The following is a 72089-nucleotide window of genomic DNA, read 5'->3' on the forward strand; positions in this document are numbered from 1 at the left end:
TAATGTTTTACTGTATGACTGTTTAAAATGCTGAAAGACTTTATATATATATATACATATGTAGATATAGTACATTAGTTATCGATTTAACTAGATTAGTTTGAAAAAGTACTGTTTCAAAAAGTAGTGAAAGAGATCCAGCAGAACTAATACTGAGTAATAGTTGAATATATTTAATTGATATCCCAGGTTGAGATATTACTGCACACCAAGCTTGAAGAAACAAACATGGAATAGACATAGTCGTTTTGTGGAATATGTCATTTTTTAACAGATGACTGTAGAGGAGTGTAATTTATAGGTTTAAAGTGTGGACATTTTAACTCTCTCACATCTGTTGAATGTCAAAACACCACCTGCTGTGTGGTGCATGTGTCCGTGCATTTTTCTACTTTCAGGACTTTTCACCTTAAGTATTTGGTTAAAAAAGAACTTTTGGGATTTGCTGCTATTCCAGTCTTCTTACATGATAATTGTAAACAGATACAGACTGTATTTTATCAATTGTGGCCATTTGCAACCTTTTTGCTAATGATACAAATATAGAGCAATGTTGAATGAGATGTACTGCCCATATACATAATCCTGGCCTTAAGGGAAGTATAACTTTACAAACATATTATATCAGATTATATCATCTCTTCTTTACCAAACATTTTCATTTTTTATGTTATACATGGGTATGTTGCCAACTGTAACATATTATGTACAACATAACATTTGATCTAAATATAACCATTCACAAACTTATCTAACTAAACATTTCTAAAACAAATTCTACAAAAGTGAAATAATAAATATAAACTGTCCACTTCACATTAGGCTTATTATGTTCATGTTACTTTCATTTTCTGAGGCCTAAAGTATATTAATTTATGTTTGGGTCTTGTTTTAGATCAAGTGATGCATGTTTTAATAATTAGATGAAGGAAAAACAGGCAGCATATGAGAGAACTATAAATAAATTGTAAATCATAATTGAAGCTGCAGCAGACAGTCCCACACTTAGAGCCATGCCATGTGTAAGTGTACCAATGCTTATAAGCTAATAGAATAAGATGGTCATTATGAATCCAGGGGTGTTTTCTTCCTCCCATTTTGTCATGTAGGTAGGTGTCCATGGCAGCATGATTAGACACAAATATGCAATTCACACACAGAACCACACCATATATTCAACAGTGGCAGTTACTGTCCAACATTAAATATTTTTTGTATTTTACATTGTATTGCTGTATTAAACAATATCGAGTCCATAAACACTATGGGGTGTGGAAAATGTACATACTTTGTCGTACGTTAGCTGTCCAACAGAAATCCCTCCGAAATCGACTATTTTATCTTCACTCTCTTTCGGATTTCTTACCACAGAGCACCAATCTAATTCCAAGCAGCGATGCCAACTCATACTCCCACGTCTAAACGAGCAGGTTACCGCCCAGCGCAGAGACAAAGGCTGCTCGCATCGATGCATTAACATCACATGAATGGACCGCTTGGATGACAAATGCTTGCATTGCAAAGTAAAATATCCATCTCAGAATTGTGCAGTTGCTAAATGCGATGCCACAAACATGTGCACTTTCTAGAAAAAGGGTTTCCTCAGGAATAAGTAAGTAGCACTGAGATGCCAGATATGTTCAGTGCTCATTTGATGATATGCTTCACAGGACTTTGTACACACAAAAGTATATAGTGACTTTGAAAGGTGATTGTGGATTTGTATACTCCTAGACATCTTGATTAACATTGACCTTAACTGCAGATGTGGTGCATGGTGGCATTTTACATTGTGAGGAACTTTTTTGGGCCATTTGAATAAATTTAACAAGTGAACAGGAATATTTTATTTTGTGCTATTTTTAAAAAGATTTAAATTCTGTATTTTGTGGATTGTAAAGTTCTGGAGGCTGATGACAGCAATGTGCCAAAAAAGGGAAATCTTGCTGAATCAAGCTGGAGTAATTTGAGATCATGTTCAACTATTCCTTTATATCCATTAAACCATTTTGACCGCCATTATTTTTCTATAAGGTACGCCAACCTTGTTATGCATGTGCAAAGAAGCTGCAGATTGGTTATTTTTGGAATACTACAGAATAACTGATATTTGTTATTTGTTATTTTGATGACCACAGTTACAATATTCTTTAAAATGAAAATGATTATTGATTCTTGATGCTGATATGCATTTCAAATGTTAATAATAAATAATGCGAATGAAGGTCACTAATTGAAACCAATTTTATAACTGTTGGGGCAATGGACAACAGTTTCTTGAGTTATATTGTGTTTTTATTTTAATCTAAAGCATGAGTTGTATAGTTACACACATGCACACAAAGACTGAAATTATCTAAGAAGCAATATGTATTTTTTTTCTTTCTTGTCACGTGGGAAAACTGTTCCATAGTATGTCTCTGACATATTTCTATGAGCAGCTGTGAAATGTTTCAATGGGTATTATGTGGAGTTTTCAGTTCAGCCAACTGTACTACAGCTGCCCACAGGTTGGGACGCTCATTCATAGCTGTGCATCAGTTAGCCTGAGTTTAGTCTCTGGACTAAACTTGACACATCATCGCAGTGGTATGGTCAGGTGGGGACTCAAAGACCACCTTCTTCTACACATTGTCTCAAAATAATAAGATGTTTACAAAGTTATTTACACATATTTATTATTTAAAAAGATAGCTAAATGTAATCGTTTTATCCAATATTTTTAGATATTAGTAAATTGTCTTTGAATCCAGACCTGCCTCACCACTGCATTGAATATAGGATTTTTTTTTTACTTTGTCGTAGAACAAAACAAAAAACATTGTTGGAAAGGTCTCTGCTTGTAGGGTAACATATGTACGTTTGAGAGATGAACCCTGACCCCCAGGGGTCATGTCTGTATCTCAATAAAAGGTTAACAGTCAACTGTTTTGGGCAGCTCTGGACATCTACTATTAAAGGGGAACTACCATCAATTGGGGCCACAGCGCATAATGCCCTAACATGTCAGCACTTTGTCTTGTACATATATAAAGCTATTCCCAGACTAAATTAACCCGGAGTAAGACAATCATTTAATTTTTCACTCATTCCTTCGATATGAAATGGCTGGGAGTGTATCGTGCAACTGTCATGGTAGTTCTCTTTTGAATTTGACTTGATATTTAGTTCAACATCGATTGAAGTAAGGTATAATTGAGCAAAATAAGCACAACATTATGTGGATTCATTCGGCTACCTAAAGGCATAGAACATAATTGTCTTCAACTGGCCGAAGGACCATTTTGCAATCCGGATATGTTTTTGGGTGGATTTTATGTTTTCTTAATTATTCAGGGCAGTCAACATTTCCCTTTGGCAGTCCACGATATCAGCCAGCTTTGGAGCCACTCAATTATTTATATGTAGAACTTTTTTTAATGAAGGGAATCCTTTTTTCAAGATGCGGGAGTGAGCATTCTGTTCCAACATATATCTTCTCAAATGTTCACTCAAACAAATGGATGACACTTTAATATGGTAAGGATCTAGCAAAATTCCGAAATGCTTACAATTCCTTTGAGCACATGGTAATCTAGTTTTTATATCTTTATGACAAAATGTGCAATTTATCACATGATTTTGGACTTTATCATAAATAGTATGATCTTGTCATATGCATTGTGCTTTCATGAATGAATGAATATGACATGAATGCATGCATCTTGTCATATCTATATGCATTCATGCAATGTTATTACATTAAGTTTGCAATCCCACTGAAAATATGTCTGATTAACAGAAGATTTTTGTCTTCCACGTTCCCTTCACTTGTCTGTAAAGGTTTCAAATCAACAATGTGTAGATTGGCCATTGCAAAATACACTTATTGCAAGCTTCTTTCACTCATGCAAATCATTTTCTTTTCATTAGATAATATCTGTAACATACAAGGTGTTACTCCGCCCCTTCCAGTTTGTGGTTTCCGGCCCAGGCTCTGTGTCGTCTCCATCCAGAAGTTCTGCTATAACATAGTAAGACCACTGGATCTGAGAGTACCAGACAATGTATAATATGATACAATGTGTAGTGGTTATATGAATGTACCATTCAATTGTATTGAATGAATTGATTCAATTAAAGAACTGTATACTGTGATTCTTCATCACGGTATACATATATTCTACACTTAAGACAAATTATAGAACAATAACTTATTTTGTGTAAATTATAAGAAAGACTTTTGCTACGTTTTATATAAAGTTGCATCCTCACTCTTTTTCCTTTTTCAGAGTCTTTGTGGTACTTGTGATTATACTTTCAAAATAACCACAATTGCATAAGTCCATTTATCAGAGAATAATATAGTAGATCAACTTGAAATACATATATTGTCTCTTTAATGTTACATATATATACTGTAGATACTGTATGTATTTATTTATCTGTGTGGTATCTGTGATTGATTTTTTTCATCTATTTACCACTCCTCAACATGTCGGAACACAATTCACACCACAACCACTATATTGTGGAGCTCTGCTAGCTATCCATCATTTATCCAACTGTCCAAACATGGCACAGGTTTTACAACTGACATGGGGCTGAGTAATGAGTATATGTCTTCATTTTTTAAATGCTTTGATGTGCTTCATAGGACCAGCCAGGCAGAAAGTAACGCCGTGAGCACCAGTGAACAGCTAGAGGCACACTTTGCTGCAGGACCAGCATTAGCTATAGCATGGGAGATGGGCAGAACGTTAAGGCTGTTGCAGCAGAGATGATACATTACAATTTTTATATTATGATATATTGTTATATTTATACATTATTATAATCATATGAATGGATGCAGTTTAATATTCAAACGTAAAGGATCACCATGCTTGGTTTTGTTAACATAGAATTACAAACATCAAATGGTATGTAATTTGAGCCAAACAATGATTTTTTTTGTCTGCTCTATCTCAGTGTCAGGGTTTCTCAATAACACAGACGTTCTCACCTCTCCATTGGAAGTAAAAGCAATAAACAAACATGACAGTTGTTAGTAAGTGTAAAGTAAAGGTCCATACCTCCTAGGTGGTGCACTGACCTTGTTCCCCTAGTGATAAGGGAGATAGTGTTTTTATTGGAGCTTGGCAGACTTTTAGTTTAACCTTCCTTCATGGTCTCACAGAGGGCTTTAATTCAAGCCAGAAACGTAGGTTATTCTGATGGGCTGGCCATTAGCTCACAAGTTAAAGCGACAATCAAAGTCAAAAACACAAGGAAGATATACTATATCACCAAAATGCAATACAGACAAAAACAAAAATAAGAACATGGGACACATTTGAACATAATCGGTAATTGAAAGAGCTCTGGGTTGGCGTTAGGAATGGGGTTGTCGCTTGGGCTGGGGTAATCAATTGTCAGGATGACAATTTAAGGGATAACCTTCCCAACCATCCCTTGAATGCTACATGGTTTTGAGTGGTATATTACTCCCTCTCTAGGTTAATACGTGCTATTGCATGTTGACCTCTTATCGGCTGATGAGGTTCCCGGTACCTGGTGTTGATGAAGCGTTGATGCGACACACCTAAATATTTTATATAGGATGAATATAGGCCCCACTTAGGACATAATAACATCATAGTTGAACATACACATGTTAAGTGTTTTTGATAGCAATTAAAGTTAATTATGTTTCTCTTTGCTTTCATGTCAAACAATGACACATGTGTAATCGTGTGTAGGGTTGAGCAGAATGTAGGTCTGTCAAATATCCTGAAACATTGACAGAGCTGGTATAGTCCTTCTGGCATGTCCACCATAGGAAGGCGAACGTGTATTCACCACATTCTATGAATTCAATTGTCTCCCATTTTTCTACAACATTTAGTGTTAACTCGTACTTTTTGGCTATTTTGAAGTGATATCCTTATGGAAAAGTGTGCATTCCTCTCGCTGATTTCATCATCTTTCTTTTATTTTTTATCTTTATAATGCATCCTTTTGTTTAACATTTCGACCCACTTTAAAAGCAGCAACGATGCGTCTGCTCAATCGAATGCGTTTTACCAGTCTCCCAGCACAGTACTGTAACTGGGAGGAGAGAGATAACTCCATGAGAAATTACCCCCACCCCCCAACTCAAATGAAAGCCCTATGGAAAACGGCTGAACTTTCCAAGCAGAACATCTCGGAGTCCCTCACAGTCCAGTGTTCCTCTCCTAACTACCAAGGATACTTTTATTTTGTATCCTCCGCTGCGCCGGTCTGGAGAAGGAACCAAAAGGAGGCTGAGGTAACGCAACTGCATCCCTGTTCATCTGCCACTTGTTAATGTTGCACTAGGTTCCGTTCAATATAGATGGAGGGGATTGGTTTAAATGTAGTCAGTAAGTGATTTATTGAGGCATAGCAAATGAAAACAAAACTTTATTTTTATATTTCAGTTCGAGCGTGTTTTTCAAATGGCGCCATTCCTCCTTGAATGAATCACGTGTTATTCTTACAGTCATGTAATTATATCTTCCTGAATGAATAACTCGTTATTATAACGATAATATTATTATATCCTCAGTGAAATGCAAATTGCAATGTTTAGAGGGGTTTTCTTTTGCACGAACACATCATAGATTTAGCCAACATATTTCACATGTCATTAAAACAAAACAGTTTTAAACTGAGCTCCTGAAAGTGGGCTACCGTATGCCTTAGCATGCCTTAAGTTATCTTGGTATGAAATTATTTACATTCGTAATGTAGATACCAGTTCCACTCCTGATTATGTGAATGAGAATTAAAGGGACATTCCTTTAACACTAAAGTAATCCCATCTCACCACAATACAACCTGTCCAACAACAATGTAACCTGCGTGTCTCCAGTGAATTGTTTGAATTCTCAAATTTCCAACTTAAGTTGCAGTTTTGGATTAAATGTGATTAGAAACATATCGATACTGAGTGAATATAACTTATGTTTTGATAGTGAGCAGCTAGCTATAGTATTGCCCTCTTATCTATCCAGAGATGTCTCTTAGACGGTGGCCATTGTTGTTTACATCACTCTGACAGTTAATGGGATGCCTTGTGACATTTGACACTGAACAGCCCACACATAGCACATTGAATGATGGTTATTTCTACCGAATGTGGGGTAACAAGTTGCAATCCCACACTGAAAAGAGTATTTTGGAACCAATGTACTAAAGGTGAACCATGTAACCATGCGCCTGCATCAGTAATAAGCCAAGGCTGGAGACAATGCAGAGATTCCACTTTCATAATGAATATCAGTCTGGCCTTTTTTTTTTACCAGAAATTGATTTCCCCATATCTCTTCTCCCTCCTCTCTGTTTTCTGTTCGTCTTTTCAAATTGTTACTCATTATTCTTCGAAATTTGGCGCTCCGAGTTCGTCATGAACTAAAACTGCCTTCCCTTTTGCTAATTACAATGAGGTCAAGGCAGACTGGTGAACCTGCGTGTTCAGAGTGGTCTCGTGAGGCTAACGATACAATATTGGATTGAAAAATGTTTATCTCAAGAGCAAACAGCAAACCTCCCACCACCAGGTCCTCCTCGAAGAGATGAACCTTGTTCCCAGTCGTTCCCATCTCACGATGGACAGTACCTGGAAGATGCTTCCAATATGCGGATAGTGGCGAGTGAGAGGGAGGGAAATGCGTTCCCTATTTTACCAAAAAAGTCAAAATGTCTTCTCCTTATCAATGTTGTTGTTACGTCTCCTTATCTTCTTCTTCCTCTGGAGACATCAGTGGTATAAGGGATCAGAGCTGACCGGATAATATCCCATAATACTCAGCATCTGCTCCTGGTCTAGGTAGATATCAAACCATCCCATGTGATGAGCAGTTAGTAGGAATAGCAAATCCACCCCATGCTCTGAATGCAAACTCTGTCCAGAGTCACTGAGGACTTAGTGGTAAAGTGCTGTGTTTTCACATTGCAATGTGTCATATAAGGTGCCCTGGAGGTTTAAGTAATGCAAAGTATTGGGGAAAATACTAGATTGAGGGGTGTAAAATCTGGTACAGTTCAGTTAAAAACCTTAATGGTGCAGTGTCAATGTTTGATACACAATCCCAGCTAATTATACTTGGAGAAAGGATTGAAATACAAACGATACCAGACAATGCAATAACAAGCAATTCAAAAGAACAACTACACTTCGGAAAGCAACCGGAATTAGCAGTTAGACTCAGTAAACAATATATGATAAAATCTTTGACCACTAATAACACCAACCTTAAAGTACTAGTAATAATAGGAAGGTAACACAGAGACACATCACATGGGAATGCCTGGTTATCAAAACATTACTCATGCAGATAATTGAAAGGTCAAATATTGTTAAAAAATGTAGTCCTTATGTAACAATAATATTAATTACCGAGATAATTGCTTTAGTGATAAGGTGATTGAGACTACATTCAATACATATCTTTTGTCTTTATAAAGTGGTCATCAACAATCATCAGTACCCTAATTTCCAGAAAGATTGTGTTATCAATAGCAGAGGGGAGGGTCTCAGGGTGCTCTGTATTCAGTACATAACCTTTAAAGTTTGGTACTTATGAAAACAGTAGGCTCTGGAAAATGTAACATCTCATTCAGCTTCTGTAATGAACTTGAGGGGTAAACCAGTAATACGGTGACAGGGATCATACAAAGGGTACTAAATCAACTTTGTAAATAAGTGGGTAAAGAAAATAAACCAAATCAAGGCTATACAATATGTATTCACGCGGAAGGGTAGGCTAGCCACAGATAGCACCACAACAGTCGAATCTTGTTCTGGAGTCAACCGAAAGAAAGTCCATGTGGTCCAGGGCAGACAGAGAGAGATTCAATGAGATGACCGGAGATTCTGACAGCAAGAGGAAATGGAAGCATAATGCAGGACCCAAGCGAACAAGGCTGCAAAGTAAACAAGGGTTCAGAAGAGTGGCTTAGAGGAAGTTATATTTGGGTTGTTTCACAGATCTTGACACAGGCCAGCTGCTCATGTGCGTGACAAGTATTTTTCTGAGGAATGGGCCATTGTGGTCGAGAGAGGAAAGGGCAGTGAGGAGAGAGAGAGAGAGAAAGAGACAGATAAGCATTAGCCAGCTAGATCTTTAAGTGACTCGTAGCAGAGAGAGGGGTATATCCTACCTGGAGTTGCTCAACAATTATAATCTATGAATAATAATAATGTTACCAATATGCTATTAATGAAGAAAAATATGTAATGGCTCAATATATGATGCACAATGTTTCTTTATGACATAGCTCATGTGATAAAAATAGTGAGATATTTGTTAATGTAGATCAAAGTTTCAACCCCTTCCATTGACCTTTCCATAAAAATGTTTGTCTTGCATGTATTCTTAGAATTTCTAAATAAGTTTCATCCACAAGGAAGTTGCTGTAATATATATTGTATAAATAAAGTAATCATAATATTATATATTAAAGTCTGGTTCTCCCTTCTGGAGTCATTACCATATCATTATAATTACATCCATCCAGCTTCCATCCAAAAGTACATGCAACATTTACTTTTCAATATTTTTGGGATAAAGGACTCACTTGTAAAAACGGAGGAAAACCCTTTAGTTCATGTTTCCCTCTGTGACTCAAACCAACGATACTTGGCTGACTCAAAGTCTAACGGTCTTCTGGGTCCTCAACAAGATTCTCAAGATCCTCTTAGCTTACAGCAATTTGTTATATTTGAGTATATATGATTGGATATAGAATCCCTCTGTCTATCAGTATAAAATCGAGATAATTAATCACCCAACTGAGTGAAAGAGCTTGGCAAAGGCCATTCAAAAATGTTAGAAGAGACCGAACACAAGCAGAAGCCGCAATCCTACGCCTTAATAAACTATTTCGATAAGAAATAACATTCAATGCACCTCTGGCCTTTTATCCTTGTGAATCATATATATCTTACATTCATCCTGTATACCAGAGAGTCTCTGCTTCAGAGCAACCCTGTTGAGCCATCCCAGCAAGAGAATACCCAGAGACGGGAGGAACAAGAGCACAGGTTTACGACGGAAGGGGAAAGGACCAAGGAGAGGAGGTGTGAGGGACAAGAGGAAGGTAAGACACAGGTTGAGAGAAATGTATCTGAACGAGCCGAATCGACTCAAATGTGAAATAAATGTGTAAAATGTTGTTTTGTTCAGGTGTGCCGAACAAAAAAGTTGAGGTTTCGACCACAAATCTGATTGCGAAGAAAGAGATTATAAAGTGATGTGAATCACAAAATCAAAAGGGGGGATTCTAATAAAGAACGTACCACTCCATCCCATCTATGTTTTCATATGAGGCACCTTGTTACCAGTTAGCGCGTTGGGATGTGTAGAAAGGCTGGTAAAAAACACTTATTTTGACCACTTGGTATTCTTTGCATCTTTATTTGCTTCTGTGCATTGACCTATATTTATAAGTTTCTAAGTTATTCTGGAACAATAATCAGATTTTAAAATACCATATTATATGCCACGGAATGATTTATACACAATCGAAACCAATGCAACAGAACCTAATAATAACCTACATTCTTCTTTATAACTTTGTATGCAAAAGCAACACACACACACTGTGATCACAGCATAACTACGACACATAGCCCAGAGGGGCCCCAAGGCCCCCGAGCAGTAGGGGCCCCTCACGACTTCAACCCTTTGTCTCTTTCCCATGGACAGATCCTATAACAATGTCAACATTATCATCCTGTGACCTCCCTGGTTGTCTTGTGTGCCTGTACATCTATAGATATAGATATCTATAACCCTAACCCTAGATATAGATTATCCATATCTATAGATATGTACAAGTGTGTAACATGTCCACACCTTCGTTGCAAAGCTCCAGATACCCAGCTTTGATTGACAGCTGTCCCTCATTAAGAATCATTAACCACAAATTGCTGCCCTCAAATACCCTTCTGTTTTAATTCCCCCCTCCTCCCAGCAGTGTTGCGGTCACCGCGGTCAGGGAGACACCTCGCGTGTCTAAAGGTTTCATGTTGCTCCCTGTGTTTGTAGTTCTGCCAAGTGGTGATTGAAACACTATCGTCTGCACTGTACCGTGCCTACGCAGTACGGAGTTAGAATACACTTCTCCGCCTCCTCTCTGATGTCCTCAAAGAAAGATGCTTAGCATGTCATTGCTTAATTTTTATATAAGAATAATTCACTTATTCTGAAATCCTTATTTGTCCGTAGGACAGTGATGATATTACTTATGTGTACCCATAACAAAAACATTAAATGGAAAACGTTTTCTTGTGTTTTTGGTTTCTTTGGAAGAGTAAATAATGTAGCATTTAAACTACTTTGTTGATTGTAATTCCCAGGTGGCTTCTGTTGAGCTCTGTCCTCTATCGGAGCCCCCTGCTCCGCACTAGCAGAGGGCCATGGACTGGACTGAGAGGCCCTCAGAGCTGCTGGATAATGTGTTTGATGACCAGGGCTACCAGCATGAGAGTATTGTGAGTCAAATCTAAACCTAACACTAATTATATCCATGTTAAATGGACCCCACTGATATGAACTGCTGTTCAGACCTTCTTTAGTTTTGCAGTATGTGTTGTTGATGTGCTTTTGAGACAAATTTCTTGAAACTTCCAAACCTATAAATGATGTTCCTGGGTTTCACAAATAGTTCATAACATGAAGTCGTGCAACTCCTGTTATGCAAAATAAGTATTAAATGAGGCAAAATTCTACAAAGAAGTATAGAAGAAAAGCAAAATGCCAATTTATTGGGGTAAACCAATCATAGCACACGATGCAAGCCCCCCACACATGTAGAAGCACCATTGTTTAGAGCAGGCCACATCCTGATATCCTGTGAGAAGTGACCTTCCCTCCCTGCACTCTGCTCCCAGCATTTACTGAAACACATGTGGGGTTTTTCTTGGGAGTATTGTGAGCCCGTGCACTAACGTCCCCCTTTTTTTCCCCTTTATTTTTGCTTTTTTTAACTCTTAGTCTAAAAATACCACTCCATCCCGGATGTAAGAGATGTGTGTTATGCAAGACTCTGGCAATTCAAGTGTCAAGATGGAATGAGAGACTGCGTAGACAGTTTCTGGGTCTCCAGGCCCACAAAGTAAACAATTATCTGAGGCATTTTCCTGGAAAGACATGAAAGAGGACAGATAGTGGCCAAAATTAACTTCAAAATTAAAGTCTTACATTGGTTGATTAAAAAACAACAAATATCTCAGAGCCTTTTCTTGCCTCCTCTCAGTTGGATCTATGTATTTGTCTATCTTTTACGTAATAAGATAAAAGAAGTAGGACTGTTATTGTATATATTGTATGTATATATGTATATATATATATACTATATTTATATAGACTATATTTATATCTATTTTTTTTATATTTTCAGAACAGATTATTGAAACAACATTGCCCACATCTCACAAACACAGTAGATGAATTATAGCAATGCAATTCATACTGTCATCATTGTTGTCCTATTGTGAGAATACCGACAACAACCGGGCAACACAAAGCCGCCCAGCGACCAGTGTTAAATCATCCTGGTCTGTGTGAGAGGGCTCTTGGCAAATGTTTGTGTTCCCTGAGCCATGTTTACTTTTTCAGACATGTAATGAATCTTAACTTTGACCTTGCAGTGATTAGCTGTCTCTGGCACAGACAGAGGCAGCGAGAAGAATGAAAAAAGGAAGTGGAGATAGTAATGAGGAGACGGAAAGACAAGGAAATCCAGACATTTGTATCCAGTTGGTTTTTGCAGTTAGCGAGAGAGCAAGAAGGAGAGAGTGAGAGAGGGAGAGAGGGAGAGAAAGAGAGAGAGAGAGAGAGAGAGAGAGAGAGAGAGAGAGAGAGAGAGAGAGAGAGAGAGAGAGAGAGAGAGAGAGAGAGAGAGAGAGAGAGATGGGGGTGAGTGCACCTCATGTATATCGTGGCTTTATCGTTGTCTAAGTTTAGATTCTGGCTCCAAAGACCGCTTCTCAAGTAACGAGTCCAGGCTCTCCAGCACACCCACTTCTAGAGCACAGACGGAACCATAAGACTGGGTAAAGCCCAAACGGATGTAGGAGCCACCAAGGCAAGAAGGCACAGGAGACAGCTAATTCTTCTGCCATTGGCATACCATGTGAAGGAGATCCAGGGTGATAAAGAAAGAACTACAACCCCCCACCCCCCCACCCCGGAAAAGAAGTGAAGCATTCAGTGTGACAGCAGCTCCCGTTGCCCCCTGCGTGCGTGCTTATTCCTCTATTACTCTGTTAGCTGTAATGGGAACATGGCAGAGGAGGGAGAAGAGTCTTCTGGCTGTCCCACAGCCCCCCAACCACAGTCTCCACATTTTCTTCAAGACGTCATATTCCACGGCAAGTTTAAAGTGAGTGTCAAAACAGGTTCACTTAAAAGAACCCGTGGGAGAGATTGAGAATGAGATATTGGCTTTGAGCTGGCAAATGATGCTCCATTAAAAGACAGCAGTCTAAGGAGTGATTGGGAAAAATACAAAGCAGAAGACTTTAGGAGCAGGATGAGCAGTGAGCTTGCATGTTTACATTCACTCAATTACACTTGGCTTTAGGAGGAGTGATGCCCCATCGCCCTTCCCTCTTCAAAAAACAATACCCGACCAATAATGTTGTGTTTAACTAATAGAATGACATAGCCTTTAACGCTTTAACACATAGAACGTCTGTGGTGGTGTCTAAACTCGATGTCTGTAGACGTCACATGGAGAAACCGCTGCAGTAGTTACATCAGCAGAGTTTAACAGGAGAGGATGCCTTCAAATCGGCTGCGAGGTGTGCCGAATACTTCAGGTGCATGCTACAGTGATTTGAGGTATGCTTAATGGGACTCTGAGCGGGGCATTAGATCAGTTAAATCAGGGTTTGTTGTGACTCAGAACCACTGTGTAGAACATGGCGTGAAATTGCACCGTAAGTGGAAAGAAAGGGAACACACACACGGGCGTTTTGGCCAGGCCGGCAGCCTCGTAAATCCAGAATGAACTTCGGCTCTGCACGCTTGGGACGTGGCCATGATCTCCGTAGAGCCGCTGAGGCGTGGCCTGGTAGGAGAGGGGAACGGCCTGCTAGGCACTGTTCACCCGGCCGCTGGACTCTGCTCTGCTCCTTTACAGTTCATAATAAAGCCTGTTGTACACATCGCATAATACATTTGATTCATGTATCACATTTATAAATGTAATCTATGCAAAGTGTTGCCTCCTGATGTTGAGAGGGGGAGGTGAAGGATATTCTGGGTAATGTAGGAAAGTTACACAATGGAGCAGCCAGAGAGTGACAAATTGCATATAACGATAAAGCACAATATTCAACATATCGAAAAAATAGGTCCTAGGCTGCGTTGTACTTCACCAATAGACCATTTCTAACTATATACACTTATATAACAATTTATATAAGTGTTTAAGGGTGTATTATTACTTTAATGGTATGTTGAGGCGTATGTGATTATTAACCACAAACTAATTTATCATGATTACTCTTTGAATACAAGAATTTGCTCAATGGCGATTCAAATTGAAATCCTTTAAAATACAAGTAAAAATAAAGTTTTACTTGTATTTTTTAACTCCAATATATTAGGACGCTTTCGTTTATTTGCCGACTATTGGTGAAAACCATTTTGACTCATGGTCGCCCCATACAACACAGTAAGAGAGATATGTAGCGGGACACAGTGTTCAATAGGAAACGATAGGCATGGGTTTTATCAGAAAATAGTGTTTTTAAGAGATTCTTTGGCAAAACCTCCAACTGTGGGAATGTGGGCTCCATTTGGCTTTACCATATAAATAGACTAGTCAAAAGGGTGGCCTGGTTATCTCCAGTATAAACATTCTGTAGAGCAATGAAACATGACCCCTAGTCATAGCACAGGACTACATCTTAGTCATTAAAATTACGACTTTACTACCACTGCTAAATAAGATGAATGTGTTTTTATTGACTGCCCCAAAAAACAATTTTCTCACTAATGGCGTCTTCAAATCCAAGGGGGCATCCGCTGGTGTCAGAGCTCTGGGTGAAATGTCAAACTGCAGACCAGGAATCTTGTCCTACATGAGTTATGGCGTTTGAATAAACAACTGAAAGAAAAGAAAAGGCGGGTGAAATGTGGTTTGCTGATTCAGCTCCTAGTGATCTACTGGTTAGTACAGACATCTCTGCAGCACAGCTGTTCATTAGCGTTCTAGTTTTGAGTGAGATCGAGTTTGAGTCCTATTGCCGGGACAATTGATGCTCTATCCAGTGATATGTAAACTTTTCATCGTTATAATTATCCTTGCTTCTTATCCCTCACAGAATTGTAGAATTTCACCTACATTGTTACAAATATACACAGATTATCCATTTGTATGTCATCATAATCACATTTTTCGGGCTTTGAAAATGCCTGTGTTATGGCTTTGTCTTTATGGACATTCATTAGGCAGCATTAAAACCTGTAAGGCATTTTCAGTACTAGCCAGACTTGGTCCTGTCGTTGTACCACTGGTGTGTTTACTGACCAACTGCTTGTACTTGAGGGTATAGTGCATTAGCTATAAGTAAGAGGATGTGGTGAAAAGTGTTGGAAAGCAGCCAGTTTTCCTTTTTGGTGTATTTTCTGCTTCAATCATGAGCATACTCACATCTTTAACGTTGCCAAGATGTGAATTGGTATTGCAATAAGACTTGCATATTATGTGAATCCCATAATATTCCATTGCTGAAGTTTAAGTTAAACAGGCCGTGGATTATTTTTTGTTTGACTTTAAATAGGTGGATTGCATACACACCCTGCCATCGCACATGCATGTATACATGTGACTGACGTACCGCGTGTCCTAAATCCTGCGCACTTAAAAACAAAGAGAAGCACAGAAACAAAAACCCCCATGCTCACATACACACAGGCACACACACACACACTTACACACACACACACACACAAACACACACACACACACACACACACACACACACACACACACACACACACACACTCACACACACACTCACAAAGGCACACACAAAGGAACACATACACACACAAAGGCACACACACACACAGGCAAACACACGACAACCACCTACTCACAGAAACAAAGGCACACCCACACACACACACAACACACACACAGGCAATCACAAACACAAAGGCATACACACACACTCACACACAAAAACACATAGGGGCACACACACCCCCAGATACAAACACATACACACACACAAACACAAAGGCACACACACACACACACACAAACACACACATAGGGGCACACACAGCCCCACATACAAACACACACACACAAACACATGTGGTGTCCACGTGGCTGCCCCTGCTGCTGTTCCCCGTCCTAAATGTCTGTGGTTGGCCCGTGTCTCTGCCAGCTACTGAAGACCCTGACCCCGGAGGAGAACACGCAGTGTCACTACGGCCTCTACTTCCAGGACGGCCAGCGGCGCGTGGACTACGTCCTCACCTACCACGTGAAGCGGCCCGGCGCCGCCCGCCACGCCCGCACCACCTCGCGCCTCCTCACCGACAACCCCCTGGCCCGCAGCCTGCGGCGAGGGACCCTGATCGGGGGCCGCCCCGGGGGGCAGGACAAGAGGCCCAGGGCCAGCCGCCAGGCAGAGAGGGCCGGGTTCCCCTCTCCTCCTCCCCCTCCTCCTCCTCCTCCTCCTCCTCCTCCTCCTCCTCCTCCCCCCGCTCCTTGCCCCGACGCCACGGATGCGGAGAAGGGCCTCGCCGGGACGCCGAGCTGGGACGAGCAGGAGGACGATAAGCGACGACGGCGGGAGGAGTTTGAGAAGAACCTTCTAGACATGGGCCTGGAGCTGGAGAGGGACGAGGATGTGAGTGAATGGCTCTGTGCACGTAACGCTTCATGATTGGGGTTGAGTTCTGGGTCTCCTCATGAGTCCCTTGGGTTGTAGACGGTTGAAGAAGAGGACAGTTGAAGAGGTATAGTGATTCAGAGTAAATAAATGACGATGCTCCCCTTGAGGTTAGTCTCAAGGAGCTTTTGGAGAGGATGTGGTAAAAAAAATTGTGAAGGAGGATGTGTCTGCTATTGCTTTTTGATACCATGACTATTTAAAGTTGCGTTTGCTTAGTTGGTTCATTGCTAAACTCATTGGCATGCTCGTCACTGTAGGAGGTACAAATCAGTTTGATGTCTAATATTGGAGCAGATTTTATTTTGCATCCATATGTTATATGTTATTATATCATCAAAGCGCAGTTAATACAATTTTGAGATTCACGCTAGTTATTAAGACAGAAGTTGCAGATGATCCACTCTGAACAAAGTCCAATTGAGTTTCAAAATGTAATAGCTGCGCACATCTAACTTATGAGTAGCTTGCCTTAGTGCTCGCTTTTGGTTGAAGTCCAGTAACGATAGGATACCACATGCTGCTCTATCCAGCCGGGAGGCCTACCCAGTCTGCAGCAGGGAGGGACCGGCCGGCTGGGCCGCTGATATCAGCTGTTTCAGCCGGTGGAGATGTAGCTGCAACAATGGATGGATGCATTGTGTTGGGCCTATAGGAGGGAAAGGGGTGTGTGTGTGTGTGCGTGCGTGCGTGCGCGTGTGTGTGTGTGTGTGTGTGCGTGTGCGTGTGCGTGTGCGTGTGTGTGTGTTATTATTTTTTTATACCAAGTATTTGACTACATGTTGCACCTGCAAGTCTAATTAACTTCTTAAAAACAATATTTTTAAATTGGGAGGAGAGAAAACACCAAGAAATCATAAAAATATGAATATTCAACTATATTCTTATACTCCTCAGCAATCTGCATAAAATAATTGGTCAGATATTTTTGTCCCAATTACTTTGATATGTCCTTTCAACGCATTGTCATCACAGCTAGCATTCCCGCTTTAATTTAGACTTAAAACTCAGATTTCTGTTAAACAACAGGATACAATCTGCGTAGTTGATATTGTAGGAATGAACCATTGCATAATAAACATTCTACTTATGTTAAAAATATAGATATCAGTCTATTGGACTGATATCTGATGGGAAAGAGTCCTTGCGAGGGGAATTTGACTTGGTGCAGCCAGAATCACTATGTTCCTGTCCATATACACTCTCTGTGTGTCCTACACCACTCCATGGATTTTACTTTTATGTTCTGGCTGCACCAGGTCAACTGCCCCTAGCGTCGACTCATTCCGATCAGAGATCAGTCCAGTAGACCTCTTCACAGAGGCGTCATCGTAGTACAAACACATGTTTGCTCACTTCCTGTTCCAGGGTAGTAGACTAAACTAGTAAAGATAAGTCTAGTGCAATGGTACATACAACTAGCCTACCCAGTGTTCATCCTAAGACGGTACCTCTGTGTAGAAAGTGTGAGGGTAAATGTATCTGTACTGCTATTGGTGAATATGCCTTCATCCTCCTGATAACGAGTGTGTCCCAGGGTAAGACTCCGGGGGTGGGCTTTCTAAAGATCCACGCTCCCTGGAACGTTCTCTGTCGGGAGGCGGAGTTCATGAAGCTAAAGATGCCGACCAAGAAAGTAAGGTTCTACTTTCTTGGTGATCTACATAACCTATGTTGTTGTTGCCCTATCAGCCCCTTTCTAACATGTGTTTTAACCTCTCTGTTGTCGCTCTATAACATGTGTTTTAACCGCTCTGTTGTTACTCTAGCATGTGTTTTGACCTCTCTGTTTTTGTTGTCGCTCTATAACATGTGTTTTAACCACTCTGTTGTCGCTCCATCTTAACCGCTCTGTTGTTGTTCCTCTACATGTGTTTTGTCCCCTCCGTTGTCATGAACACGGTTCTCTTGCTAACCCTTTCAAGTTCCATGATTTACCCTCTGTATGGGTGTACTCTAAAGCACACTTGGTGTCAGTCTTTAATCACAATACAAAGCAGACCAGTCCTCCAACCCATCATTGATTGAACTGACATGTGTGAATTTGTCTTCTGTGTTTGGAACCTTGTAGATGTACGCTATGAAGCAGTCCAGTAGTGTGGTGGAGAAGATCAACTCTCTGATCAGTAAGGTGTTAGAGCCACTCCGTCCAAGTGTGGAGGAACACAAAACCAAGAACATCAAGCACCTTTCCTACACATTCTCCCGAGAGAAACAGCATCTGTAAGTGCTAATGTTTACTATACTAGGGCAGTTATTGGTGTCAGTAGAACTATCGTTTGATGAAAATGTGAATTAATTCTCAATCTGATGGATTTCCCATATCATACCCCACAATTGGTGTATGTAGAGAGATGTATATACTATAATATACATCGGTAATAGATGTACAATGAACTACTATTCCCTAGATCAGATATATAGCATACAACTTTGTATATCGCCCCTGTCTAAGCGTCTTAGAGTACCATATTAAGCGCTATATAAATTGTATTTATTATTATTATTTATTATTATCTGACTGCTTGTGGGGATTGTAGTCCGTGTTTGGGGACCATCTTGTTCTGTAATCCTGAAGCCAAAAATAGGGAAAGTAATACTCCATTAACACCTCCTATATCTGTCCATCGACACACATAGTAGGCTGTGATGCCTGTTCCTCTTTTGCTAGTTAGATTATGTTCTCGGATGTGTTTTATGTAATAATTTTGACAAAGACACGCTATGCTCTCTACTAGAAGGATTAAGCCTTTATCATAGAGGTGGGATAGTCGGGGCAACCACAGGTATATCTTATTACCTTAATTATGTGCACTGGGATGCACCTACTATAACATCTCTGTAATAAAGGCCTATAGTAGAATATTAGAATAATAGCTTTTTATTTAAACTTTGTCAGCCCTGTGTGTTTATGTTTGTGTGTGTGTGTGTGTGTGTGTGTGTGTGTGTGTGTGTGTGTGTGTGTGTGTGTGTGTGTGTGTGTGTGTGTGTGTGTGTGTGTGTGTGTGTGTGTGTGTGTGTGTGTGTGTCTACATGTGTGTGTGTCTGTGTGTGTGTCCGTGTGTGTGTGTGTGTGTGTGTGTGTGTGTGTGTGTGTGTGTGTGTGTGTGTGTGTGTGTGTGTGTGTGTGTGTGTGTGTGTGTGTGTGTGTGTGTGTACGTTTGTGTATGGGTGTGCGTGTGTATTTTATTTACAGTTTCAACCTGTCAGACAAAGACTCATTCTTTGACAGTAGAACGAGAAGTTCAATAGTAAGTACAGTATTATGCCACATGAAATGCTTCTTATTCTCAATTCTGGGTTGAATTATATCTATTATCTATTATCCATCTATTAGATCAAGTTTATTCCATTATTGAAAACTGTAGTGTAATTGGTGAAAGTTAACTAGTTTAAAATCACCCACGCTGGCCTCTATGGACAGCAGCTTGCCATTAAATACAATCAGATAAGACTTGTTCATGAATAGCGCGACTCAGAGGTCACAACATGTGAACGTCCTCTTATTCGCTTGCAGCTAGTAATAGTTATAACACAGCAATTGTGGTCTGATTGAATTAAGTTAACACATTGAAGTGACTTGGATTTATGAAAGAGAAATAAAGTCAAGGGAAACTTTTGTCTCGGTAAATCTTAAAAATACCTGAAACCTATAAACCTATAACACACGTATTCTGCTCATGAATTAAACACTGAAGGTAATATTTATTTACAATGACAGGTCTTCGAGGTGTTGAAACGAACCAGATGCACAAAGGCCAAGTACAGCATGGGTCAGTCTTCTTTCAACCTTTTACATGTTTTGAGGGGCGTTTGTGAGACAGGGTGGGTTGAAGAAGAGAATGAACAGGGACAGTAGCATAGGACAGTAGACTGGAATTGAACCTGCGTATGCTACAAGGTGTATTGCACTAGCAGGTGGCGAAAAATCCTAATGGTTGTGTTGGGCATCCTGTGCGTTGTCTGTTCTATTTAATTGCAGTAACACAATGTGAAAGGTGCAGAAATCGACCTTAAAAATGTGTTATTTCACGTCAGACATTATACACTGTTTTACACGGCTTAACCTTTGTGTTGTTGTATTGTCCTTAAGGACTAACCAGTCTGCTCTGCAGTGGGGTCTACACGGCCGCATTCCCCCTCCACGATGTAAGTAGCTTCCAGAGATATAGCTGCACTGTATTCATTTCCATTTAACAAAACAAAGGGATAAGTCTGACAGCAGCAACTCATGGTCGATTATGTGCATTCATGCATTGATTTGAATGCACGAGAATCGTTAGTCTCAATCGATACAGTGGAATTATAACAAAGTGTACTGAGCAGCTTCAACAAAGCTCAGCCAATAGAATTACCTTATTTCCTGTTTCCAGGGAGATGTCAGTGGAGAACATGCAGAGCCCAACGATAGGAAGGTAAGATTGCTGTTCTAAGTTTCAATTCCGCATTGGGCAAGTGATAAGAAAACATTACACTTTGTCTAGGGAATGCCAACATTTGAACAATTATGAATTGTGTCAGTAAAAAACCTTTCTAGGTTAAAGAAAAGATGAAAAGGGAGTGATCCTAGAAAAGGGAATGTATTGTTTTATTATTGTCGTATTGTGAATGTACATTACATTAGTGGTTAATTTAAAGTTTACTTATTTTGTATGGATGACAGTTAAGGACAGGGAGAGATGTGCAAAATAACACAAATTAACCTGATTTCAATCCCTTCAGCTCTTGTATGAGGAGTGGGCAAGCTACAGTGTCTTCTACAAATACCAACCCATTGGTCTCGTACGGTGAGAACCTGAATCAAAGGACAGCGATGTTGCGATAAAGCCTATTGTTTGTCCAACTGCATTTCTGGATGTATGTCACTAATGTTGTAATAAACTACATTGGGTCAACGCTTTTTCTCTTTTATAGAAAATACTTTGGTGAGAAGATCGGTCTGTATTTTGCGTGGCTAGGTCTTTACACGCAGATGCTTATCCCGGCTTCCGTGGTGGGAGTCATTGTCTTCCTGTACGGATGTGCTACCGTGGACGACAATATACCAAGGTCAGAAGAACATCCTCTGTTACTTTGTTCTCTGGATCACGCTTATTTCTTCTGAATTCATAAATCATTGTTTGCCCATCATAATGAAAGTGTACATTTCTTCCGTCATCTATCCACTTTGTCTCTCTGCTATTACCAGCAGGGACCTTTATCAGCTTGGTAGTTCTACAGATGTAATAATATCATATACATTGTGCATATGATTGAACATTTTATGTGTCTCAGTTTGCGTATCATTTTCAAAATGTAATAGAATTTGTTATCTTTATAATGTTATGATATGTATACCTAACTCTATTACTAACTTCCCATCTTTCAAAAGGATCCAGGAACATAGATAACACACAATAATGTGTATATTGTACATACATGTTCATTTGGCTACATCTAGACGGCCAGTCGAAAAGATATCAGGTAATAGAGAGGCTCAGGAGGGGTTGGTAAAAGAAATGGTGCAATGAGACTGCATGACAAAAAAGGTAAGAGAGGAAGCAGACGAAATCTAGAAGGAAAGGGACAGAGAAACAAACATTTGAGGAATAAGCTGTCATCGCTCAGGGCCTGTGCTCCATCCGCTCTGCTTTCCATCAACCTGCAGGATACTCCCCCGCATGCACACATGCACCCGCACACACAGACACACACACTAACACTTGCGTTTAATTGCACGCACGCACGCACACATTCACACACATGCAATGACGCACAAACTCAAGGTTTGGTGTTTATATCCCAGTTCAAGCACTTTATTCCTTCTCTGAATAAAATAGTAGAATTTATATGTACTTTTCCCCATAAAATAAAAACTAAAATGATACAATGTTAATGTTATTGATCATCACATAACTTTATATAATTGTATAATTACATAATAATATAACACCACTCTATTGTTGCTGTCTTTTCTTGTGCTTTCAGCATGGAGATCTGCAACCCCGAGAACAACATCACCATGTGTCCTTTATGTGACAAAGCCTGCAGCTACTGGAAGCTGAGCACAGCTTGTGGGACGGCCAGAGCAAGCTATCTGTTCGACAACCCGGCCACGGTCTTCTTCTCCATCTTCATGGCCCTTTGGGGTGAGAGCGCTGTTTCCTCTTCTTCTTCATCTTCATGGCCCTTTGGGGTGAGAACACTGCTGTTTATATGTTTGAGAAAATGTGCGCAGGATGAGCCACGGTTCAGTTTCTCGCTGAAGATCAGTCTGGCCTCGCGCCCGTTTGAAACCCACTTTAAAACCCAAATAGTGGACTGACCAATCAGCGCTAAGTTGCAGGTTGGGCGATATTCCAAGGAACGAAGTTATAAACGTTACTCCGATTCTGTTAATATTAATGCCAGACGGATGTCGGAAGTTCGGATCCGTCCCTCGCGTTTTATTTATTCATTTCTGGATATTTAAGTTTTTGTTTATCATAGAGACATGTGTTCAAACTCAAAGTGAGGCACTGAAAAAAGTCTTGAATTGCTATTTGAGCCATTTCAATATTTTCCCAATGGACAAGAACAGGTGTCACTCATAAGACTTTGTGTCTGCTCTTGTAATGTACCAGGGGGACAGCACGGGTAGTAGATTCAACTAGTTAAGATGAGACTAACCATGACCCGGTACGTAAAAGCAGCAGACCCATACCTAGTCTGGCAACATCTGTGTTAGTTCTCCGATGACGCCTCTGTAAAGGGTCTACAGCCAGGTGTTCGTATTGATAAAGGTGGAGTCATTTCACCCTACTGATTCAGTAAAGCCAATGAATGAATAGGAAGATCCATTACAAGTGTTGCCACGGTGGTTTATGCCTCAATTACAGGTGTTGTGGTCAGATATATGCAGTGAATTTTGTGCCCACCGTTGTTTTCTAAGGTTCACAAGCCTTACTAGTTCATGAACACGATCAAAACAAAGCCCATTGCGCTATAACTGCCGGAACCATCCTAGATAGCTTAGCTTACCTCTGTCCTGCCAGTCTTCTGGGGGTTGGCTGGTAGAGACGGAGGGCAGGGTGAGAGGCAGGCTGGCATTACAAACTGTTTTCTTAAGCATTGAAAATAGCCACAAGCCCTCCCTAAGAACTCACTGCTCGCAACTCTACCTATAGCAGCTAGTCAGAACAGGGATAATGAAGCAGCAATGAGCCGTGTGAAATATTAAGAACCATAATAGAGATAGGACATTCCATTTAATTAAAAGGTGCTTAATATAGCAACCTATGGTTGTTTCTTTGGAGATGTCCATTGGTGGGCTGTATCATCATGCCAAATTAACTAAAAACATGACAATATATGTGTAGCTTAGCAAGTAATTAACTTTTAGACTATTATGTAACCAACTTTGTTTTTTTTCACATGCTTAAAACAATCAAACGTCTTGCACTAGCCAGAAGGTAGAAATCAGCAAGAAAGAAAAACACATTTTTTTGAGGAGTCTGTGACAGAGATGTTAGACCGAAGATAACGGCAGGCGATAAACTTTAGTGGCAGAGTGCTTGGGACTGCTCAACATTATTGTTGGGAAGAAAACTGATTGGAAGGTTTTTGCTAAACTCAAAAAACCTTTTTAAGCGTCTTGGAATTACAACCCAAAAGCCGGCTGCAATACAGCATAGAGACGTGGCTACTTGTGAGTGTAGTAAAACACTGTGGTTGTAAGACTGCAGAAGTACATCTTCGACCTTCTGCTAACGTCCCACTAACTATGTGCTGCAACCAGGAAAGCATGGCAGGCCAACACCAAAGTGTGAAATAAATGAGCAAAGAGAAGGTGCTAAGAGCACCCAGGAATAGTCCAGAAATCCTTCATGTTCCAAAAAAGAAATATATTCACCCATAATTCACCCATTTTTCATATTTGGCTTAATATCCACGACTAACACCTTACTTTGCCGCTGAACATTTGGACTACTTTACTTTGCGGAAGCATACATCAGCGTTAAGTATTAGGCTATCATGGGAAGGTGTTGTGTATGCTAAGCCCATAAGCCTGAAACAGGATATTGTAGACCCTCGTCCAGGAACTGGAGCATGCTCAGTCTCGGCATGCCTTTGGAGGGGCCGACACACGGCACCCTTCACCCCCTGCGGTCTCTCCAAGGGACCATCTCAACAAAGGAGCAATTCAATTCATACATGTTCAATGAGCCATGTGACTCATATTTTACAATATCATATTTTATTACCGCTCTTGAATAATCTTTGAAATAGTAAGTTGTTCAGTTTCAGGCACCGTAGAACTCATTTGTTGCAAGGTCTAGTTTCTGTTGTGTTCGTTTTTTCGATTATAACTCCTAAACTGCCTTCTGTTTCTGCAATTTGATCTCTACTGAACAGACCCTATGTTCAGGTGAACTCTTACACGACCGTCAACTTTATGTAAGCAACATTTTTTTAAAACTGTTTCATTAAGGCTTTGTAAGTGACTAGTCTTATTGTATTATGTGTTGTCTAGCTGCCATGTTTATGGAGCACTGGAAGAGGAGACAGATGAGGTTGAATTACGAGTGGGACCTGACTGGCTTTGAGGAGGAAGAGGTGAGTCACAGATCCGACTGGGATTCCCCTTACTTAGCTTACCCCCCATGCATGTGATCATTATCTACAAAGTAAGAATGAGAAAGTCAGCAAATAGAAGATACAGGAAATAAGTGTCATTAATTTCCAACGCTTGTTAATTGTGGATTTGAATTGAATGCATGATTTAAAGTTTATTTAAGGTGTGCTTAACCATGCAGACTTGCCATTTGTTTTACAAAACGCAGTATTGGGTTGTACCACACAGCTCCACAGAGGTTTCTGCCTGGGTAGAGTTTACTGCATGCATTTCAGATGTTTTTGGTGCACGGTTATGTTTCTTTCAATCTGTCGACGGGAACCTTCTGCAACCCAAGAAGAGTTCAAGCCAAACGTGAACTGCTGCACAAATATGCAATGCATGAGGCAAGAGGGGACTGACCAGCATCACTATTTCTGGACCAAGAGCACCTCGGGCATCTCTTCTACATGCGTACACACATGTCCACCAGCCAGATACCCAACAGCCCTCCATCCCACTTCACCCATAGCTCCACCTGCTTCAGGGAGTGGGCAGCACAAGTTCCTCCCAGCTGCCCCTGTGGATGGGGATGTCATCACAAGCAGCTTCAGGAAGAGGCTGTGGATGGTGATGTCACCACAAGCAGCTTCAGGAAGAGGCTGTGGATGGTGATGTCATCACAAGCAGCTTTGGGAAGAAGATAAGGATACTGACTATATCCAAAGCAGCTTCAGGGAAAATGTGTGGATGGTTACTAATTTCGTTGGAAATAATTGCAACTTTAAAGTTCAAACAAATTAAGATTCACCTGAGAGGTAATGAAACTTAATACAAAAAACAATGGCCAACAGGTTCTCCCCATCTCCTAGTGGTTTCTCTCCCCTTCTGTCTCTTTCCCCATCCCTCTTGCAGTACTGGCTCACATTGATTTGTTTTGTATGTTAATTTTGGTGTGTTTGTTTCTTTCCAGGAAGACCTTAAGGTTTGTAACATTCCATTATATTCACTAAAGAGATTCTTCACCCGTCTTTATTTTCCAGTAATCTCCTCGTTGGCTCAAGCTTATCTCTATCTGCATTCTATACTCACAAGGAGCAGTTCCGAAGTCGGATTCTGAAGCTAATAGTCTAATGCAATCATTCTTATGTTTATTATACTTACTAATAATTGTATTATTATTATTATGATAAAACATAGTCTAAGATAACATTGATTTAAGATAGGTCAAACTGTGTGTGTGTGGAGCATTGATTTAAGCTGGGTCTAGCTAAATCTAGAAGATAGGTCTAGCTGGGTCTGGAACATTGATTTAAGATTGGTCTAGCGGGTGTGGAGCATTGATTTAAGAGGGCTCTGCGTTAGACCATGATTAACAATGGCTTTTAGCAGTATAATTAGAAAGAAAATAACCATAACAATCCATAATTGAACATTCATCAAGACTACAGTGGTCCTTGTCGTTTGTATAATTACCATCAACCAGCCCTTTAACTTCACAAAGTTGTGATGATTGTGTTGATATGGTCTATCCATCAAACCAAATGACAAACTTAAAAAGCTTGGACTTGAGACTGGGGTACTGGCTTTGTTCTATCTGAAACCATTGAGTCTCAGGGTTGTAGTTGTAATTTCATTGTGTTGCATCATTAAGATGTGCACCCAAAATGGGCTCACAAAAGGAACATAACTGCATGGCTCAACTACAAGTTTGTGGGCAATATGCTCAAAGGAAACAGTGGTCTCTTATCAGCGTGTTGAAAGGGAAATGCCTATGCTTGCATCATTTTAGGGTTACCAAATCAACGAAGATGTGACACGGAAACATTCTTTGAGTTCCAAAAAATACAACTCCTTGAAGCCGAAATTGCTATATGTTGTTTTCTATTTTATATACATATATCCTATTGTTTATCCTAAAGGTTTTTTCTGAAACTTTCTACTTTCCTTTTTTTTCTCTACGCTTTTGCAATCTCTCTGTATACTTTTCCTACTACAAGTAAGTTCTGATTAACAAGCTTTGTGATCATCCCATGTCCTCAAACATCCTGCTCAGAAAGCTTGTTTTCTATCCACTTCAGCTACTCTGAAGTTGCATGAAATGTATTTATCTTCATGTGTCTATGAAAACAAAACTGTCACTAAAAATTGGATCAATTGAATCTTGCATAATGTTTGATCAATCCTAATCAAAAACAGGAATGATTTTATCATGTAGCTAGACATGACCATATAAAAAAGTTCTTTGACAGCAGTTGACAATCAGTTTTGTTTCCATGACGATCAGTGCCTGCGGATAAACTGATGCACAAATGTATTTCGACTGAAGCCCAGCAATATCTTACTTCAGTGTTCATTGTTATCAATAATTATTGACTTGTTTCATTTGGAAATGCAGTCCATTGGAGTTGATCATTACTGGGTTACAGTAATTCACCCTTATGCCATTTATATTGTCTTTTGCAACAGTTTTTATGTATGAATAGCCCCAAGCTACTCTAGCACAGGGCTAATGACTCGACTCTCTGTCTTTACTTTGTTGCATGCCTACATCAGGACCACCCGAGGGCAGAGTATGAACTACGGGTCATGCAGAAGTCCCAGAAGAAAGAGAAAGGATCACTGAAAAAGGTAATTCCAAAGTCCTTGTATGGTACTATGACGATGCAAGTGTGTACGATACTTCCAGCGCTTTACAAACTAAACAATGAATCTTGATAATCGGAACACTGTATTCTGTCTTGTTGTCAGGCCGAGGAAGAGAAGCTGACGTGTCGAGACCGGCTGCCCGCTTACATGACCAACCTGGTGATGATGCTTCTAATGGTGAGAAAACACACACAATAATGTTATCTATGCTGGTTTACGATTTCTGTATTCTATGGTTTGGATTGTATTTGTTTAACCAAGGATTTGTCCAACTTAGAAGTAAGGTTGAGGAATAAAAGCATAAAATCTGTATTGTAGCAACTACGTATATGTAAAAAAAAACGTGTTGCATCTATACACTATTGCATCTACACTCCTAAAAACCGTCAAACCAAGCGATTTATGATTATTTCCATTTGTTACATACTATAAATAGGCCTCCTAAGTACCCCTGCATTGATCCTTACACGTTCATTAAAACACTAAATGACAAAGGGGTCCCTGCTGTGGGAACACCATACCAATCAGCTGTTAATCATTACGTTTGCCTATTTTCCCCAAATAACGCATCTCTGTACTGCCGCTGTCTGTTCCCATCAGATTGGCGTGACGTTCGCCATAGTCTTTGGCGTGATCCTCTACCGCATCTCCACCAAGGCAGCTCTGCACATGAGCTCCAACCCCATCACACGCAGTCACGTCCGCCTGACCGTCAAGACCACCGCCGCCATCCTCAACCTGGTGGTCATCCTCATCCTGGACGAGGTGTACGGGGCCGTAGCACGCTGGCTCACCGTGTTGGGTGGGTAGGACCACGGGGGCGGGTAGAACCACGGGGGTGGGTAGGACCACGGGGGCGGGTAGGACCAAGGGGGGGACTGGGGGGAGGGGCTTTCACCACGACAGGAAGGGCGTGCGATTGAGTGAGTGAATGTGTGTGTGTGTGTGTGTGTGTGTGTGTGTGTGTGTGTGTGTGTGTGTGTGTGTGTGTGTGTGTGTGTGTGTGTGTGTGTGTGTGTGTGTGTGTGTGTGTGTGTGTGTGTGTGTGTGTGTGTGTGTTGCTAGATGGCTGATGCAAGGTGAATGAGCATGAACAGCAGGACTACGAATGTGTCAATCATTAATTATTTCTCTCCAACACTAAATGAAGCTTGATCGTATTTCTTTCAGAGGTTCCAAAGACAGACAAGAGTTTTGAGCAGCGTCTTATCTTCAAAACGTTTATCCTGAAGTTCGTCAATGCATTCACTCCAATCATCTACATTGCTTTCTTCAGGGGAAGGTGTGTTCCTTAGCAACAGCTATACTCTGTACTCTCTGTAAACTCTCATTGTTGTTTTCTTGACTTTTAAGATATTTATGATTCCTTGTGTGATGGCACATTTAATTGCCTGTTATATTATAATTATAATTATTATTATATATTATATAATGACATGTATTTTTATCCCCTGTTAACAATAACATCTACATTTCCAATTCTTTACCATTTGAAAATGTGTAAGCGGTTAGTTATTGGACTGTTTGAGACATCCTTCTAGGTAAAAAAATATGTAAAATATATATATATATACTCTCACAGAGACATTTCCACCCATTCCCATAGGTTCTTATTATATAAGCAATAGAAATAGGTAATATATTGTAATCTAAAACATTTTGTATTTTTGTTTTGATCATGTGTGGACTGGTCAAACATTGGCAAAGTGAGACTACTTTCAAAGTTATTTAATTACATTACATTGGCAATGAATACATAGAAAATATGAATCGTATGTGAATGCATGCGATGTAGCTACAATATCTTATTTTTACTTTACATGCTTTTCAAGATCTCTAGATAAAATTATAATGACTAACACTGCTACTCTATGACCATCTGTTTTGTTATTTTTACCCTAGGCTAGTTGGCAGACCGGGTAGCTACTTGTATGTGTTTGAGTCATACAGAATGGAAGAGGTAAGAATTTGACAACCATTTTATAAATATATATTCATGCAGTGAACAAAAATACAAGTCATTATAATCATACAATCCCAGAATCTCTGCCAAACAGGCAGAACAAAACAACACATTTTGGTCTGCAAAGTGGAATTGCAGACATTGTCAGGGAGTAGCAATACAGACGTACACACACACACACACACACACACACACACACACACACACACACACACACACACACACACACACACACACACACACACACACAAACACACACAAACCTGATATTAAACTGGGTGACTCTGCCACTCCACAGATTGCTGAACAAATCAAATGTGTTGCTGACGTTAATGGGAGATGAATCTGTAGTAACTGCTCGACTGTTGCCCGTTCCCCTTCCAGTGCGCCCACGGGGGCTGCCTGATGGAGCTGTGTATCCAGCTTAGCATCACCATGCTGGGGAAACAACTGATACAGAACAATCTGTTTGAGATCGGAGTACCGTGAGTAGTCACTGTCGACTGGGCGTCTCAACCGTGTGTGGGTGACTGGAGATATTGCAAAACACTTTATTCCAGCTCATTCCATTTTCTTTTCCTCATTTCTCAGCGGCTGGCTCCGGCTGGCTGTTGTTATTTAATAACTATACATTATAAACTGGAGGGTTAGGGTTAGGGTTACCATAACACATAATATAATATTGTAAAAATTGCTTGTTGGCAACCCAGGAACAAGCATTTCCATAAATCCATCAAATGAAGATAATGAAATTGAGTGAAAAAAAAATGTGATTGCTATGACGAAAGTTACATACTTGTAAGGACATATTTTGGTGATCATGTCTTCTTGATAAACAAAGCCTACCTTTTCGATTATAATCAGAAGTACATATAAAATACTTCCCGTGCCATCTCCAACAGCCTGATTGTATGTGCTTGTGTGTTACACAGGAAGATAAAGAAGCTGATACGCTACATTCGATCAAAGCGTCAGGCCTTCCAGGAAGAGGAAAGGCAGAAGAGGTTGCAACGATACGAGATAGACCACTTCCTGGAACCATTCGCTGGCCTAACTCCTGAGTATATGGAAATGAGTCAGTATCTCGCACACATACACACAGAATCACATGATATTATATGTGCAATATGGATGGCATTATAAAAGTTTTGATGAGGATGAAGGTTGTAACAAGATTCCAGGGCCTATATATATACTGGTGCTGAAAGGAAGTGTTTAGGAGGGTGCCGTATCCATGCAGCCGAGGTGCTGACTGTATAAGCAGACACGCACTCTTCCTGGCCTTGTTGCATATCAGCACCAGAGTGTGTTGGATGATGGACTTGCTCAGCTGTTCCTCAGAGACCAACTCTCAGGAGACTGCGTGTGAACCTGAGGTTCTTGGACACTGGCTGATTGAAGCCATGTGACATAATTTGACCCGGGGAGAGTCATGGCCCTTGAATGTTTTGGGGGACTGAAGGAACCCTCACTCCCAGACGGTTCTCCCAGTCTCTTCAGAGCGGGCCAGGACCTGCTTCTAGTTGCCAGCATTTGAGATAATATTGGATTATAGAAGAATGCTCTTCAGGATTACACAGACGCAGGATTATAGTGCGAAACTAATTACAAGAGTGTTTCTTTGGAAGATTTCTGTAAATTCTTGTCCTTAAATGAATTAAAATAAGGCAACAATACTTACATACTGCCGCTAGTTATTTGAAGACTGCGGTGCGGAGTGTCAGTAAGGTTATGCCAGGACAGTCTCAGAGACAGCTGGCTACATGGTTGGCATTGGGTCGAGAAGCTCACATTTCTCAGTATTAGAGGGTTGAGTCCGATTGGACATTTAACCCGTTTTAACGCCTCAATTGAAGGACTCTTTCACATGCACATATGGTTGATTATATTGAATCAGTTCAAATAAAAATGCTCATCATATCAGTTATGATCGTTATATTAATAATATTATTATAGTATTTGAATATTATTTATTGAAGATTACTGTTTGGTTTTTGATATGAACACATTTGAATGTCCTCCATTCTCTATGTTCTCGCCTCCCTGCAGTCATACAGTTTGGTTTCGTGACGTTGTTTGTGGCGTCGTTTCCTCTCGCTCCGCTCTTCGCTCTGCTCAACAATATTATTGAGATCCGTCTTGATGCCAAGAAGTTTGTGGGTGAGCTCCAGCGGCCAGTGGCAGCCAGAGCCAAAGACATTGGTGGGTAAAGCACGTTCAGGAACCACACTCAAAGAGAGTGGTATTTGTTAAGATAGCAACGCAGCACAAGTATCAGTTTGGATACCAATGTCTGCTTAATAACTATACAAATATATGTTAAAACCTATATCTTCTGCATTGTTGTATGCACGTAATTTGCATATAATCGTATCGTTGTACAATGTCACTTTAGTTTTTCAAGGAATGGAACACAATGGTGTTGTGAATGCTTTTTGGGGCGAATTTTAAATGTATTTTAAGCCACCATTTCCAGAAAATGTCTTTTACGCTATCAGATTCAATACTTTTTGTTGTTATTATTGCAGATTGGTATGTCACCTTTAAAAGATTAGAAGCAATTGTGTTTTGAAGTCTGCGTTTCATTCTTCCTGGCATTCATTGTGTGTTTGTAGGTATATGGTACAACTTACTTACAGGAGTAGCAAAGGTTGCTGTCATCATAAATGTAAGTAATACGTGTCTGCCCACATTTGGTGTACAAACTAATTGTGTTTACTACTTTATAGGTTGAATAACCAATTTATTGAATCGTTGGAACATAAAATAATAATGTTTTATATAATAGAAGAATAATAATCAACAATTAACGGCAATTAGCTAATTAACCATCTGGATATACATTTATAGACAGTATTAAGTATCCACTGCTCCCTCAAGTTCATTTGTGTGGGCTTCATCATATCTGTGTGTTTGTCTTCATCTTGACCCGCCAGGCCTTTGTCATTTCCTTTACGTCGGACTTCATCCCCCGGCTGGTTTACCAGTACACCTACAGTACCAACGGCTCCATGTTTGGCTTTGTGAACCACAGCCTGTCCTATTTTAACGTCAGCCACTTCCAGGACGGCAAGGAGCCCATGGACCCTCTGCATTTGGGTTATGCGGTTGAGATTTGCAGGTAAGGGGAAGTTTGTCACAGAGAGTCACATCATGCTAATCATCCCTTAACGTTGGCCTCATTGGAGGTTAACAAGGTCACACATCATGCTAATCATCCCTTAACGTTGGCCTCATTGGAGGTTAACCAGGTCACACATCATGCTAATCATCCCTTAACGTTGGCCTCATTGGAGGTTAATCAGGTCACACGTTGCTTAACGTTGGCCTCATTGGAGGTTAACCAGGTCACACGTTGTTGTTCTGCAGGTACAAGGACTACAGGGAACCACCATGGTCCACCTCTCCTTATGAGATCTCCAAGGAGTTCTGGGCTGTCCTGGCTGCAAGACTGGCTTTTGTTATCGTCTTTCAGGTAAAAGTCTATACACAGCCCCATAGGTAGATCAGCCTCCATTGTTATCCACAAATGTAGAGGAGAATAGCAGAGGAAAGGAAAGGTGAGGAAATGAGTGAAAAGGAGACAAGAAGAGGACCATTGAGCTAGTAGATGTGAGCAGAAGAGGATGAGAGAGGAGAGAGTCCGAGAGATAGCATCCTATCACCCTATCGCAGACAAAGCACAAAAATTAACAAATAATTGATTGTATCAATTCGACAATTTTTACATCCCGAACTTCCCATGTCTCGCAAACCACATGAAGGCATTAGAATAAAATGAGGATTGAACCGAAGTATTGTGTTATGACAACATTTCTCCTGGGCAGAAGTTAACCTGCTGTAACAGGCTTTACGTAACTGACCCCCAAAATGCAGTTGAAGTCCAGAGTTGTTCAGGTTAATGTTTGCATCCCCTTTGTCTCACCACCACCTCCTCCTCCACACCCCCCCTGGCCCTCTTCCCCTCAGAACGTGGTGATGCTGATGAGTGACGTGGTGGACTGGCTGATTCCAGACATCCCCAAGGACATCAGCATGCAGATCCACAAGGAGAAGATCCTGATGGTGGAGCTGTTCATGAGGGAGGAGCACGGGAAGATGCAGCGGATGGGGAGCACGGCGTCCACGGGGGCCAAGCAGAAGGGCAGCAGCAACAGTTACCCCCCCGTCCCAGTGGCGCGGCAGCGCAGCATGCCCCCGGCCCACTGCTACAAGCCCAATAACGTCTGACGTGCGGGGGAGAGAAACACACTGGCCTCACGCAGAGCGTCGACAATGTGAGGCTACATCACAGGATCTATGACGTATTCCTTGTCCACAACATTCCAACATGGATAGGGGAACTTCTTTAAGTGGTTGTTAACTATCAACACATTTCAAAGAAGTTTCCACCGATAGCTAGACAAAAGTAAGGGATTTGTTTCAGAACACTATTTATCGACACTATAAACCTTTACATTTATCGTTCTCTCCCATCGCACTGCTTCTTAATAATGGCTAGGGTAGTTAGTTTGCTACCTCATCTTAGGTCACAGCTGTAATCCTGGTTAGACTATTCCACTATGCAGTTTTCCAAAGATGATATTTTCATAGGTTTCTTTAAAAAAAAATGGAACTTGGTATTCAGCCATGTATGTTATGTAAGGCATATATAAGCACACACAACTATTTAAAGTGAATACAGGTCTTGAAAGAGCAAGGTCCAGCCTCATGCTCAAAGAAGGAACCCACCACCTTTCAGCTGGGAGACTTCCTACACTATCCTGCGCCTGCCCCCACCTGTATTCATTCATTTTCATATAATATGTTAAGTTGGTATCCACTCTGTATTTATTTGTACACATCAGTATTCGTTGTTTTTTTTATAGATTCAACCAATACTTTATTTTAACAGTTTCTAGATTAAAACTAGTTCTGCTTGCAAGTCACATATTTATTTGAAAGTGGAAAACGATTATGCAGAATATAAAGCTCCAAACAAATGCATACAGTTTGAATAGAGAAATCATGGTCATTTGGCGCGTTTGCTTTTTTTTTTCTGAACTAGTTACTGTTGTGATGGCCTTCAAGTAAATGGTGTACACTTTTGCCCAAAAAAGTAATCACATTGAATAATAAAACGATATGCTTTAATGTTTAAAACAACTGTCAAACACCGTCTAAACATACTGCTAAGCAAAGTAATGTTCCTTGGCTCAATTCTTTGTCTTTTTCTGTAAAATGAGTTTGTGCCATGGAAAACTAAACAAATAAATGTCACACACTATTGTGATCTCAAATTCACTACCTGTATATACTATTTATAGTGCACTTTCCGTTTGCCTCAAATACTTGGTTGCATTGGAAATCTAGAAGTTCTTCTTTTAACAGAGAACAAAACCCCGACCCCCATAGTAGATTGTTTTACATCAGAGTACTCCCTCTCTAGGTGAACACGTGCTAGTGCATGTCTCACCGCCCATTGGCTATGGTTAACCGGCAATCACCATGGATACCCTGCTTGTTAAGGATTGATGCGAATATCCTCAATCTAAATCTTGCGTTTGAAGAAACGCACTGATGTTATTTTTTAATAAGTCAGCAAGTTAGGTTATTTTTCGGAGTTGAGTTACCTTTTTGTACAACACACTGTAGCATTACATTATCTGGCAGTACTTTTTTTCCTGCATCATACATCCTTCAAACGCCAGTAGCAAAATTATGATGGTCTCTTACTTGTATTTTTAAAAGTTGTATTTGTCCAAAAATGCTACTACGGCAATACTGTCATTTGTTTCCCAAACAAATGGAAGATAAAACACAACGAATACCCCCAATAATACCAGTGTGGGGTCAACTAACACTTACTTTTAAAGTACTTGTGGATTGATGTGGAATAAACTAATTCGATCCTTTGTGGTGTGGTGGTCTCGTGCTAGGTATAACTCGGAGAGTGGTAAATGGTCAACAACGTGGTTTATTGTAACAGAGACACAAGGTAAAGGGCTTGCGTTCTAGATGGTTCATGAAGCATCTGCCGAACACAGGTAAACAAACAGTTATATTGGGAGTGGGCGGAAAGGTAAATAAGCCACGCCTAGATTCTAATGTACCCAGGTAAACCTTCGGTCTGTCTTGGCTTAATGGCAAAGTGGCCATGTTTGTAGTCTTTAACTTATCTATAAGATCATTAAAACCTTATATGGTGTTGTCCATTATGTGGTGAAGTAACCATTCATAACTGTGATTAGCTTGAAACATGTCATCAGAAACAACATAGACTAAAATAATTTACATCAAGATGAGTACACTTGTGAATGGATGCGATTTCTGATCATCTATAAGGAAATGTCCCATTATGTCTTACTGTCGCTACACCGACCAACATTAGACATGGAACACTCTATTGGGTTGGACCCTGGACTTCCTTTATTGAAACCAAAACATACACAACACATTCAAAGAAATTCCCAGGTAGGGGAGCTGGCCGTGGTGCTGATCTGTCTGCTACTATTTAGTTAATTAGCAGTTTTTATCACATCCTTAATGAACAGGGAGATGTTAGGCATAAGGCAACGTATACAAGGATGCCCACACAATAGGCTGCAGACATCGAGGTTGAACTCCATCTGGAGGTGGATCTCCCTACCACCTTGCAGCCTCCTACCTAGAGGCCTGCTGAGTGTGGAGCAGGAATGTACTGTACTGTAAGAACGATGCATGTTGCAATAATATTCACAACATTAATTTGCTGGAAAATCTGAATATTATAGGAAATTAATATAAAGGCATAACCACGTTCATTATGTGTTTAAGTTTGAGTGTAACCAAGTAACACTAAATAAATAAAAATATATGTATATAGTATAAATAATTTAATATAGTATGTCATCATTTGGTGTAAATGACCAGTTTTTCCATTATAATGGAAGTAAATCAAAAGGCAGTCAGCAGACATCTTGATGAACTTCTGTAGTTTGTCCACATGATGGCGCTATCCTCACATTTCTTAATGTTGAGAGGTTAGTGTAACGGTGCAGACGCAAATATAGATTACAGATGATAGACGCTGATTACATAATCTAAAGGTTCCAACATTTAGTCTCATACACATAATATAATTCAGAGAACCAACCGTGGGAGATCATCAAGGCTACACATGCACAAACAACCTCTTGCACACATGCACACACGCACGCACCCACACACGCGCAGACACACAGACACACACAGACACAAACATAGACCCTTAACTTGTTTACTTCACATCTGTCTCAGGATTATTGCCTTATTCACAATATCCAATGCAGTGATGGTTATCAATATTGGAAAAGCTCTCTCTCACACACACACACACACACACACACACACACACACACACACACACACACACACACACACACACACACACACACACACACACACACTAACACGCACACACACACACACACACACACACACACACACACAAACATGTTTGCCATGCCAGTTATCATTTCACTTGCCATTTCATTCAGAGACTTAGCCTACTCTGTATTTATTATTGTCTCATCTTCCTGGCTATGAGCCAGTCTGGTCCAGTCATGTCCAGTCTGGTCCAGTCAGTGCAGCTCCTCCCCAGCAGCTTATGGGGGCCGTAATACTTCCCTGACATTCACAATAGGCTAGTCTGTTGTCTTGGTTCAATATCAGCACAAACTATTTGGATGAATACTCTTAAATTTGAACTCTACCTGTGTCTTGCACAGCTCGACACCTGGAACAGATTTCAATGCAATATACAGACTTAGAATAAAATGTCTAGTCTAGTGGCATGGAGGAGATGCATGCCTCTTATGGAAGAGGCTTCAAAAAGGGGGATTAGGTTGTTTTTTTTGTTAATCACATTTTGATACAATAGTTATTCTGTTGGACATTTGAACAGTATTTGCTCTAAAGAAGGGGCCCATTAAAGGGCCCTTCATAACACTTTCTAGTGTAGGGGCCACTACATGGTCGTGTTCCAAAGGGGGCATCTGAGAGGGGGCTTAAAGGTGTTCTGTACCAGAGAGGCACCCTAAAGGTGCCTCTCTGGTACCCTATCTATCTTAGGGACCTGGTTTTCTCTAAAATAGGGGCCCCATAAAGGCAATATCATCCCACTGCAGACGCAAATGGGCGTTCTCGGGTGGTGGGGGTCTATAAGATCATTATGTGGCGTTTTTATCAAATGAAACATGAGGGGTGACACTGTCGTTTTTCTTTGGTCGTCATGAAAAAAACCATAAGGGGTAACACTGTCGTATTTTATTGGTCGTCATGAAAAAAACATATTTAAAAAATTGTCCTTGTCAAATAAAATATGAGGGGTAACACTGTTGTTTTTCATCAGTCATCATGGGAAAAAAACATAAGGGGTAACACTGTTGTTTTTATCAAAAGATACGTAAAGGGTAACACTGTCGTTCTTTATCTGTCGTCATGAAAAACCCAATAGGGGGTAACACTGTCGTTTTTATCAAATCAAACATGAGGGGTGACGATGTTGTTCTTTATTGGTCTAAATGAAAAAAAACATAAGGGGTAACACTGTTGCTTTTCATTGGTCGTCATGAAAAAAAACACAAGGGGTAACACTGTTGTTTTTTATTGGTCGTCATGAAAAAAACATAAGGGGTAACACTGTTGTTTTTTATTGGTCAGCATGAAAAAAAAACCTAAAGGGTAACACTGTTGTCTTTGTCAAATAAAATATAAGGGGTAACACTGTCGTATTTTATTGGTCGTCATGAAAAAAAACATGAGGGAAATTATAGAAATACACACATACATTTTAATGTCATGTATATCCTCTTTATTGATGATTGATTATTGCGAAATGTCATTGCCTCAGTGGTGCAGTGGTGTGCACTCTGCCTAACCCACTGGAGACCGCGGCTCAATTTCTGTGGAAAACACAATATCTTTAAACTTAATGCTATCATGTCTATTGCACTGCCATGTATAACCTCAGACATAATAAACTTACAATTCTCAGTGGGAAGTGGAGAGAGCTGTGAGCTAACCCCCTGGAGACCGGGGTTGAAGCCCGGTTGATGTCCTCGGTTGGAAGACTCTAATTTGTATTTAATGCGAATTATAAAGTCAAGTATAACCATTGTGGTCTCTTTATTCGGTGTCTTGATGGTGCATTGATGAGATCGGAGGTTATACTCTGAACAGCTCAGGTTCGAATCCCCGCAAAAACGTCGACAGGGGTATCACTGTTATTTTTCATTGTTCGTCGTGAAAAAAAACATATTTGAAAAAAATAAATAAATGTCCTTGTCAAATAAAATATAAGTGGTAACACTGTGGTTTTTCATCAGTCATCATGGGAAAAAAACATAAGGGGTAACACTGTCGTTTTTATCAAATGAAACGTAAAGGGTAACACCGTCGTTTTTTATCTGTCTTCATGAAAAACCCATAAGGGGTAACACTGTCGAAATATATGGAATAAAACATAGGGGGTAACACTGTCGTTTTTACCAAATTAAACATGAGGGGTGACACTATCGTTTTTCTTTGGTCGTCATGAAAAAAACCATAATGGGTAACACTGTTGTTTTTTATTGGTCGTCATGAAAAAAAACATAAGGGGTAGCACTGTCGTTTGTTATTGGTCGTCATGAAAAAAAACATAAGGGGTAACACTGTAGTTTTTTATTGGTCGTCATGAAAAAAAACATAAATGGTAACACTGTTGTTTTTTATTGGTCGTCGTAAAAAAAAACACAAGGGGTAACACTGTTGTTTTTTATTGGTCGTCATGAAAAAAACATAAGGGGTAACACTGTCGTTTTTTATTGGTCGTCATGAAAAAAAACATTAGGGGTAACACTGTTGTCTTTGTCAAATAAAATATAAGGGGTAACACTGTTGATTTTTATGAGTCGTCATGAAAAAAACATAAGGGGTAACACTGTTGTTTTTTATTGGTTGTCATATAATTATAATTATTATTAGTTAATATATATATCTATGGGGCTAGAGCCCCTCTTGCCCCTCCAGACGAACTCAGCCGGAAGAAGCAAGCCAGGGTCGACTAAAAATTAAATAAAAGTTATTATTTTATAGTACTTTCTGGGGAGATTATTTTTTTCAAAAATATATATATATATATAAATATATATATTCTATTTTTTATATATTTCTTTTTTTTCATTATCATTTTCTTTTATTGTTTTCTTGTGAGAGTAGGGACTTGCCCCTAATGACCAGTCGCCACTGGTCATTCTGACCTGGGACATTTAGAATTGTCGGTCCTCCTCATTTTTTTCCGGTCATTGACCGGTAATAACCGTCAACGGAAACCCTGCTATAAACTGGCCTAACTCTCACCGTCAACACCGAACCCCTTCTTCTTCGCACGGCTGTCAACATCCGAAATATACGCTAGTTAGATTTGCTCAAACAGCAGTTTCAAGCACGGGTAGCATAGAACTAACGTTAGCGCAGTGGGGGCTCCATGATTGCTAAATCTAATGAGAGAGGTCAAATTGGCATTAAGGAAGGAAAGCATAGTATGCCTTGCGACTGTGCTTCGCAGTATGCCTTGCGAAACCCAGTATGCCTTTCGAAACACCTCGTGATTGGTCGATGAAACGCTACCAGGAACGCCTAAAGGGCGTTCTTGTGTCATGACGGAAACGCCCAAGCCTGCAGCTGGACCCTTCTCCATAAAGGGGGCTCTATTATGTTTTCGGCACTCTAGTATTTGGGGGTGGTTATATGTATGATAATGATTGCAAAAGTAGTGTTGTTTATCAGGCCACCTTGAGCATGGAAGAGATAATCTCGAGAACTAAGTTTTATTTCCCCAAATGCACAAGAAAACGATGGGGAATGAAAGGTGATTAGCTCTAATGACTGGACGTTAACCCCTCTGATCTCTCCAACCAATAGCTGGGTGTGCTGAAGGGCCAACATTATCTTAATGGCTGTCATCCACATGGTACGATCACACATTTTCGTCTACGTTATTTGTAGGGCAAAAGTATACGCAGCAATGTTTTTTTTTTTTTATCCTTTATTGAACATCAGATAATGGTACATTATCAAGTAACACAGTATTAGGCTATGAATAGTTTGCTGCGAGCCAAAGCACATTCAAATCATAGAGCTTTTGGACGTCATCTGTCTCCCATATTGGCCTCCATGGGACATTATAGGGACTTTTATTTTCAGACAATAATAGAGAAGATCATTTATCATTTTCACAATCACAATAAAGCCAAACATGTAATCAATATATACTAATCTATAGCATCAAGGGTAGACATTTAGAATCTGTTGTTAAATTGCCAAAAGAGCTAACATTGTCAGCTTCAAAATTGATTTTTCTTTTTAGTTGTTTGGATAACATGGGATCAGAGAAGGGTTGAAATGATGATGTTTGGTTGAAAAGGTGGTTGAGGCACAGCTAGGCAGAGGATCAGCGTTCTGCGAGCTCTTCTGACGTCAGAGAGGAAGGAAGGTTTTCAAACGCTCCGATCTCTGCTGTCACAAATAGAACAAGCACACACAACATGCACAATGAAGAGACTACGTTGTTAAGGGACTACAAGCTCAATAGATTAGTAAGATATAGATTATGAAGTAGAAGACAATAGGCATATTAGAACTTTTTCGGGTTTTACCACAAAGACTTTTCACGGTAAGAAACCAAAAAGGAAATACCTAACCTTTCAGCTTGAGGTATGATAAAAAGTCAATGATGGTGTGTACAATATCTTCATCTGGTATTCTCAGAGCACCTGTGGAGATAAACCATATGATCGGGGACGTACAAATTTAAATAGTGCATGAAATGAGTGACGTATTAAATACAAAGTTAACCTTAGAGGAGAACCTCTGGATTTTTCCAACTGGACCCTATTTCTGATCATTTTGGGTCTACCGGATTACAATTTTTTTTTTAATTGGCCCAGTATTGTGAGAGAATGCTGCAGCTGTAATCTGCGAAAATGGGCTAGGATCTCATCCTTTTGGACCTTTTCGGTCAATCCTCTAAAATTGCTTGTTTTTGCCACTGATATGCTCAGATTATATTCTCACATAATATAAAGTATCCCTTGCAGAAATACTACTTTACCTTAGGGGAATCCCAGTCTATTTGTGATTGTGTCCAACAAAGTAATTTACATTTTTACGTTTAGACACATTGCAAAGTATCGCTCAAGGTTTGTGTGTGTGTGTGTGTGTGTGTGTGTGTGTGTGTGTGTGTGTGTGTGTGTGTGTGTGTGTGTGTGTGTGTGTGTGTGTGTGTGTGTGTGTGTGTGTGTGTGTGTGTGTGTGTGTGTGTGTGTGTGTGTGTGTGTGTGTGTGTGTGTGTGTGTGTGTACCTGTTCTGAACTCCTCATCCTGTGGCATTTCCCTCTTGCCAGCCAAACCAGACTTGTCTCCCAGTGACCTGTGTCCATCAATGCCATCTATAAAATTATAAGACGATATGAATTGACATTAAAACACTTTTAAATGAAAATGTCATCTGTAAAATTTGAATTGTGGTCAACAATAGTTGACATTCATTCTCACTGATGTGTACACTTTTGTACTTGCAGAACATTTGATTTATCAAATAAACTGAATTGTTGATCTAATATAGATTTTGCATATTACAAAAATAAAACATTCAATTTAAATCCTAAAAGATAAAACATTATATTAAAAAACGTAACTTCCTTTCTGCTTCTCTGTATTGAATGCATTGCCTTGCTCACACACACTCTCACAAACACACACCCAGTCTATGTAAACACTCCCTGAGGAGTGCTGAGGCTCAAAACACCTGAAGGACACTGGAGGTATTTTATTAGATACTTGTTGCATGTTTAAAGGGTTTGTTTCCCGTTTCCTTCTACAGACCACCTGCAGGGCTTGGCTCTTGGGATTGCTTTAGAAAATAAGAGATTTCTGCGTTGCATCCAAAGAAAATGACACAATTGAAGCACGACATAAGTTTGAACAAAAAACACATGAAAAATTGGGTGAACAGATGAACACCAAATTATATCAATATTAAAGATAATGTAAATTGAATGAAATAATAACACAAAAACTGAAGGCATAATGAATAGTTAAGCTTTAACTATTCTCCAAACGAAAGCTTAAAAGCATGAAAATAAAATGATTATGTAAGCTATATAAAGTCATACGTTTGTATTAAAGCTTTGTCAATTCAAATTTTCCATGTTGTATTCAGAAAGAGTTTTGTCATTTTTGTGTTTGTTTTGATAAAGCTTAACTATTTCAAACCTCAGGCACAGCCTCATCTCTGGTGCACTGCGGTTGATACTTTCTGATCAGCGAGTGAGTCTTTCATATGAAGATCTGATTTGTCAATTTTTAACTATAATACTGACCATTTGACTGAACAGCACAACCAGGAGTGGTTAGTACTATATACCTCTTCTTTAATATACTCCTTCAGCATTACCTTCACAATAAGATAATGCCCAGCTCAATAGTGAGGAGAAATTGCATTTTAGTGAACATAAAATACTGTTAATAGCAATCCATTCATTTAGTTTACAAATAAACGGCATTTTCCGGGGCCGCAGATTGGTTCTGATTGGAGCCTATAGCCTTTAGCTCCTCCCACTACAGGGCCTGCTGCACAGAGATGAAGAAGTGCCCTGGTGAGTGGCTTTATGCTTCACTCATCCTGGTAATGAAACACTCAAATAAAGTAGTGCTTGAGTTGTGCCCTGTGACTGAAGGCTCATTATATTTCCCTCTTTTGTAATTGCAGCCCTCTAATGTCAATAACCCTCGACCAAACTCGCTTGATCTTAACATTTGGACTAGTGTTCAATCTACACATTTTTCTACTTGATCTTGTCAAAAATGCCCGTCTCCACATGAGTTGTGCTTCTGTTTACCTGATGGGTTTAGTTCAGAAGAAATCGGAATCGGTTATATAGAATAGCTATATGTTAGATTCTATATAGTTATACAGATTCAGTTGCTGCACCTGAACCTGAAAGTTTAACAAACATCTCTTTCCTGGTCACAATGACAACGCCATCGTTCTATTTTGGCGCACCGTTTCCCTGACAAAATTCAAAGAAAGAGTAAATAATGGATAGTAAAAATGGGAACATATATTACAACGGAGCAATCCCTGACGCCAGAGCCTTGCAGCGGCCGTATGTGTTTCTATCTTACATTGGGCGCCCAGCTCGTCTCTGCCTCTCGCACTGCCATCCTTTATCTGAATTAGGTGATCAATACGACCTGGAACACAGGATGAGGCAGGAGCAACCTTTACCCTGGGCTTCGCTCGCACACAGAAACCGTACTCACACACTAGTGTACCACTTACTGTGTACGTTCATATACACACATACAAACATATACAAGTACACACACATACACACACACACACACACACACACACACACACACACACACAAATGCACACATGCACACTACTATACTACTTACTGTACACACACGCACAAACATATACAAACACACGCACACAACTACCACACAAATACCACTTACTGTGTGTACGTATACACACACACAAACATACACATGCACACACACACACACGCACACTACTATACTACTTACTGTGTACGTACATATACACACACACACACACACACACACACACACACACACACACACACACACACACACACACACACACACACACACACACACACACACACACACACACACACACACACACTACTTTACCACTAACTGGATGCACACGCACAAACACACTATGATGCCACCATGTTCACCAAACACACAGGCACACACACATACAAGCTCTTCATGGTTGGCTGTTGATATGGTGCTGTTTGGAACCCCAATATGAAACAGGTTCCCACAGAAAACATCTCTCTATCTATCCATATGTCTCAAGAATAGGCGATAGCTTACAATATAGTATTAAAATTGAACACAGATTATCTCCCTATGACCTACTGCCTTCTGAAAGGTTCTCACTACCAAGGCAAGTGTATAAGTTCGAAGAAACTATCATCAGTTATTTAAATATTTCGTAGTTGTTGGCAATTTTTTACGATTTATATGAAGGTCTCAGATGTCGGACAGTGCCGTCGGATGTCGCACTACCCGACACCCGACGGCGCGTCAGCAACATTCGCAGGCGCGGAAAAACTACAAGCGCAAGCAGCTTCGATGAACCCCAAATGAACGAGACGCCGCGGCGGAAAAGAGGAGCAGACCGGTACTTACGGGGACCCAGGAGATAGCCCGCGCTGTTGAGGGTCCAGCCCCGCTTCTCTTTAGCCTGACACACACACGCAGAAACGCGCGCACGAACGCACACATACACACGCATAAAAACACACGCACGCAAACACACACAGCGTTAGGAAATTAAGACAACTTTTTCCTTGAGAAAGTTACTGGGGTTTTCAATTTAAATTGTTTGCTTAATGGTATCAACACTACCCAAGGTAGGTCAATGTTTCTCTTCAGAGGATGGATGCTTTTGCATTCCGTTGCATTCCTCTAGATGGGACTATAATGTAGGCCTACAGCAAATTAAGAAACTCACCGCAATGACCAGCCCAATGGTCTCGGAAAGAGTTGCACAGAGTACGAGTGACACGCAAAACAACCCAAAGCACCGCTGCATCTAAAGAGAACCATACATTCTTTGTAAGTCACGACAGAAACACGATTATAGTCTACTTCTTCGCATGCATCGGGCGATCCCAACTCACCTTGATCTTCTGTTGTCAGTGCTAGGAGCCTGTGTGAGTGGATGTTGCTCGTCTGTCGGTCCCTTGCCGTCGGTGTCTAGTTGGGGAGCCCAGCGATGCTTTTAAAGGAACGCCTCCCGATAGGTCAGATGAAAGTGCTCTTCCTGTCATCTTAGTCATCATTTTCTGCCAACAAAAAAATTAAAGAAAAGAAAGTGTGCTCAAAGGGCGTACCTGGTTAGGATTTGACGTCACCAGACCCCCCTGGCCCACTAGAGGTCAAGAAGAGGGCAGGATAAAGCATGAACAATTACAGCCTCGTTTTCAACCGACATGAAGACACGCTCTTGGGCGTCTATTATTACATCGTTTTTATGGAGGGTCATGGGAAGCGCATGAGAATAACTGCAACTTTGAATCATTAATTAGGTAAATAGTGAATTTTTCAGTTATAAAGCCTTTTTTCTAGTTCAATACTGTTCTAAAGCCTAAATGATTAATAATTTATTGATGGGCTACAATGAGGATTTATTAAGAGTAGGTTAATGATTAACATACTTGATTTGGGAAATCATGATTGAACATCATTTACAATATGGTACCAATGCAAAAGATAATTATTATAAAATCCTGGACCCATTTTGTTCATGTGTCTATCTATCTATGACACTTACATAGCTGTCAACAGACAACCGTTAAACATAATTCAAATGTGTATACAACCATATTTGTGTGTCCAAACCCACCCACCATCTCATCACCCTAATAAGCTTAAAACATTCAATATGTGGAGAACATGTTGAAACGCAGATAAATATATAATTAAATCTCCTAAACAATCAAAAGTCATCCCACAATAAACTGATTAATCACACTTTCATACACTTTGTCCTTCCTCTGTTCTTCTTGTGCCTTCATACTGGTAACCCCCAATGTGTTTCCATTGAAGGTATGGGGAGGCTGGCGTGCCGGTCAGGGTGGGTTGGTCTCCTAGCCGGGGCACCCCAACACAGCAGACACACAGCTGCGGAACACAGCAGCCTAGAGTGAGACCCCACTCAGCTCCCCCCGCAAATGGCATTGCCCTGCTGCTCGTGCTTTACACTGTCCTCCGTAGCCTGGGTGGGGGGTGGTTGTGGTGGGTTGCCTCTCACTTATCTCTCAGTCCGGACACTGGGGCACCTGGCTCAATCTTCCTGCCTGGTGGAAGCTCTTACTGGATGGTCATTGTTGTAATGGGGTGGCGGTAAACCCTCTATGGGTAGCCCAGCGGGCTCATGGCCCCCGGTATGGGGATGCAGCTGTTCCCGGATGGGAGAAGTGTAATGGGTGGCACTCTCATGTGTCGCTTCATAGGATTTACTCTTATTCTGTCCCACCAAAGGTTGTTCCGTTGCCCTGTAATGGCCAGGGTGCATGTGGTAGTACAGGCTATGAGGCTTTATTTGATATTTGAAGTATTGTGTCTTTTCTTTTCCAAAGAATCAAATGTATCCATTAAGAATATTTTCTTTATTGAGGAATATATTTATATATATATATTGCCTTCCATTTAACTAACGTAATCTAACTATACTGGCTCATTCTTACTTTTCTTAGCTATTCTGTTTCCATTAAATACCTTTGTATCCATTATGGTTTCAATAATACAATGCTCATATTTATGAAGCACACTTGCATGTCAAAAAGAAAAAGCAGTTGGGGTTTGCAATGTTACCTTAGCTTTTGGGCACCAGTTTTACTAGTCATTACACATAACCCATAACCGAAATGTTGAACAATTATGAAAACTGAGAATTTACTCAGTGGTTGGATTTAAATTTAGATAAAAATCATTTTTATTAGTTCATCTCAACCCTCTCAAACCTTTGTAAAAAAAAACACACACATTTGTTGAACCGATATTTCAAACTAATTTCAAACAAATCAATATGAATTTCATTTTCACTGATTTGCTCACATGTGTTTCTCAGTAAAAAAATAAAATAAAATCAATGTAGAACTAGTCTGTTTTCTGTTTTACTTCAGTTGCATTTCCCAGTGGTCAATACAACAGTGGTTTGGGTCTGATTGGGTTAGAGAAAGTACATCATGCAGAATCCATGCATGTAGCTATTGACCCTGAATGCGTCATAACATCATTTTCTTAGACAAATTACTTTCATGACATGGGTTGTATATTAACCATGAATAACAATTATCTAACTGCACACACTAGCTGTTATAGTTATCCCTCCTAGGGTGGATAGAAATGACGTGTAGTATACTTTCATTTTTTTATTCATTGAAGTTCCCAAAATGACACACATTTCTATATCCTACTACTTTTGGATTGCAATAGATAAGCTTTATTCATTCTAATAATATTACCTTTATTAATACAATTCTGTTTTCTTTGTCATTATCTTTGCTTTCAGGGTTTTCGGTCGCGTACTCCATGACTGCTGTTCGTAGTTCATTGGCTGTTGGCATCTGCTGACCAGATAGTAGAGGCTCCAGTGAACACTAAATACACCAGGTGCAGAACATTACATTTGCATTATTGCTATAATATTGTCATAGAATTTCAGCCAACCTGTTGCGATTAGCACTTCTATGTATCAATCCCTCTAATGTTCACCGTATCAAGCTGCTTAGACCTTCTCCACGCACCTGGCCAATGGGCTTTTCATGACCTTTTCTATTTCCCATCTTGTAAAATTAAACCAAATCGATATTTTGTTGCTGTGGTTAAAATGAGAAAGTTAAAGCAGAAAGGGGCTGATCTCATCATCTCAGATATTGCATATAGAGCTAAGATAACGTAAGATCCTTCATAGATTCATCATAAAGTAAGTAAGTAAAATCTATTTATACCTTGCACAGCCAGGAAGTCCCAGACAGAGTGTTTGAGAGGATAACAATACAAATCTTGTCCACAGCGCTCAATAAAAGTGGAACGTGTTATTGTGTGTGTGTGTGTGTGTGTGTATGTGTGTGTGTGTGTGTGTGTGTTATGCACACACACACACACACACACACACACACACACACACACACACACACACACACACACACTGACCTTCAACATTTGTGCACATTTGCACATAGCACTCCATATAAAGTGGACTGAACCATATATATATACATATATATATATATATATATATATATATCTTGAAATGTTGCAATCTATATCAACCTCATTGTCCATTGCACATTTGCACATTTTATGTACATTCTTGGCATATATCTGTTTTTGTTTTGATATTGTCCATAACTTATTTATCTATTTTTATTCATGTTTGTCATTGTTGCAATGTCTGCTCTACGTGCCTTATCCTTAATTGCCCCCTTGGGATAAATATAGTTTTCTTGAATCTTGAATCTAAAACATGCACTGTACATTTACACCCAAAAAGCTTTTTCAATACTTCATCATCTTGTTAGTATTCTCCCTAACAATGAATCATAAGGCAGAAGTTCTTCAAGCTAGAAACCTGTATTAAAGCAGTGCAACCAGTGTTGTTAAAACCATTAGATGCCATGGTTCCATGGCACAGACGACCATGGCGTCCCACACACCCGCACACACACGTCTATACACACACAGAGACTACACAACCATCTCAACCAACAAAACTCCATCCTGAAACACCAGACTCAGCCCAGATGGGATTTCTCTCTCCAATGAAGTTAAGCTGGCCTCACCGTTGCTCTGGTGTAAAGGTAGGTCAGGTAATGAGATCATGCCAATAATGTCTTCCATCACGTTCCACCCTCACCCAAACTGTATGGATCGGTGTGGGCCCTGGTTTGCCTCATAGTAATGTTGTCTGCACATCTGGGGTCAACGTAGATAGTAACAATGTGAATTGGAGGATTTCAGACTTTCTCATTTCAAGGCACAACTTTTAGTTGTTTTCCATTATTTTACATTGCACTTTGCCCTTCATTTTACAATTCATTCAATATTTTGTCTGTAATTCACATTTCACCGAATTAAGGATTTCCTGTTTTATTAATATTCATATTTTGTAATATGGGTAACCACACAGTATTGGAGAATGTGAGTAAGGCAATAATCCTTAGACGAATGTGAAGCAAACAATTTAAGGGTATGATGTGCCAATGGGGTGTGAGTGTGCGTGTTTGTGTGTGTGTTGCCGTGTACTGAGGTGGCCTCAGTAGATCTGGGTGATAAGCCTCAGAGCCACACGCACACACTCACTCGCTCACACGTGTTATTAGCATTTAGAGGGCCTCTTTCAGACCCCCATGCAGGTGCACACACACACACACACACACACATGAATATATATTTACACTTCAAAAGTATTACTTTAATACACAAATGAGCCCCATGGGAGAAGACCAGAGCGTCTTTTCTCTGTTAGGGACACTGCTGGGTTGTAATCCCGGACATCTCAGGACCAGCTATTGTTCAACATGGCGTTGTGTTATTTTCCCCCCTTTCCTAATTCAGCCAAGGCGGAATTAAAGCATGGGAGATGATGAGAGCCCTCAGGGGGGCAGCTGCCTCCCTTGCTCAGAAGACAGTGTATGTACAATATGGATGTATGTATTTTTATATCTGTGTGTATGCGTGTGTATGTGTGTGTGTGTGTGTGTGTGTGTGTGTGTGTGTGTGTGTGTGTGTGTGTGTGTGTGTGTGTGTGTGTGTGTGTGTGTGTGTGTGTGTGTGTGTGTGTGTGTGTGTGTGTGTGTGTGTGTGTTCGTCTGCCACTAATGAACAAATATGGAAAGTCAGTGGATTCTGTGTCTGTCTATGTTAGGTCCGTTCAATCTGTTTACTATAGATATATTTGAATGTGATGATGGACTAAATGAAACAGCTACAGAATGCCAGTAGGATGGTTTGATGGACCTGGAGTGTACAGAGTTTCCTCAGTAAGAAGAGGCGTTGTTGAAAATTGGAGAAGATTGTTTTTCACTGCTTGGTGGGATGGTGAGGGTATGGTCAATGAAGGTTCCCAGATACTCATAGGCCTCCACTTTCTCAATGTTCTTACCATTGACCTCCAGTGGTTGGAGAGTGGGCTGTTTGCGGGGAAGGTCAATGAACAGGTCCTTGGTCTTTGAGGCATTGAGGTCCTGGTAGTCCCCCCCCGGTAGGCCACTCAGAGAAGCCGTCAATCCCATCTTGGCCCCGCCCCTCTGAGTTGGTGATATCCCGAGTGACAGCGTCGTATGAGTATTTGAGTGAGTCATCTCTGGGTCCGAGCTCCTGCAGTCATCTGTGTGGTGGTGGTGGATGAGCGTGGGTGAGATGACGGACCCTTGGGGTGCTTCAGTGAGATGACGGACCCTTAGGGTGCTTCAGTGAGAGGAATGAACCTTGGGGTGCTTCAGTGCAGATGGTTCTGTTGGAGCTGAGGTGACCGCCTGGTGCCTCCTCCTAATGAGAAATGAGAAGAACCAGAGAATCAGGGATGGCCGATCAGAAGTTTACAAACAACATCCTCACATAAGCCTATCTCCAATGGGTGTTTACACCATACAGCATCATTCACACCTGTTTGCAGGCAAACCGATGCTGGTCTGACCTCATTTAGTAGCTGGGGATGAACAAGCCTCTAATCACCAGAGAGGCTAACACTCCAGGGCAGTAGTCATTGTCACAGGTGTTGTTTTTTTGTTGATGCACTGGGCACACAATGAGAGTTCCCCCCTGCTGGGATGGAACACCTCACAGAAAACCCCTGATGGCTGTCTGTGATAGGCCCTGAGCCGGTAGCGGCCCAGCTGGTCAGTCGCTGGTGCCTGGTTTGGGTTGATCCTCTTCAGGGCCTGCTCCAACTCCCAGGGCTCAAGTACCAGTGGTGGGGAGGGACCTGGTGTCAAGGTCAAAGGTTAACTCCTCCCTCTCCTGTGGGACGGTTTGTTAATCAAACCTGCAGAAGAAGTTGTTCAGGCTCCCTGCCATGCTGAAAAATAGGAGTTGTTAGAACAAAAGCCAGCGTATTGACCCCTTGCCAGGTGTCCCTTGCTTTGCCTTCCTGGAACCATGTTCCACTTTCTACTTGTACAGCCTCTCGGTATGTTACCTGAGATGATGATGATGCTTTAAGATCTCTTTAAGATTCCTTCCAATGTTGTTGTTCGATGTATGAGTGGATATATATACATACACTATATATATATACATATTTGTATATATGTATATGTATTTCTCGTACACACACACACACACATATATATAGGTTATATATCTAAATTTAATATAAAGTATACATCCTTATAAAGAAAAACCTGTTACTTGAGGCCTAGTGCTAATTATCTAACCATTTACATTTAACCCAGTGTTCTGTTATTATTAATATGTGCAAATTACACCTAATCACTCGTCATTCAGGTCCCATCAAATAAAGACCCCCGCAAGCCGTCTGAACACATTACATCGTGACATGGTAATTATGGGTTATTTGGCAAGAGAATGCTATAATGGCCCCCTCTACTCTTCTCCCTATTTGGTTCGTATGATCTCCACTGCTAGATGCTGTGATTCTCTTCTTCTGCCTTGTACATCAAATGGCTTTCTGCGTCCTGTGTTTTTCTGAGGCAGATCCAATGAGATAAAACACGTAACAAACACGTGTGTGTGTGTGTGTGTGTGTGTGTGTGTGTGTGTGTGTGTGTGTGTGTGTGTGTGTGTGTGTGCGTGTGTGCGTGCGTGCGTGCGTGCGTGTGTGTGGTTATCTCACAAAACCAACGAGTAAAAGTAGCAACATGCCATCAGAAACAATATTCACAATAGAGAGGAGGATGATTATGTCGGAGTCGACACTCTTAATATGTTTGGATGTCTTTCCTAATGTCTTACCTAGGATAATCCGTATGCTTCATTGGGAGTTCTTTGTTGCGGGCAATCAGTATGAATACCCTATTTCTGCTCTTTTAATAATATCAGAAGTCCTTAGGTGACTCAAGCATGCGTGGACAAACACGAAGATGACGGTGGTCTTCCACCGCATCATTTCCAGTTGAATTTTTTTCTTGTATTTATCCTATTTGGTTGGCGTGTTAGTATACCTTACTCTTTCTGTTTGGTTTTTATATTTTAAATCCAGGTATCTTTTGAGTAGTCTTTAGTTGCATCACTTATCAATAGCCCTTATATTATAATATGTTATTCTAAAATTACTTAGATAGTTTTACAAAGTTACATGGCAATGCATCGATGCAAATATATGCCTACACTCGACACATAGCCATGGGTTAAGTGCCTACTGTTAATAAATTGGTATTCGTCATACATGTTATAGAACAAGAGCCTGCTGGTCATGATTGGTCAAATAATGCCTCACATAAGCGTCCTCATTCAAACAACACAGCTTCTTCCTATGGAGAGCCTACCATATCCGCAGCAGCCTGAACGAACAAATGTTTCAATTCAGCCTACTTGTCAAACATAAGTAGGCTGAATTAGCACAAGCTGCTACTTTAAATGGTGTAGCCTACTAGTTGATAATTGATGTATTCAGTTAAGGTCTGTTAACCCATCTCTTGACACTTCTTTACCAGTATGCTTATGAGACCTATACAACCCGTTTAGTATGGGCTACATTCGCAGTTGTGTGGTTGTGACTGTGCATCATTCCATGCGATGTTTTTATGCATTTTTTCAAAAAATAAATACTTTATAGAACAATTAAGAAAATCCTATCGGAGAAAAGAATGGGATTTTAGCTCGATTCAATTAATTATTTAGATTAAAAGTAAACAAATAAGAAATGGTAAATAAACTATATGGCCATGATTCAAGATGCATGAATCATGGCCAGGACGTCATAAAAAGTAAAGTACAAAACCCCTTCTTGTGTCTCAGGTTGAACCCCAGCAGAAGTAAATGCTGCCCTTTACACTTTAGTGACGTTAAGGAACACATTAACTTGAGAGAAAAAAAAAAGCACAACAGCAGAAGTAAAAGAATGATTTATTTCACAAGATATTTATTTTAGTTACAAGTTGTGGCCTTGTATTTTTCTTTGAATCACTTGTCCCCATAAACTAGTCTTAAATCGTAGTGCCAATACGAAGGCACAATCCCATAGATCAACTCCATGGAACTTGAATTTTTTTTTTACATTTAAAACTTAAGTGCGGACATTTCTTCTTCTATTAACACCTGCTGAATGTATCTAAGGGATGCCAACAGTAAAAAAAAAAGAAAAGTATACGGAAAGGTCTGAATTCACATTTACCATAAATTGTCGAGCTTCTGGACCCTGCATCGTAAATCGACCAAGTGTAGCAACATGGAAACAGGAGCAATTTGGAATTGTAGAGTTTTCAGACACACGAGGGGGGGGGGGGGTCATTTGGAGTGCTGTACAAGTCGGTGAGGGGGTGGGAGCAACATCAGCTACCGGGCCCACACCCATTCTAGAGGCTGCACTTCGACACTGGCCACGTTCCCCACACTCTGCTGTGAATGTGACATGCATAAACGATAACCTGTGGATGCCTCATTAGTATCACAACATTACCATCATGTAACTTCCATAATAAAATAAGTTAAAAACTATACCAAAATGGCTGGTCAAGTATGACTTAATGCAATAGAATACAAGAAAAAAAAAAAAAAAAAAAACATTTACAAATAATACCTGTGGCAAAATAAACCTTTAAGTAAATAGTTTTTTGTAAGTTTGTTTCAATTGTAATCTCAGAGGACTCTTTTGCTGACAGCAACTGGTTGGCTTCTGACCGTGGCAGCCTGTCAACGTCGGTTCATCCGTCAGCTCATGCGGGGCTTGGTGACAGTACATGAGAATATTAAAAATCCATCTAGATTTCCATTCCTTAGTTATTTATCTTCCCATTACTGTATACCATTTCTTTTCTTTTTTTATAAAATATTTTATTCATACAATCATTTCTTTTACTATAGCAACATCATATTACTTTTTTGAGTGGCAAGAGATCAGTCGCACATCATCACCTCATAACAACAATAGTATATAAACAAATGAAAAGAAAAATCCTTTCGAGTTTGTCTTTTTTTCTTTTTCTCAGTTCTTCATGTTATAACAGAGTGTGTGGTATGTGTAGTTGGTGGGGTGTGTGGTGTGTGTGTGGGTGGGTGGGGTGGTGTGTGTGTGGTGGGGGTGTGTGTGTGTGTGCGTGTTTGTGTGGTGTGTCGCACTGGGCTGAGCCTATGGAAGTATTGCTGGTCCTGGTGATGTCTCTTGGTTTGTGTAATCTGGGAGCAGAAACATGGCTGCTCTGGGGACGGGCGTCCTCACGCTGGTACCTTAACGTCGACCTCCGTGGACGCCGGGCTCACGTCCGGCCTTCAGACCCACGTGGGGAGGAACAGAAACACACAATTTGTGATACATCAGTTATGCACTGATTCTATATAGAGATAATATAGCAACAATGATCAGTTTTTCATTACATACATATTATATACTGTAGATAATATATGCAGTATATAAGCCTTTTTATATACCAAAAGGAAATGGATCGTGAACTTTAGGTTTTGGTCTCCTTTCAAATATACTATGCTGCAAGAAAGTACTTTCGTCTCAGTACATAATTCTTATTTATTTCTTTATACTTAATTCTCCAAGGAGTTAATCGGTCCGTAGTCTAGGACTTACTTTGGCTCCTCTACAGCTGCCGTCTCTGAGGGGCCGTTGGGGACCTCAGCGGGGGCCCAACTCCTCTCCCCGCTGACGGATCAGACATGGCGGGAAAAACAAAACCACGATCAAAGAGGAGACAACCGTGGCAGGCGGCCATGACTGGAGAGTGAAACGGGTTGCATTCAGAATGGGTGAACAGTAGCGCCCCCAAGTGAACATTCAGTGAAACAACACGTGGCCCCTGTTGTGTTGGCCAGAAGCCACCCTGTTGAGCTGTTTATTGGGCGTGAGCGTGGAGACCCACCTGGTTTTGGGACAGGGGGATGATGTGGTGTTGGGGCCGGTCCTCTCTGGATCACTATCCGCCGCTACAGTGTACTTCTCCTCCGAACAAACGGCTTTCTCTTCATCACTGTAACGGGCGTCGGCAACATGTTACTACGGTTGTATGGAGGTTACCGTGACCATGAAACCCTTCAGCACACACACACACAGATGCACACACACACGTAGGACTTGTACAAAAAAGACCCAATGAACACGCAAACTGAGATGGTGAGTGAAGACGCATGCTGGATGGAATAGTGGATTTCATAAGTGTAAAACAAGAGGTGAACAATGGAGGTGTTGACAATGGAAGCTAGACCACGAAACAAGGAAGGTGCAGCGCAAACATCCAAATGTTCAGCAAATAAAAGAAACGTGGAGTTGTCTGGGGTTTGCCCTTTTTGGATAATGTTTTGATTGGTCCAACATTTCACAGTGCCAGCCATCCAGTCTTGCTTTTTATAACCAGCACTACTATAAACTGGTTAAAGCACCAAAATACCCTCACTAAACTCTCTAAAGTGTTTGTTTCACGTGCTAATCTCATGGTTTATTGGCCCAATTTAAAAAAACAAAAAAACAATAAGAAACAACGCCTGCATTAACCGTGTTTCACCAGCGATGCTGCCGTCCCTGGGGGTTGGGTTATTTTGCAGAATTTGACCATTTCTCCATTTTAAGATGAGATCCAAAACCACCAGGTGGTCAGAGCGAGAATTGTAAGTCGTGAACTGAAGCCTTTAATTGTGAAATCAAGAAAAGCTATAGTGATGCCAGAACAAACACTTAATTCATGTATAGGTATTCAGACCTTACTTGACATTTCTGTCATATTTGCCTCTTCAGCCCTGGGTGTTTGTTTAAATAAACACTGTTCACTCAATTGACTGTAATGATGAAGAGCATTCGCCATAATGGACAAAACATGCATCTGCACAAGATGAAACAGGAGCATTATCAAATGATATTCCCAATTTGAGCCAGATTAATCCAGTTCATATTACTTTAAATTAACATTGGAAATACTTTACAACTTTTTCAAAATCTGAGCACCTTTCAGTATTCAAGGTCAACCAAAAACTTTATGGGTTAACAAAAGCTTAACCCATAAACATGGGTTGAGCATTCATATTTTCCTGTAGTATATGCTTTGGAATAGGAATTCCCATTCATTGATTTTCAACCAATTAACTCTGATTATCTATATGATCCTGTAGGGGACCAATACGATTCTTACAGCCCATGCGAGGTGAAAAAGACACACCTGGTAGAAAGACATGCAGTATGGAGGGAAAGATGAGCAGAAAATCAAAACGAAGGGGAGTGGGGAGAGTTGGATGAAGACGTTACAACAAGACACCACAGCTGCAGGTTGGGGTCAGAGTGGCTGTACATACCGATACGATTTCAACACCCTGAGGAAGAGCACACCCACAACGCACAGCAAGACAGAGAGAGAGGGATAGAAAGAAAAAGAGGAGAGGAAGCTCTGCTTGTAAATGTCAGTCAACAGTCAAGCATCCAGGTCTTACGACAGAAGTTGTTAATGGCTCACACATAACTTGGACACGGCATCGGCCACTAGGGGAGGGAGGGGGGGGATGCGGAGGGTTATGGTTTTATAGAGTTATCTTTGTTGAATTGGAATTCAGGTTAAAGACACTCAATGGGAATGACAAAAACAGACAAAGTCACATGAAGCCGATTCAAATGTGCAGCTCCCCAAATGTTGGCATCTTGATTTGGTATCCTTTGTTCTATGAATGTTGTGTGAGGAAAGTCTGATTCCTACTTGGATTGTCAAGTTTAGTACTTATGAATTGAATTTCTTTATACACCTCTGCAAACAGCTGTACCTATATTTAGACCAAACTGAACAATATCCAAATGGAGGAATCTAAGTGCAGGGACAGCCCCTCTTGGTGAAACACAGGTTTTGTATTTTCCGATTTATTGCTTGATTTAGTTGCAGTTGAAGTCACATGCCACAGGTTCTATGGCAAATGACTTGGCATACCATTCTGTTGAGCCAGTCTCCCCCTTCATCACCAAACGCATCATACATCTACAGAAAGGCTGCCAGAGGTCCGGCTTCATGCCTCCATCACCTTTCAACTCTGCATCTGCTACTTGTCACTGTCTCTGCCCCTCTGACAGACAAGTGTGTCACAAATATGCATATTTTCTGAAATCCTCGTGCATGGAGTCAAAGCAAAATCCATCAACACGTTGACCACTCTCTAACTGCATTCCAACAGGACTGGAAATGATGGCACAGAAATATTGCATGGCGATTAGGACCAATGGCTCTTGTTGGATAGTCAGACTGCATTTGAACTGCAGGTTTTAATAACAATTTGCTGCTGAAATGTACTGAAGCCACTACAAGTTCAATGTATTGCAGAAGAGTAATGAGAAAATATTCACTTTAGATCATTTTACAACAAATTAAATAGCTTTTAGAATTGCATCTCACTTGCATAATGTTATCCATTTTCAAGTATAAAGGTTAATTAATGAACAAGACATAGAACGAATGCAGCTTTATCCTCAAGATGCAACCGTGATAAATTGGCAAAATACACTTAATCGGCATATTAACACTGAAAGGCTGGTCACGCTCCTTTACGGGATACCGAGGAATCTGCCCTTACAAATCTGACAGATCAAGCCTTAGAAGATTTCTTTAAAACAATTTGTCTTTACTGCTAGAAAGATAAAGCTACAGTATAGAAATTAATATTATTAATTTATGATTAAGTATATTAAGTATTAGATCAATGGATAATCATCCCACACCGTTAATAAAGATCCAGAGAACAAAAGAAATATATTGTGTATTGCCCAATACACATTTTATAATATTCTGGCCATTCATACTAGCTAACAAGACCACCCTTAATCGAAAAGCACAGATTTACGTTATCTGGAATATTAAAGCATGACTCCACATGTGTGAGTGCCATTCTAACACCATGAAAGGCCAATCGGTGCCCATGAGCCCGCTGCTCTAACCTCTTGAAGACTGCCGTCTCAGTCTTTGCGTCCACCGTGAGGCTGAGCGTTTCCTTCATGGAGCCGTTGATCACCGTCTCGGTCACGCTGCGCTGCTCGCTGGCCGCCTCCTCCTCCTCTGCCTCGGGGCTGCTGAGCCTCTGGGCGGGGGACGACAGCGGGCTCTGGTCCGCCGGGGACCACCCGTCACACTCTGCTGGGAGAAGAAGACCCACAGGTTCACATGGACACAACTGATGATCCACATGTAGGAACGGCAGAGTAAAGGTTTCAATCACCCTTCAAATGTTTGTATTACTCAAGATTCAAAAAGTAATGTTACACTAAGGACATTGACGTTTCTGGTAAAACAGGTGATAGCGTTTACTGTTAAATGTATGTCAATGCCTTGAAGTGGGGAATTGGCATAGAAATGAGGTGTGTTTGCTGCTGGCCCTGTGATTTGAAGGGAGTGTTCGGATGATGGTTCACCTTCGGGTTGCATGGGCGCGTTGACTCCCAGCGGGTCCATTGTCTCCACGCTGGTTTCCATGGCTACAGGAGAGTTGCATCTTAGAGGGTCTTTAGGACTTTGAATAGAAAAACATACCAATTAGTTACATAATTGAGTTACTAATTACGAGAAGCCGTGACAGTGGTGATTACTAGGGCTGCTTACGCTTGTTATTTTGATTAATCCTTCAACAATGTTATTGTTTAAAGTATAAAAAAGTAAATACAAAGGTGGAAAACTGTCATTACTTATTGAAATAGATAATGCAACTCCAAATCAAATAAAGTTTATCAAAAAGTGGAGCATTAGGTAATTTATGTTGTGCCCGCAGCAATTCAATTCCGCGGCATCACGTAGGAAAGCATTACTTCAATGAAATTGAAATGAATTTACCTTAAAAAGAAAGATGTGCATGCGATCGCTAACATCGACAGCCCTAATTATTACAGTAATTATGAACCAGAGTAGTAATCAGTTGCCCACCTGAGATGGGGGAAGTTGGAGAAGTCGGCCCAGCTGGTCTCTGAGTTGGAGGGGGCAGGGGGGCTGCTCCAGGCTGCACCGGGGACCACTGGTACGGAGGAGGAGGAGGGGGGAGGTGCAGGGGTGCTGTTGGGGCTCGGGGCGGGTGCAGTGGAGTTGCCAGTGTCCATGGGGATGTCTTCAAAGTTGGCTGTCCACACAGGTCCTGAAAAACGTAGACTCAACTCTTGGAAACGATACACATAAACTACCATTTACATAAAATAAATTGCAATGCTGGTCCAGTGCCACGTATTAAATTGGTCTGAGTCGGAAAGACAACGTAACTGGTCCAACTTTTTCGCAGGAACGGACTTAAGGTGGCAGCATTGTTCAAAACAGAAACTGGTGTTGGCCCAAAAAGGTTGCATTTTTTGGCCAGAAAATAAAGGAAATTAGCAATGCTATGATTCATGCTACATTTTTGTTTAAGTGACACATAAAACGTCTATATTATATTATTTAGACCTACTATATGAAGCATTGCGAACAATAAGGAAAACTAAGTCACATCCATTACGATTCTTTCATTAATTTGTTATGTGGCAAGACAAACCAATTAAAAATAAGTGAGGTACAATGCTCCCCCCGCATTGATATAGTTTATGTCATGAGTTAGCAATGAGTATCATGTACCTGTATCCACATCCATTCTGTCATCAGTACTGAGGCCGGGGACTTCAAAAGGATCCCTCTTAACATCTTCCTCCTCAGAGTCTGTGCTCTCTTCACTGTCTGTGCTGCCAGAACTCCTGTTTAAAAGACGCATACAAAAGGGGTGTCAGAGGGCCAGCCCTTTTTACTTAATTCTTCAGGGTTCACTAAACTTAAAAGGGTTTATTACATTGTACATCATATCCGTTGTTTTCATGCTTCAGATGACATTGGTGAATTGAGAGGACACAATATGTGGATCATACATTTACTGGCCGTGAATAACATTTCCTTAACTTATGCTTCAGCCCATTCATCCTAAATTCTGCATGTTTAACGTGATCAGCATTAATTAATTTATATTTTATTTAAAATGTTTCCCCCTTTAGCAAACTGCAGGTTAGTCTTCACAACCGACGATGCGCTTCCAATATTGGCACATGATTTGTATCATTTTAAACATGAACTCAACAGTATTCATCGACCTCTGGGCAACAGTACCCACGTCTCGATATCCCTAAACCCAACCTAGCACCCGATGCCGTGTTGAGAGATCATTGTGTGTCCACGCATAAGGGCTTGGGCTAGTCATTTGCAGAGTTCATTCATAATTTCCATGAGCAGCCATTAAGAGTAAATAAGATGAGTGGAAGACCTGGGGCGTCTCTGTGCCTCTGGAGCGAAAGAGACATCTTTTTCATCCCAGATGTCTTCTTCGTCAGAGCCAGCCTCTTCAAACTGCTGGATCTTCTCCTTGCAGCGTGCCTCAAACAATGCTATGTTGGCCTAGGAACAACAAACAAGTGGTCACACCGTTAAAGATCACACCAAACTCAGACAGTTTGTGAAATTAATTTTCCTCCGGTTCCTATCTTGAGTATGGCTCGACAACGGGCCAGTAGGAAGAAGCCGATAATGGTCGCTTTGTAAAAACATTTCTGCAGTCCAACATCCATAGCAAGGGTTGATGGGTGGGAAACCCTATCACACAGCCAAACTGGTAGCTTACTCCGAGTCAAGGCCATAGCCCATAATCCCAGACAAGAAAAAAGGTCTTATAATACAACTATTTGACCTTGATGTATAATTATTAATTTATAAATAAGATGCTTTCCCCCCTCCATAAGAGTTGAAAAGGCAAATTACCCTAATTATAGAGCAAAGCAGTGATAATTGAACATAAACACATTTTTTTATATTCAGTCAATGCCATTTACTTTCCCCTACAGGTAATGATCCGTAATATCGATACTTACACTTTCATTTGTATTCAGTGAAAAACTGATGTCTGATATTCTATCAAAGGGAATACTGCAATGTTAAAGAGAACAGAGTTTAGTTTAGTTAGAAACGTTAGGCATAAACACACATGACAACATTCCAACTCCAGTATTAAATGTCTACTATTTGAGGAACCTCAGGGCTACATTTATCTTAACTCTAAAGTGCAACATAAATTCACACATATCTTTTTCACATGTCTGCTACTACTATAAATGATAATGTACCCTGTTGTAAGACATTACATTTGCCATAATAATCAAAATTGTTGTAACCTTCACAGCATAGATACCATTACGACATTAGTACGGGTGTCTATCCCATTAAAAAAAAGGGGGAATTCAAACAAATCCAGCTCCTCTGTTATGATTGGCAAGTGGTCACACAGACAGCAGTGTTTCCCCCAGTACGGTGTTGTTAAGGCGCCCGCCATAACAACAACAATAGGGCCCCGCCTTGACTACCAATGTATATTAAATTGGTAGTCAATTTAATATACATTGGGACTACCAATATGGTAGTGTATATTGGTAGTCCCCCCCCTGCTCCTTGACCACCTTGACTAACACATTATCTGGGGGAAACACTGGACAGTCTTCACTCCAGAGACAAACTGCACTAAAAAGTTGAAAATTAATACTTTAGTTAAAATAGGTGCAAATCAAATGGTTATTTGGGTAATAGCAAATGAGTTAAGCAGATTAGCGTCCTCTTAAAAGAAGCAGCAACTTGCACGCTGTTAACCTGGTAGGAGATCATACCTTCTCATGAGGAGATGTTGTGAGTGACAGCTCATAATAGTCAGTTCAGTTAATGGCCAGATTAAAAGAAGGAAATGGTTTGTGTAATGAGAGTTGTTATCAGGGTGTGTGGCCATGGGCAGCAAGGTCATTCACCTATGTTCAACTATAAGGAGGTTGGATTTGCTGGAATAGGGGATAGGGAACAAGCCCCTTGCCCGCACCCCCCCACCCCACCCTGTAAATGATGTGAGCCATCTGCATCTGCATCCCGTCATTGTGCATTCATGACAACTTTCCAACGAGACAAATGTGTCTTATCTTGGTCAATTTTAAAACTCTGAAGTTAATTTACGTGGTCAATCCAGACAACACTGACAAAGCTAAATGTCAAATCTGTTCATCAGTTCAGAGAACTGTGACACAGCTCTGAATATAAAACGTTTTACAAGTCAAAGATTGTCACGAAAGCTGGTAAAAGAAGCTTCTATACTTCAGGTCTAAAGACAGTAAAGAAACGGGCTCAAAGAGACTACACCTAATTCAACATAAGGAATCCCAGATACATTTATAGACAGTTACTAGTCTCTCATTAGCACCCACAACAAAGACCGCAGACTTTACCCATAACCATTAGCTAGGTTTTTGGAAATAAAGAAAAGGGACGGCATACTCAATCAATCACACATGAACTGTGATTTACCTGGATATTTTAATCTTCCAGGATATTTTGTGTGACCAGAGACTATGCCACAAAATTTAAAGTAATATTACAGATCTATGAAGACAATTTTTTAGGTCACAAAAGGTATTTGAAGTCAAGCGATATCGATTGACGTAAAGAGCAATACTCCTCAAACTATCTACAGGACTTGTACATCAGAATGCAATGATGCTCATGTAAACTTTGTTTTACCACTTCTCGAATGAGAAACGGCTTTGCAAGTTCAAAACGTAATGACAAATGCTTTCCAGTAATCAAAAAAACATTACTACTAACTTAATATCTAACATTCCTATGCTGCTGTGCTTCCAACAGTGACGTCACGATGTACAAGCCCTATATACACACACACAATCAAAATCTGGAACCATTAACCACTGTGAAGACCCAATTTCAGTGGGGAACCCTTTCCTAATGTGTTCTGACAAGTGTACCATCCCTTTTCTTGTGACAGCAACAATCAGAGGCACAGTCTAGCCATGCAGGATAAGTACTCACTCCACAACATCGTCCTGGTCAGCAAACTCTTCGTCATTGAAGCCGAACTGCTCAATAAAATTGGACGTCATTTGTTGCATCTGATAATCAGAAAAGGCCTGGCAAAGCCCAGGACCAACGGTAATGATATAGTCTTAGCACTACACAAAGCTGGAACTGAATATGTAATGCAGGAGATAACAAAGGTATGCTTGAATATGTATTAAATACAGAGAGCTAGTTCCATAGGGTTAGAATAGCACAACATAACAGGCATGCAATAGTAAGGTGCCAAAATGCTCTAACGTCTTAGTTAGAAAAATTGCTCAGATTTAATTTAATCTTTAGTACATTTCACAGGTTAAGTGTGAATACATGGAATCAATTTGAGCTTTTAAAATGGACACATTAGCCTTCATGCTTGAACCAAACCAGCTACACTACAAGTGTAGATTAACAATATGAAATGTAGGAGCACATTTGCTGGAATAATAGGTGGTAGGTGCATGATAAAAGGCATACACAAAAATATATATTAGGAAGTCCATTAAAGGATTGCTGTATGCATGTATGTATGTCTGCATGCATGTACGCATATACATACACACACACGCACACACATATACATATATAGATATATATATTGGTGTGCACGCTTGCATATGTGCATCTTACTTGTTGTAGAGAAGAGTCCTGGTGAAAGCTAGTGTCTTTAAAGTCCACCTCATCATCACTGGACGAGTGGATGTGGTGCATGTTCACCTGCATAACAAATAATAGCTTTAGTCACTACTTTCTCAGGTACATACCTTCTACCCTAGGGCCTAAAAAAAAATAAAGTTTGGTTCCTGTTGGTTGTCAGTTGAGGTCATGGGTAGGTAGGGAATTTATTTTATTTTTTATTTTATTTTTTCCAGCGGCAGCGAATGATAGGTAGGTTGTTTTAATTTAAAAACGAGAAAATTCGCTCATCCTTGTACAGAATGAAGAGGTGCTGTACCAAAACGTAATTATAGTTTGCATAGTTTTTTTTTTTAGTTTTTTTTTTTAATAAAGCTCAAAATAATTTGGGTCGCACATAAATTGACAGGGTCGGTCGGAAACCGGAACCAAACAAAAAGGCCCGGTGTTCATTGTCAGGGAAAAGAGTACTCAATAAGCATATATTTTCCATAGTCGCCTTAACTGAACCTCAAAAACACAAAGAAGATCAGATTGCAAAAGTGAATAAATTACAAGTAATTTGGAAGTAATTTGGAAGTAAAGTAATTTGGAAGCACAGACCATAGATTTTCTTAATCAATGCGTAGATGTTTGTGGCATACATCAGTTCACTGGCCAAAACTGCACATCTTACCAGGTCAACAGTGTTCCTCTTGTTTGTGTCTGACAGCTGGCCAGAGATGAAGGACTCCCATCTATCTCTGTCTTCCCCTGGGAGCTCTGCGGGGGAACACACGCAGCATGCAAAACAAAGAGGTTGAATCGTGATGAGTCGGAAACCCGGCGAAAACCGGTTCTTGTTTAGAACCTGGTTTCAGTATCTACATCAAAGGTATCTGGCATCAGTGACGCATCTCTAGCCCAAACAATGAATTGGATGTTCGTTGGGAGAAAAGCTGAATAAAGATAAATAAGTGGAGAGGAAAGAAGGTCCATACCAGAGATAATATGTTGAATCTGCGGTCCGTTTGGGCCTTTGTCACAGTTATGAACTATAGAGTTAGATATTCTGGTCAGGTGACCCATGTAGCCTCGCCGCCGGCCCCCTTCCGCTCTGCAATAGAAGACGGAGACACATGTAAGTGAAGATAACTTATTTGTTCCAAAATGCAAAAGATTATAGTTTCTACCATTACGTTTGACAATTATTAAATTATCACTAAGAACTAAATGTACGTTCAGTTCTTAAGTGGAACCAAATACATCAACAGGCCAGCCAGTGACAGGCTGGTGTTGAGGCCAGCTGTGTTCCTCCATTTGGGGAGGCCATATTGATTCTCTAAAGATTTCAAAAATGGATAACCCTGATTTAGAGTCAGAGAAGGTGATAATAACTTTAATCAAATTCACAACACAAAATAAAGTATATACACACTTGCTTTGTGATCAAAGATGCCATTTGAAGAAACTCAGCCAGGTTTGTTGGCAATTTACCTTTTCAATGATTGCTGATGCGAATTACTAAATATAGAAATAAATTATTTGAAAATCCATTCACCATTATCACAGATATATCTATATACTCACTGTTCCTTTTCGTTGGAGGTCCATGCATCCAGAATTCTCTGTATAAACTGGCATTTTTCAAACAGCTGTTAGAGAGAAAACAAAGTTGAGTCAAGAGAAAAGTTATTGGATGGAAATTCTTGTGTGGATCTCCCCACTGGTCACAACTGGTTCATATTATCAGATTTCATTTAAACAAAATAAAACTTGATAAACAAATGTACACATTGACGGTAGTATACCATCTTTTAGATAACATTTTTGTATTATAATATTGGGAAACCACATGTACATGGTTGACTGGTTGTTATTTATCATTTGCAAAGCCATGAAAGTAGGGCTGGGCGATTTTTTCGGTTTAATCGATTAATTTGCATTTTTTCTTTCCTACGGTTTGTGAAATGGCTGAACCGAAAAATCGCGATTTAAAAACAGTTCTAGACTCTTCCGATTTGTTTTGCTGAATAGACTCCGTAGTAGCCTCCTCTCTCACTTTCCAGAACGCGCGCAAAACTCAGCCTACTGCAATCACATTCACCTCGCCCCCGACAGACTTGGGGGAGAGCCGGGTCGATTGAAACACTTTTCAGTTAAACGTCTTTTGCAAAGATGACGTTATGTATACAAATAATTTGTGATCAACAACTCACATGTGTGTTCTCTTAGTTACAAGCAGTGGTGTAGTCTACGTGATACGCAGGTATACGCCGTATACCCACTAGGAACGCACCAGGATTTGCGTATACCCACTTAAAAATGTGCACGGATACGTATCAATCGTCTTGTGACAGATCTTTCACTTCTGTGTTTATTTTTCGGAAATATCGGTTTGGTATAACTGCAATAAAATACTTTAAGCAGGGGAAGTTATCTCCTACATTCACCATTCATAAAATTCCCGCTGCGCGCTCGCGCTCTGCCCTGTCTCTGTTACGAAGCGCGAAGCTGCCCCTGCATCTCTGCACGTTAGTTAGCGGGCCGAGCCCCTCCTTCTCGCGTGTGTGTGCGTGCGTGCGTGCGTGCGTGCGTGCGTGTGTGTCCAGTCCTCCCATATTAATGTGTAAACCACATAATAAGTAGTCAACAGAAGACAATGTTTTAATCCCACTTTATATCTCCTTGTTACTTTTAGATGAGGACCCCTGGCCAGCCTTTCAGACTGGGTGTCAGGCTAGGGAATTTAAAAACAGGCATCCTTGGTTAGAGTGGAGGGAAAAAAAGTTATAGGTAAATGTCAGCCAACATACAGTTGGTATACACAATTTAAATTCATAATGTTAATCACTATGCAAATGAGAGTATAGCTAATTCATGGTCATTTTTAAGGGGCAGTAATTTCACACTTTTACACAATTAAATTACTGTATGGTATGTTAGATAACAACAGTAAGAGCTCAAATTAGAGCAATTGAAAGAGTGAAACATTAGTCTCCTGTCATCTCCTTCTCATGCACTGGTTAGCCATGGATGTAAACAGTTCATTCAATTATTCTGAGTAGATGTTGTCCTTGTTTAGCATGTGCTATTGCTACTATAGATATACAAAGGACAACTTGTCATTTTTGTGTTCTATTTGTTCATACTGTTATTAAAACTGATAAACCTACTCAGCTTTCCATGATTGTTGATAATCGTGATACTCTTAAATCAGCGGGTGGTAGACCCCTGCGTTGGTGAGTGTGGTGCGACACCCCATAAGCGCCACACACGTACATGGGTTTCAATGGAATTTGTTTAGAGAAAAACAGAAAAAATAAATCGAGGTTTAAATCGAAAATCGTCCATTAGTTAGAAAAAATCGAGATTTTATTTTTAGGCCAAATCGCCCAGCCCTACATGAAAGGTTGTAAACTTCTAATAGTTGTAGTTGCCATAATCTCCCAAAAATAGGTCTTCTCTTAAATATGTATCATCATCATCAACATATATTATCAGCTACTATGAAAACAGGACACAAAGAGGAGAAGAGGCGGTATCAACGGGCCTAGGTCAACTGCCTGTACGCGATTGGCTTCTTGCCGTCGCTTCCCTGTCGTCATTGTGTTAAACCAGCCAGTAGCGCACCAAGGGGAAAAGCCAGCGTGTTGATTTTTCCCCGCAAAAACATATCAGAAGCAGAAAGAAATGTATTGCTCTTCTCCAGACACTGCTGTGCAGGGCAACCTCAATTCACCGGAAGTATGGGCGGGGCTACCTCAAAGGGGCATTTAGACTCCTTGAGGGGCATAAACTATTATGAGATTGAAATACAGATTCGGCCCAGCTACAAGTCAGAGACGTACATGTTTGATGAGGATGCTTTCCCTGGCATAGTCCTGTTCTGCATCCGTCTGTCCATTTGGGCTGAGGGTGGGGGCAGGGGGCATGGCCAGGATCATGGCTGTACAGATCTCCACCTGGATATGGAGGAAGTTGTTCCAGATGTACTTGAAATACATGTCCTGGAAAGAAAAACAAACAGTATTAAAAATGTATCCATTTTCATTACTACGACATAACAGTTACTGCTATAGATATTTATGTTGCGGGCCGACATTTCTTCTACCTGATCTGGGGCAAATAAAGCACTGTCAGTGTGTCCAATGTGGGTTCCACTAACATGGATACTTACTAATATGACCCCCAACGTGTTGAGGTTGATGAGTTCTGTGTTGATGGTGTGCGTGTTGCTCTGCAGAAGGCTGGCCACCAATCGGACCACGTTCAGCCTTGTGTTGCCAACTGGGGGGTCCAACACCCCCCACGTTGTCTTCATCAGGTTCTTCTGTTGGGGTTAAAAGAAAATGCAAGTGTAAGTTAGTACAGTGCTGTTAAGGTTTTTATTCCATACAATTAGGATTCTTTACTCAGCATCACACATCAGTTACAAGTCCATTTCATATAATATAAAAACATCCAGTGCAAAACTAACAACCAAATCAAAGATGGAAAGTAACACTATGCGTGAACTTTTTTTTAATTATTTGTACATCTATTACTATTCCATTCTGAATATATGCCAAAGGGAATTCCTGGCAATGGAGTGTGAATGGCTGCTAACCAAATGTACATGACAAATCCTTTGGAAGTCCAGCTGTATATAGCATATGCTTGGCTCTAAATCTATTCAGTATCCTTAGCCAAGCCACATCTGTTTGCCAAGCATTGAATAGTGATCGTGGGTACCTTGGGAGGTTCAAGTAAAAGCTGGTGAAAGTCCTTGAGTCTGGGCCTGACAGCTTCCAGGATGCTGTGGTTGACTGAGAACAGAGGGTGTGACATTCCTGGAGGACAATCCATGTGACCCTCAAACCTGCAACGTAGAAACCAAACATCATTTATCATATTTGACTAAAAACTTATTACATAGAAACACAACCTCCTAAATCACATTGTACACAACACATCCAGAGCTGTCAATCTTCCACTATAACCGCATTCCTTATTATTTTAAATACCAACCCTTTTACAGGTGGAGCATTTATGCTTCTTCTTTTTTCATGCAGGCTGTCAGACTGCCCTGCAGTCTCATCTATACACAGAGTGAATTGTATTTATTTTGCTTAGGCGGTCGCCTTAGTTGTAAAGTGCTGGGTGAAACCCTGGTAGAATATTTTTTACTATTCTTATTATATCGACTCTCGAAATTCGTTCGAACAGCCCTGATAGAAACCCAGCCTCCTTTATCATATCTTATACCACGGTTTGGGGGAACGCTCGATTCTGATTAACTCCTGATATACGGTCACCTGCTAAGCAGTTCCAGTCAAATTGTCTGTTCACCGATCTCAATTAATGCACAAGCTGGCGTATCGTATCAGCCCGTCTCAAAAATGAGTAACCATAGCAACGGGAATGCAGTCAAAGCTGACGGACTAGAATACCTCCCGTTGCCAAGTTGTAGCTAAGGTCCGTTCTAATCACTGGAGTAGTGAACAACGAACCGTTGCCTAAGAACCTTACGGGAGGGTAATGGTTGTTCCAGGAATTAGTCAAACCCTCAGGCGTTACCAGGGAAACAGAGCTTGTTATTGTTTGTGAAAAACGTTATATTTGGATTATAAAACGCATGAAAATATAAATGAATGGTCTCAATTTATTTTCTTTGGCAAGTGACCGTGGTATAAGCGGGATAATGCCCTTCGAGGTGTCCATTATCAGGAATTAATGGACTTCGCGGAGGCGTGGACACCTCGTCGGGCATTATCCCTTGCATAGACTATAAACCTAGACAATCATCATCCTTGTTATTCAGACTTACGCTGGTCTCCTCGTCTCAAACAGCGTGAGGAGGATCTGAATAACGCTGACGATAGCGGATTCATTCTTCTCCTTGTCAAAGATGTTGGCCAACAGTTGCTCCACAGTCTCCTGCCTGATGAGTAGAAATGCAAACAAAAGGTTAAAAAAAACCTCAAAATCGAGCTGGAAGAAATGACTTAATAGGAGGACCACAGACAACCCAACTGCAAGTAACACATTTCTCCCCATCACAACTATTTGGCAATGCATGTTAATAAAGCATTGCACACAAACAAATTAACCTAGTTATTGCTTCTGTCCTTTTTACTAGTCTGTACTAGTTGTCACAAAGCCTCTTCCATTCACTTCCCATTTGCTTTCACTACAATCCTGGCAACAATAATGCTGCAAATGAAATGTGTGGATTCAAAAATGCAGGTGGGTGCAATTACATGACTCCCAGTGTAGACTATACACAATCAGATCATAAAATGCTGCCTCTTGTTAAGACACTGCACATTGTTGTGGGGGAGCAGATATCCAGAATAGCAGATGGAATTTACTTTATTTCACACAAATTATATTTCTATAAAAAAATACATGCAAAAAAGCAATTATTTTTATATAACCAAGAGCGTACTTCTCCAGTGTGGCCAGCAGGGGGTCTGGATCAGAGCTTCCCTGAACCTGGAACATCTGATCTCTGCTCAGTCTGATGATCTCACACAGAGACTGGGAGGCGTTGGAATGTCTCTATTAAGGCCAAGATGGGCCGTATGAAATACATACATAAAGGTAAATATATAACAATATGAACGTACCAATTCAGACATAGTTCAATCAATGCAGGATATACTAAACCAAACAATGTTTTGCCTGCTGCTTCCATTTATTCAATAATATTGCCATGTGATCAAAACTTTGCCGCAAGGTCATACAATTGTTTTAAATAATGAAATTACTCACGTCCTCGTCCTGACTAGATTGTACCATGTCCACCAGCCTCTGGATTACCTTCTCTTCATTCAGCCACTGCAGTGAGAGACAAACAAAAGAGGATGGAGTAAAAATGTTGGATGGGCCAATAAATACGTAAATAACAAAACACTGAAAGAAAACAATGACATTGCAAACTCAATCAGCCATGGCATTTGAAATGCTAGCGCCACATTTTGAATCAATTCATTGTGGTATTCAGTTTCAGAAAGTGTGATGAGAGGAACTACACTTGCAACTGTGCACTGGCAAAACATACTAGGTACAAACAAGGCCTATATAATAAACCACCTACGCACATTAAGCACGTCCTGTCTCAGCTGCTGTGGTTCGATGCAGGTCAGCATCCTGAGCAGCAGGTCCATGATCGCCGACGTCCCGATGTGTTTGATAACCAAGTCTACAAAGTCCTCCCGCTTCCGCAGAAACTCTACAATCTGAAAAACAATGCATGCACACAAACACACATGAATTGAACAACAATAAGGTTATTCCCCGTTTGTCTACAATATATATATATATATGGTATCCTTGCATCCAAATAAACTCTGGGATTTATAACTTTTGCCCAGAGAATTGCCCCACAATACGACTACAAATGTGATTACATTTTATTTAGTATGCAACTGTGGCATAATCGCAATATTGCACTTGAGGGTGTGCTTCACCGTCATTATTGCGACGAGTTCTGTGAGCATCACTGAAGTGCACATCCTCTTGTGTAATATTGCTTAAATCAGTCTCATGAACCAGGGCCTTGTGGCGGCAAAGTAAACATGCTCACAATCACCGTGACAGCCACAAGCTAGGGCCGCTAACTGGGCTTGTACCTGTTCTGGCTTTCGCCCAATGAGAATGGAGAGGACTTTGGAGAAGAAGCTGGCCAGGAGGGGATTCAGGGGTGGCTCGTTTTGGAGAAAGCCGTAGAGTTTCATCAGTAGGTTGTCATCTTCTCCCAGTCGGTCATTGATCTGACCCACGTCTGATGTCAGCAGCTCACACGATATGTTGGGGTACCTAAAGAATTAA

At 40.5% G+C, this 72089-nt stretch overlaps 4 protein-coding genes, 1 long non-coding RNA gene and 1 other non-coding gene across 15 annotated transcripts in view; 4 read left to right on the forward strand and 2 right to left on the reverse strand.

Annotated features, from left to right (window-relative positions):
* The window catches only part of LOC130389137 (SH3 and multiple ankyrin repeat domains protein 2-like), a 33910-nt gene extending 32670 nt beyond the window's left edge, over positions 1–1240 (forward strand). Inside the window, exon 26 of the mRNA XM_056598808.1 lies at positions 1–1240. This exon is cut by the window's left edge and continues 617 nt beyond it. The gene's annotated coding sequence lies outside the window, so the exon portion shown is untranslated.
* Positions 1241–6079: 4839 nt separating this feature from the next.
* On the forward strand, positions 6080–12185 carry LOC130389743 (uncharacterized). The gene is made up of 4 exons (XR_008896591.1): positions 6080–6271; positions 9953–10086; positions 11348–11482; positions 11985–12185. It is a non-coding gene; the product is annotated as an uncharacterized LOC130389743 (long non-coding RNA).
* Positions 12186–12915: 730 nt separating this feature from the next.
* On the forward strand, positions 12916–36645 carry LOC130389671 (anoctamin-1-like). Its single transcript, XM_056599555.1, has 24 exons — positions 12916–13374; positions 16400–16867; positions 18447–18545; positions 18981–19132; positions 20106–20160; positions 20631–20682; positions 21003–21058; positions 21283–21324; positions 21632–21696; positions 21824–21958; positions 22877–23037; positions 25401–25483; positions 28038–28112; positions 28233–28307; positions 28731–28932; positions 29301–29412; positions 30033–30090; positions 30478–30578; positions 31026–31168; positions 32143–32295; positions 32709–32761; positions 33030–33214; positions 33463–33568; positions 34063–36645. Exons 1-24 carry the CDS (start codon positions 13276–13278, stop codon positions 34321–34323), a joined length of 2991 nt encoding a protein of 996 aa, XP_056455530.1. The 5' UTR covers positions 12916–13275; the 3' UTR covers positions 34324–36645.
* A 4468-nt stretch (positions 36646–41113) lies between these two features.
* On the reverse strand, positions 41114–45876 carry gal (galanin/GMAP prepropeptide). 4 transcript variants are annotated; one of them, XM_056599664.1, is made up of 7 exons: positions 45810–45876; positions 45641–45721; positions 45316–45370; positions 44263–44331; positions 42438–42524; positions 41778–41849; positions 41114–41589 (listed from the first exon to the last, which is right to left on the reverse strand). In XM_056599664.1, exons 2-7 carry the CDS (start codon positions 45719–45721, stop codon positions 41528–41530), a joined length of 426 nt encoding a protein of 141 aa, XP_056455639.1. In that variant the 5' UTR covers positions 45810–45876; the 3' UTR covers positions 41114–41527. The 4 variants fall into 4 exon arrangements, with proteins under 4 accessions (XP_056455639.1, XP_056455638.1, XP_056455641.1 ...); XM_056599663.1 differs by having other exon boundaries at positions 41114–41592; XM_056599666.1 differs by lacking the exon at positions 44263–44331.
* Positions 45877–48728: 2852 nt separating this feature from the next.
* LOC130389914 (small nucleolar RNA SNORA23) lies at positions 48729–48870 on the forward strand. Its single transcript, XR_008896692.1, has one exon. It is a non-coding gene; the product is annotated as a small nucleolar RNA SNORA23 (small nucleolar RNA).
* Positions 48871–54841: 5971 nt separating this feature from the next.
* ppp6r3 (protein phosphatase 6, regulatory subunit 3) overlaps positions 54842–72089 on the reverse strand; it is a 20632-nt gene continuing 3384 nt past the window's right edge. The window contains exons 4-25 of one of the 7 annotated variants that reach the window (XM_056599562.1): positions 71891–72077; positions 71360–71497; positions 71031–71096; positions 70705–70817; positions 70084–70197; positions 69009–69135; positions 68455–68607; positions 68126–68284; positions 65865–65929; positions 65276–65391; positions 64972–65057; positions 64290–64376; positions 63636–63682; positions 61649–61703; positions 61048–61178; positions 60375–60490; positions 59700–59904; positions 59195–59292; positions 58724–58916; positions 55686–55793; positions 55397–55468; positions 54842–55084 (exon numbers count right to left, since the gene is read on the reverse strand). In XM_056599562.1, coding sequence (XP_056455537.1) covers positions 55033–55084; positions 55397–55468; positions 55686–55793; positions 58724–58916; positions 59195–59292; positions 59700–59904; positions 60375–60490; positions 61048–61178; positions 61649–61703; positions 63636–63682; positions 64290–64376; positions 64972–65057; positions 65276–65391; positions 65865–65929; positions 68126–68284; positions 68455–68607; positions 69009–69135; positions 70084–70197; positions 70705–70817; positions 71031–71096; positions 71360–71497; positions 71891–72077 — 2488 coding nt within the window. In that variant the 3' untranslated portion in view covers positions 54842–55032. Of the gene's footprint in view, positions 55085–55396; positions 55469–55685; positions 55794–58723; positions 58920–59194; positions 59293–59699; positions 59905–60374; positions 60491–61047; positions 61179–61648; positions 61704–63635; positions 63734–64289; positions 64377–64971; positions 65058–65275; positions 65392–65864; positions 65930–68125; positions 68285–68454; positions 68608–69008; positions 69136–70083; positions 70198–70704; positions 70818–71030; positions 71097–71359; positions 71498–71890; positions 72078–72089 lie in introns of all 7 variants that reach the window. The other 6 variants (XM_056599561.1, XM_056599560.1, XM_056599559.1 and 3 more) reach the window with 6 other exon arrangements.

Source organism: Gadus chalcogrammus, chromosome 9 (genome assembly GCF_026213295.1).
Source record: "Gadus chalcogrammus isolate NIFS_2021 chromosome 9, NIFS_Gcha_1.0, whole genome shotgun sequence".
NCBI classification, from domain to species: domain Eukaryota; kingdom Metazoa; phylum Chordata; class Actinopteri; order Gadiformes; family Gadidae; genus Gadus; species Gadus chalcogrammus.

Excerpts from the sequence above, each read along its gene's own strand:
- LOC130389671 (XM_056599555.1), top strand. The coding sequence starts at position 13,276 with ATGGCAGAGGAGGGAGAAGAGTCTTCTGGCTGTCCCACAGCCCCCCAA. Across the intron at positions 21,697-21,823 it reads CAACCCATTGGTCTCGTACG|AAAATACTTTGGTGAGAAGA; the intron begins GTGAGAACCTGA and ends TCTCTTTTATAG. Across the intron at positions 33,215-33,462 it reads TATGCGGTTGAGATTTGCAG|GTACAAGGACTACAGGGAAC; the intron begins GTAAGGGGAAGT and ends GTTGTTCTGCAG.
- gal (XM_056599663.1), bottom strand. The coding sequence starts at position 45,721 with ATGCAGCGGTGCTTTGGGTTGTTTTGCGTGTCACTCGTACTCTGTGCA. Across the intron at positions 44,332-45,315 it reads GGGCTATCTCCTGGGTCCCC|GTCGTATTGATCACCTAATT; the intron begins GTAAGTACCGGT and ends CCTGTGTTCCAG. Across the intron at positions 42,525-44,262 it reads AGACGAGCTGGGCGCCCAAT|ATGGCATTGATGGACACAGG; the intron begins GTAAGATAGAAA and ends ATAATTTTATAG.